Genomic DNA, 72,089 nt, shown 5'->3' on the forward strand with positions numbered 1-72,089 from the left:
ATTGGCCTATAATTTTCCATCTTTTGTATTGATCCTTTCTTGAACAAGGGGGTTACAACAGCAATCTTCCAATTATCTGGGACTTTCCATGACTCCAGTGACTCTTGAAAAGATCTCAACCAATGCCTCCACTATTTCCTCAGTCACCTCTCTCAGAACTCTAGGATGTATCCCATCAGGGCCAGGAGATTTATCAATTTTAAGACCTTTTAGCTTTTCTAGCACTTCCTCTTTTGTAATGGCAACCATACTCAACTCAGCCCCCTCACACGCTTTAATTGTTGGGATATTACTCATGTATTCCACTGTGAAAACTGACGCAAAGTACTTGTTAAGTTCTCCTGCTATTCCCTTATCTCCCATCACTAGGTTTCCAACATTAGTTTGAAGTGGCCCAATGTCTACTTTTGCCTGTCGTTTGTTTCTTATGTATTGAAAGAAACTTTGACTATCATTTCTAATATTACTGGCGAGCCTACATTCATATTTGACCATCTCCTTCCTTATTACTCTTTTTGTTATCCTCTGTTTGTTTTTGTAGCCTTGCCAATCTTCTGATTTTCCACTGCTTTTGGCCACTTTATACGATCTCTCTTTTTCTTTAATAGATTTCCTGACTTGCTTTGTCAACCATGGCTGCCCAGACCCTCCCCGGATAATCTTTCTTTTCTTGGGGATGAACCTCTGTACAGTGTCCTCAATTATACCCACAAACTCCTGACATTTTTGCTCTACTGTCTTCCCCGCTATGGTCTGCTTCCAGTCAATTTTTGTCAGTTCCTCTCTCATGCCCTCATAATTACCTTTATTTAACTGTAACACCATTACATCCAATATTGCCTTCTCCCTTTCAAACTGCAGACTGAACTCTGCCATATTATGATCGGTGCTTCCTAAGAGGTCCCTTACATTAAGATCTTTTATAAAGTCTGGTTCATTACAAAGCACTAGGTCCAGAATAGCCTGCTCCCTGTGTGCTCCATGACAAGCTGTTCCAAAAAGCCATCCTGTAAGCATTCCATGAATTCCCTTTCTTTGGATCCACTGGCAAAATTATTTACCCAGTCCACCTGCATATTGAAGCCTCCCATGATCACTGTGACCTTGCCTTTCTGACATGCCTTCTCTATTTCCCGGTAGATGTTGCATCCCTGGTCCTAACCACTGTTAGGAGGTCTGTACACAACTCCAATTATGGTTTTTTTTGCCTTTGTGGTTCCTCAATTCCACCCACACAGTCTCCACATCATCTGACGTTATGTCATTCAGTGCCATAGATTTAATTTTGTTCTTAACAAGGCAACCCCACCCCCTCTGCCGACCTCCTTGTCTTTTTGATAAGTTGAAAATCCTTCGAGGTTTAACTGCCAGTCCTGACCCCCCATAACCACGTCTCTGTGATGCCTATCGCATCATAATCATTCACTAAAATCTGTGCCATTAGTTCATCTGCTTTGTTATGAATGCTACGAGCATTCAGGTAAAGTGCCTGAATGCTAATTTTATCAGTAGAGATATTGGAAGTCATAAGATGTCCTAAGTTATTCTTCCTTTTTGCTGCATTCCCAGTCTGCCTCGAGTTTAGATCCGCCTGCGCATATGCTATTCTGTTGCTTATCTTTCCGTTTAACTCCATACTCCCTGTCGCTTTCACTTTACCTTCCCCCCAACTCAGAAGTTTAAAGTCCTACTGACCACCCCATTTATCCTCTTCGCTAGAACATTGGTATCTGATCAGTTCAGGTGGAAACTGGCCCGACGGTACAGATCCCCCCTGTTCCAAAACTGATGCCAATGCCCCATGAAGTGGAATCCCTCTTTCCCACAACAATCCCTTAGCCACGTGTTTACTTGCCTGATGTTCTTATCCCTTTGCCAATTGACACGTGGGCCGGGCAGTATTCCAGAGATTATGACCATTGAGGATCTGCACTTCAATTTCCTGCCGAGTTCTTCGTAATTTCCAAACAGGTCCTCCACCCTCGTCTTGCCTATGTTGTGAGTACCAACGTGGACTACAACAACTGGATCCTCCCCCTCCCGCTCCAATATCCTTTCAAGCCAGTCGGAGATGTCCAGCACCCTGGCACTGGGCAGGCAACACACCATGCGAGACTCCCGATCCGGCTTGCAAAGGATACTATCTGTCCACTTAATTATAGAATCCCCTATTACCACTACTTGCCTATTTGCTCCTCACTCATGAATGGCCTTCTGCACCATGGTGCCGTGGTCAGCTGGCTCATCCTGTCCAGAGCCCTTTTCCTCATCCGTACAGGGAGCAAGAATCTCATATCTGTTGGACAAGGTCAAGGGCTGAGGCTCTTCCACTCCTGAACTCAGCTTCCCCCTACCTGCCTCACTTACAGTCACACTCTGATGTGCCTGATCACTAGCTGAATGTGAATTACTTATTATCCCAAGTATGACTGCCTCCTGCAACAAAGCGTCCAGGTAACTCTCCCCTTACTGGATGTGCCGCAGTGTTTGAAGCTCAGATTCCAGATCCAGAGTCCATCCAGTAACCAACACTTGCTGCAGATGTGGTCACTGCCATTCACAATGGGATCAGCCAGCTCCCACAACATACAGCTACAGCACATCACCTGCCCAGCCATCTCTGCTTCATTAATTACTTTGTTACTTTGTACAGGTTTGAGTTAGAATAATTTCTGGTACCTCTCTGCTATAGTCTTTTCATAAAAAAGAATTAAAATACACACAAAAACAAAGTAAATTTTTAACCAGTCACTGGTAAAGAAATAGAAAATCGTTACCTTAATAAAACAGACTAGTTAAGGAGATTAGAGGAGAGTGGGTAGGAGATACTACAGTTGTAGAATCTCAGGTTTATCCGCCTTCCTGATTTACATACTCGCTGCTTTCCTTCCCGGCAGTCCCTCTGGTCGTCGTCACTTCCCCTGCTGCTCCTGCTCTTTCTGTGAAGAGAGAGAGAAAAAAACTCCGCTGCCCGCTACCGGAAAGTAATTTTGAAACAAACTGTCTAACCTTAGCTGTAGTCTTCTGGGTTCGTTTATACTCAGCCGCTGCTCTGACTAAAAATCTCCTCTCATCTGACACTAACACGAAGATTTTTCCCCTTCGTCAGAACAACCGCCCACTGACTGGAATATCCCAGAATGCACCATCCTCCCTGTTCAGGGTGCCATTAGTGCAAAAGTCATTACGCTCTTAGATTGTCAATCTCAAACTGTCCTGAACATGGCAGAGGGGGTAAAACTGAGGCTGCACTTTGTGGACAAGCCCCCGAGGTTCTGGTGAATGACGTGGTCTAGGAGAGGGACACTATCTTCCTTCATGGCTGGCAGGGTAGGCCATGACACCATACCCTGCCAGCTTGGTCCAAGGCTGACCCCTGGGTCAGTGAGATGCCAGCATTCTGGTTGAATGCCCGGCAGTGTAGGAAAGAGGTCAGTGACCAGGGTAAGTACCACCATCTGCACTTTGTCACCTTGCCCTCACTCTGTCTCTGTTACTGCATCCACCTCCCACCAAGGCTCATGTTCTCCCACTCTCACTGAATGCAGCACCTTCTCTCAGTCTTTCCAACCTCATCTCTTCCCCTCTGCCCAACTTGGTCTGGTGTCTCTGCTGCCTATTCACTCACTCTGGACACCTCGCCAACTGTCCCCCAGCTATACCAGCATTAACAGCTGTACCAAGCTTTTCTATCTCCCTTAATGTTTCTTCATAATTTTTACATTCCAGAAGGAATCATCCCACAACAGGAGAGAAAGAGCCAAGCGGGATAGGGGCTTCCCAATATTCAGCTCCTCATCCCCTCACAGCAGATGGATCCTGACCCTCACAAACACGAGATACTGACTGACTGTGTCCAAGCTCCCGGACTGGGATCTGAGACTCCCCCTGACTCACTGTGCTGGGCACCGTGACTGACTGTGGACAATGATATCAAGCTTCCTGGTCTTATGTCTCTTCTAAACACCAAGACAATACCCCAGGCGAGTGAGCCTGGTAGTTCGGGCTGAGGGGAAACATTGCTGAGGGCAGGGTAAGGCCAGGCAATAATTCTGTCACCATTCCAGTCAGCTCAAAATGAGTGTGTACAAAAATGGACTGAGCAGCCCAGAGGGACAAGCCATGAGCTGGGTGGGTGTCCCTGAGCACAGCGTCCTTGCAGCAGCATTGAGTGCATATATACACACATTGAGCAGCCCAGAGGGACAGGCTGTGAAGTAGTTGTGTGTTCCTGAGCACAGTGCCCTTGCAGTAGCATTGCAATGAGAGTTGGCAGTGCACCCTGAGCTGCAGCATTGAAGTACAGAAGCGTACTGTCAGTGGGTCGCAGATGTGCTGGGATGGCATGGTGAGGCTGGCATGTGAACGATGCCAGCATTGGTGGGTGTGGAATACATGCAGCTTCTGTCTGAGCAGTGTCCCCCGAGATAGAAGTCCGCAGGAGCGAGGGGCGAGATGGAATCACCAGTTAACAGCTTTGACGTTCATGTCAAGTTCTCCAAATTAAGTTTCCCCGCAGTGGGAGGGAGGATATGATGGTGAAAATTGATGAGGAGCGATCTGTATGAATGAGGCTGTAGATCATCAGTCATCATGCATTAAGCACATTGAGACTCCTGCACTCAAATCTTGACTTAAAGAACAGTCCAGCACAGGAACAGGCCCTTCTGCCCAGCAAGTCCACACTGACACATGATGCCGTTCGAAAGTTAAAACGAAAGTTTTTGCTTCTACATTCTACACAGTCTATGTCATTCTTTCCGCTGCTTTCTCTTCTCTGTGCCAAGATACCTCTTAATCCTTGCTAGATTGGCTCCTTCTCCTCGATAAGCGCATTCCAGGCACTTGTACATTGTCTGGAAAAGCAAAAAAAAACTTACCTATCATATCTCCTGAACTTTTTCCCTTTTGCCTAAAACCTATGTTCCCTAATAATTGATATTTTTACGCTGGGAAAAAGCCTCGAGCTGTGCTTCTATCTATGCCTCTGACAGTTTTGTTAATATTTATCAGTTAGCCCCATAGCCAATGATGCAGACAAACCATGCTTGTTCAATTTCTCCTTCTGGCTGATACCCTCCAAACCAGATAACATGCTGGTAAAACTTTTCCATACCCTCTCCAACACTTCCACATCGTGTGGCAACCAGTACTGTACTCAATATTCCAAGTGTGCCCGAGCTAAGTGTCTCTACAGCTGCAATATGACCTGCTAATTCTCATACTGCATGCTCCGACGCATGCCTGCACGTTAGCCATCAGTTTTCTTGATCATCCTATCCAGCCGTGTTACCACTTTCAGGGAACTGTAGAGCTGTACACCTAGATCCATTTGGATGTTGATGCAATCAGTAGTTTTCTTTCCATCTACTCTTTACTTCTCTCCTGCATTAGACCTTCTAAAACGCATCAAGTCACAATTGTCCACATAAAGTTACATCTGTGTTTTCTCTGTCCAAGTCTGCAGCTGATCTATATCCTGCTGTATTCTCTGCCAATCATCCTCACTAGCTGCAACTCCGCCAATCTATTTACAGATCTCCTGTCACAAAAACACTTCCACCACTACTCTGTCTTCTATGGCCAAGCAGTTCTCTATCCATCTTACTGACTGACCGCTGATCCCAATTTACTTCACCTTCCGTACGAGTCTGCAATAAGGAACCATATCAAAGGCTTTGCTGAGGTCCAATCGACCAACATTAAGCCCCACGCCTTCATCAATCAATTTTGTCATTTCCAAAAAAAATCAATTAAGTTTGTGAAACATGACCTTCCCCACACAACTGTGTTGCCTGTTGCTTGTAACTCCACACTAGAGTACTTTTGGAGTTGCATGCATTCAGATAATTGATTATTCCATCATATTCATGACTTGTACCTTGGAGAGTAGATTAGACTCCCTACAGTGCGGAAACAGGCCCTTCAGTCCAACCACTCCATACCAACCCTCAGAAGAATAACCCACCCAGACCCATTACCCTGCCCTATATTTAACCCTGACTAATGCACCTAACACTATGTGCAAGTTAGCATGGCCAATTCACCTGACCTGCAAATCTTTGGACTGTGGGAGGAAACTCACGCAGACACGGGGGGGAATGTGCAAACGCCACACGGATAGTCATCCAAGGCCGGAATGGAACCTAGGACTTTGGTGTTGTGAGATAGCAGTGCTAACCACTGAGCTCCAGATAGTTACTGTACAGTGGTAGGTATGTCGGATCGTGACGGTTACTGTACAGTGGGAGATATGTCGGATCGTGATGGTTACTGTACAATGGGAAGTTAGCGGGGGCATGACTGTTACTGTACAGTGGGAGGTGTGTCGGTTCGTGACAGTAACTGTACATTAGGAGGATAGCCGCGCGGTGACGGTTACTGGATAGTGGGAGGTATGTCGGGCCACGATGGTCAATGTACTGTGGGAGGTATGTCGGGCCGTGATGGTTACTGTACAGTGGGAGGTATGTGCGACCGCGATTGTTACTGTACTGTGGGAGGTTTGTCAGGCCGTGTCCGTTAATGTACAGTGGGAGGTATGTCGGACCATGACAGTTACTGTACAGTGGGAGGTATGTCTGGCTGTAACATTTACTGTACAATGAGAGGTATGTCGGGCCGAGAACGTTACTGGACATTGGGAGGTATGTCGGACCATGACGGTTACAGTACAGTGGGAGGTATGTCGGACCATGAGAGTTACTGTACAGTGGGAGTTAGATCGGGCCGTGACGGTTACTTTACAGTGGGAGGTATGCCGAGCCGTGATGGTTCCTGTACAGTGGGAGGCATGTCAGGCCGTGATGGTCACTGTACAATGGGCGGTATGCCGGGCCGTGATGGTTATTGTAGAGTGGGAGATATGTCAGACCATGGCAGTTACTGTACAGTGGGAGGTATGTCGAGCAGTGATGGGTATTGTACAGTCGGATTTATGTCAGGCCATGTTAGTTACTCGACAGTGGGAGTCTAGCCGGTCTGTGACAGAAACTGTACAGTGAGAGATATATCGGGCCGTGATGGTTACTGTACAGTGGGACGAATGTTGGACCATGAAGGTTACTGTACAGTGGGAGGTATGTTGGGCCGTGATGGTTAGTGTTCAATGGGAGGTATGCCGTGCAGCGATGATTATTGTGCAGTGTGAGGTATGTCGGGCCATGATGGTTACTGTACAGTGGGATGTTGGCCGGGCTGTAATGTTTACTGTACAGTGGGATGTATGCTGGGCCGTGATGGTTACTGTACAGTGGGAGGTATGCCAGGCCGTGATGATAAATGTACAGTGAGATGTATGTCAGGCCGTGATGGTCACTGTACAGTGGGAGGCATGTCTGGCTGTGATGGTTATTGTACAGTGGGAGGTATGCCGGGCCAAGACGGTTACTGTACAGTGGGAGGTTAGCCAGGCCGTGATGGTTATTGTACAGTGGGAGGTATGTCGGGCCAAGACGGTGACTGTACAGTGGGAGGTTAGCCGGGCCGTGACGGTTACTGTACAGTATGAGGTATGTCAGGCCATGGCGGTTACTGTATGGTGGGAAGTTTGCGGGACGTGACTATTACTGTACATTGGGTTGTATGTCGGGCCGTGACGGTTACTGTACAGTGGGAGGGCCGTGATGGTTATTGTACAGTGGGAGGTGTGGCGAGCCGTAGTGGTTACTGTACAATCGAAGGTTAGCCGCACCATGATGGTTACTGTACAGTGGGACGTTAGCCGGGCTGTGATGGTTACTCTACAGTGGGAAGTATGTCGGGCAGTGACGGTTACTGTACAGTGGGAGGTATGCTGGGCCGTGACAGTTACTGTACAGTGGGAGGTAAGTCGGACCATGAGAGTTACCGTACAGTGGGAGGAATATCAGAGTGTGATGGTTATTGTGCAGTGGGAGATGTGGTGAACCATGGTGGTTACTGTACAGTGGTAGGTTAGCCGCGCCGTGATGGTTACTGTACAGCGGGGGGGGGGGGGGGGGGAGTGTACCGGGCCGTGATGATTACTGTACAGTGGGAGGTATGCCGGGCTGTGATGGTTACTGTACAGTGTGAGGTATGTCGGAGTGTGATGGTTACTATACAGTGGGAGGTATTTCAGGCCATGATGGTTACTGTACAGTGAGGGGTATGCTGGGCCATGATGGGCACTGCACAGTGGGAGGTATATTGGTTCGTGACGGTTAATGTCCAGTGGGAGGTATAGCTGGTCGTTAGGTTATTGTCAGGACGTGTTCGTTACTGTACAATGGGTGGTATGCCGTCGGTGATGGTTAATCTACAGAGGTAGGTAGGTTGGACCGTGAAGGTTACTGTACAGTGGGAGGTATGCCTGGCCGTGGTGTTTACTGTACAGTGGAAGGTAGGCCGGGCCTTAATGGTAACTGTACATTGTGACGTAAGCCTGACTGTGATGGTTAGTGTACAGTGGGACGTTAGCCGGGCTGTGAAGGTTACTGTATTTTGGTTGGTATGTCGGACCGTAAAGTTTACTGTACAGTGGGAGATAAGTCAGGCCGTGATAGTTACTGTACAGTACGAGGTATTTCAGGCCGTGAATGTTTCTGTACAGTGGGAGGTATATCGGGCCGTGATGTTTACTGTACAGTGGGAGGCTAGTCAGGCCATGTTGGTTACTGTACAGAGGGAGGCATATCTGTCCGTGATGGTTACTGTACAATGGGAGGTATGGTGAGCCGTGATGTTTACTGCACAGTGCGAGGTATGCCGGGCCATGATAGTTACTGTACAGTAGGAGGCATATCTGGCCGTGATGGTTACTGCACAGTGGGAGGTATGTCGGGCCATGGTGGTTACTGCTTAGTTGGACGTATATCGGGCCATGTCAGTTCCTGTACAGTGGGAGTTATGACGGACCATGACGGTTACTGTACAGTGGGAGGAATATCTGGCCGTGATGGTTACTGTACAGTGGGAAGTATGTCGGGCCATGATGGTTACTGTACAGTGGGACGTATATCTGGCCGTTATGGTTACTGTACAGTGGGAGTTATGCCTGACCGTGATGGTTACTGTATGGTGGGAGGTATGTCGGGCTGTGACAGTTACTGTACTTTGGGAGGTATGTCGGGCCGTGACGGTTAGTGTCCAGTGGAAGGTATATCGGGCCGTGATTGTTGCAGTACAGTGGGAGGAATATCATGCCTTGCTGGTTACAGTACAATGGGAGGTATGTCGGGCTGTAACTGTTTCTGTACAGTGGAGGTAAGCGGGGCCCTGATGTTTTCTGAAAAGTGGGAGTGCATCATGCCGTGATGGTTACTGTAAAGTGGGAGATATGTTGGGCTGTGATGTTTACTGTACAGTGGGAGTCGTATCTGTGCTTGAAGGTGACTCTACAGTGGGACGTACCTCAGGCCGTGATGTTTACTGCAGAGTGAGAGGTATGTCGGACTGCGATGGTTACTGTACGATGGGAGATTTGTCGGGCCATGATGATTGCTGTTCAGTGGGAGGTAATGCGGGCTGTGACGGTAACTGTCCAGTGGGAGGTATGCCAGAGCGTGAAGTTTACTCTATAGTGTGAGGTAAGCCAGGACGTTATGGTTTCTGTACATTAGGACGTAAGCCTGACCGTGATGGTTACTGTACTTTGGTAGGTATGTTGGGCCTTGAAGGTTAGTGTACAGTGGGAGGTATGTCGCGCCATGGCGGCTGCTGTACAGTGGGAGGAATGTAAGGAAGTGATGGTCACTGTACAGTGGAAGGTATGATGGACCGCGATGGTTACTGTACAGTGGGTGGATTGCCGGGCCGTGATCGCTCCTGTACAGTGGGAGGCATATCTGGCCGTGATGGTTACTATACTGTTGCAGGTATGTCGAGCCTTGACGTTAGTGTACAGCAGGGAGTATATCGGGCCGTGACGGTTACTGTACAGAGAGAGGTATTTTGGGACTTGATGATTACTGTACAGTGGGAGGAATGCCGGGGCGTGACAACTACTATACATTGGGAGGTATATCAGGCCATGTCACTGTACAGTGAGAGCTATGTCGGACTGTGATGATTACTGTACAGTGGGAGGTATGTCGGGCTGCGATGGTTACTGTACGGTGGGAGGTATGTTGGGCCATGATGGTTACTGTACAGTGGGAGGTATGCCGGGCCATGATGGTTGCTGTACAGTAGGAGGTATGTCGGGTTGTGGCGGTTACTTTACAGCGGGAGTTATATCCGGCCGTGACATTTACTGTACATTGGAAGGTTTGGTGGGCAGGTACGGTTACTGCACATTGGGACGTATGCCTGACTGTGATGGTTACTCTAAAGTGGGAGGTATGTCGATCCGTGATGGATCCTGTACAGTAGTAGGTATGTCGGGGCGTGATGGTTACTGTTCAATGGGAGGCAATGCGGGCCAAGACGGTTACTGTATAGTGGGAGATATGTCAGGCCATGATGGTTACAGTCCAGTAGGAGGTCATTTGGGCCACGATGGTTACTGTTCAATGGGAGGTAATGCAGGCCGTGATCGTTACTGTACAGTGGGAGGCATATCTGGCCGTGATGGTTACTGTACATCAGGGGGTATATCGGGCCGTGACGGTTATTGTACAGAGAGAGGTATGTTGGGACTTGATGTTGACTGTACGTGGGAGCTATGCCGGGGCGTGACGGTTATTGTACATTGGGAGGTATATCAGGCCGTGTCACTTTACAGTGAGAGGTACGTCGGGCTGCGATGATTACTATACGGTGGGAGGTATGTTGGGCCATGATGGTTACTGTACAGTGGGAGGTATGTCGGGCCATGATGGTTACTGTACAGTGGGAGGTACGTCAGGTTGTGACGGTTATTGTACAGCAGGAGGTATATCCGGCTGTGACATTTACTGTACATTGAAAGGTATGCTGGGCAGGTACGGTTACTGCACATTGGGATGTATGCCTGACCGTGATGGTTCCTCTAAAGTGGGAGGTATTTCGGGCCGTGATGGATACTGTACAGTGGGAGATATGTGGGGCCGTGATGGTTACTGTTCAATGGGAGGTAATGCGGGCTGAGAAGGTTACTGTATAGTGAGAGGTATGTCACGCCATGATGGTTACTGTACAGTGGGATGTATGTCGTGCCGTGACGATTACTGTAAAGTGGGGTGGTGTTTTGGGCCGTGATGGCTACTGTACAGTTGGAGTTATGTCAGGCCGTGATGGTTATTGTACATTGGGAGGTATGTCGGATCGTGACGTTTACTATCCAGTGGGAGGTATTTCGGGCCATGATGGTTACTGTACAGTGGGGGGTATATCTGGCCGTGATGGTTACTGTAAAGTGGGAGGAATGTCGTGTCTTGATGGTTACTGTACAATGGGAAGTTAGCCGAGCAATAATAGTTCCTGTAAAATGGGAGGTATGCCAGTCCGTGATGGTTACTGTGCATTGGGAGGTATGTCGGGCGTGATGGTTACTATACAGTGGGAGGTACGTCGGACCGTGATGGTTATTCTACAGTGGGATGTATGTCGGACAATGACGGTTACTGTACAGTGGGAGGCATGTCGGTCTTCGGCGGTTACTGTACTGTGAGTGGTATGCTGGGCCATGATGTTTATTGTACATTGAGGGGCATGTCGGGCCGTGATAGTTACTGGACAGTTGGAGGCAAGTCGGGTCGTGATGGTTACTGTCCAATGGGAGGTACATCGGTGCATGTTGGTTACTGTACCGTGGTAGGTATGAAGGGGTAGACTTTGTGTTTGGAAGATGTCATAAATATATGACAGTTCATGGAACGTAGAGGATTTACAGTGATAGGATGGATGACAGAACATGAGGGGTGTCACAGAGACTGACATTTGTAGGCACAGAGAAAATAATCTGTGGTTTGCCTGTTTGGCTAGACTTTGAAGAGAAAAAAATGATCTTAAACTGCAAATGCATAGGTGCATTATTGAGTTTGGGATCTGCCTGTTCTAACAGTGGGACTCCATACTGAAATGAGTGTGAACAGCTGGTCCCACAAAGGCAGGGCAAAATCTGTAATCTTTCAAATCATATTTGGGAGATCAGTTCCAGGATAGGTGAGAGCAGCTGACAATATTCAGGCAAGGCAGGAAGCATGGGATTTTGCTGATCTGATTGTGGGACTCATTTCCAGAATGTATGAGAGTAACTATAACTACCTCGTGCGCTAATCTGGTTCACTTCTGCATGTACTTACCTGTTCTATATCCATGTCTGCATGTGATTCTGTTGTAACTGGCATTGTTACAACAGAAGTGACTGCTTAAAGACAGTAATTTCCAGGTAGGAATATTTGACCAGGGTCAATTCAAAAGAGCCTCAGATAAGCGTAAGTTCTCACTTCCTGCAATGTCACAATTGAAAAGTATTTTATGAGAACAATACGTGTTTCATCTGGTGTGAATTCAGTCTGCATCATTGACCCGAATCTCTACGGTAGGGCAGATCAATTCACCTGTCACAGTGTGGGCTCTATCTGTAGGCCTTGTGTACCTTAACCACTTCTCACAACACAACCTAGTCCTCCCACCATCTCCCACATCTGTTGGATTCTTTTTTTCTGATACTGACAGACACAGGTATCACTTTCATCCGGTTTCGTGGAGAGTTTCTCTTTGTAAGTTTACAGTAGATAAAATATTGATCTGGCTGGTCCAGCTCACTTTTCAGTTCAACCAAAACCTAAATCTATCTTTGTCATTGTTATCTCCTTCAGTGCATAGAACAATCCATATCTCTATACTATCCCGCTGTCTTTGCACGCCTTCCTATCACTGTAAACTTTTCCCAAATTTACATTCATCATGATTTCTGGCACTTGCTGTCATCCCAAAATTCCTTCGTGCCTTTTCAAAAAGGCCAATGAAGCAGTAGAAAAAATGGAATGTAAACAGACAGATATGACTGCAGTGTGACCAAGACTGAGAACCGAATAATCAAAGTCTTTCAGCATTTATACAAGAAGGTGAAAAAGACCATCACAGTGAAGTAGCATTGTGTATAAAGGCAAGGATTAATATTTTTGTGATGCTATTCAATTTACACACTCCTCCTCTCTGTCCTCTCCCTGATCTCTTTACATTGCTTCTCTGTATATTGTCTCAATATTGGAAATTTCTTCAAGGCAGAGGAGATTATTCACGAAATGGTCTGCACTTACAAAAATTAAGGTGCCAGCCAGCTTATACTTAAAAAAAAATCATTGTTATGATTCCACAAAAATGTAGAACTTCAGGTTCAGATCTAGGCACCTTTTTTAACATTTTCCAGAGTTTCTGCTTCTACTCCACTTCCATGCATCACTTCCAGATCCCTTCCTGACTCTGAGTGAAATAACATCTTTCCTCACTATATTTCATGCGATTACGTTAAGCATTTTCTGCTGGTAACTGAGCTCTCCAATAAGAACAAGACAGTCTCTCCCTCTCTATCCAGGCCTTTGACAGCATGTGCAGGTTAATCAAATCTCCTCTCAGTATTCTCCACTTGAACCTTTCCTCATAACTGCATTTTGACTTTCCCGTGATAACAAACCTCTTCTGTACCACCTAGAAGAGTGAAACATGCTCAAAATCTTAATTCTCCTGGCACTCTGATGCTACCAGACCTGCTGTGCTTTTCCCACACCACATTCTTTGACTCTAATTTCCAGCATCTGCAATCCTCACGTTCTTCTGTTCACTCTCCATTCTAATTCCAGCCTTCCATGTGATAGTGTGATTAGAATTTCATGCAGCACACTGTGACTGAACGAATTACTAATACAGTTCTATTTTAAGTTTCCTGCTCCTACATTCTGCACTTGAACTGAGAGAGGAAATAGTGCCATTTGCTGCCTTACCTAGAGTATTTACGAGGCCGGTTACCTTCAGGGATATGTCCACACTGAGAGTATGCTTATTTATTGTGTCTTCTTTCTATTGTTTGTTATCCCTAAATAACTTGACTTGCACTTCTCCAGGTTGCTTGCTACATTCAACTGGACTTCATAGTTTCCATTTTTAGCAGACTGCTATGTGATCCTCATCAAATCCAAATAAGTTACAACAATTGTACGATTCTCTGCATGAAAACCAAACAGCTAGATTAATTACAAACAGCCTTCCCTGCAGAAAGTCAGGCAGACAGTCCTGCGATTTTCTAAGGGGCCATTCTTCCTGCCTCGCAGAATTCCGATCTGTTAGTATCCAGTCAGCCCCTTGATTCATACTAAACAAAGCTACGATTACAGCAGGTCTCTGACACTTTGCCTCTACCTAGTGAGGAACCGAAAATAATGACAATGAGAAAATATTGCAGGTGATTTTTCTCCCCAGCTTATTTTAATAGTATGGAAACAGTGTGTTCGTCACCCTCAAGGATGTGAATCTCTTTTATAGGTCTTCTCTAAGTCTATAACTTGCAATATTTTGCAGTACAAAATCTGCACATGACAAGGTCCTGAATCGTTAGTTTTGGCCAATCTCAGTTCTGTCAGCTTCATGGATGGTTTGTGTCCACGCGTCTCAGTGAATTTTCTCAAAATAATATCCTCAATCTGCCTCATGAACTATCTTCCCTGCCTCTATGTCCATTCTTTCATCTGATCCGAGACCAATGATTATTTTGCGGCTTTTTATAGGCATAAAAACTGCACTGCCTGGATATCTCACAATGCACCAAATCCCCTTGTTACAGATGTCATTACACTCTGGGATTGTCACATCAATACTGCCCTGGACATGGTGGGCTTGTGGGTAAGTTTTGGGGGAAGGTGGTGAAATTAGGATCCCACGTTGTGGTCAAACCCTGGGGATCTAGTGGACGGCATGGTGCAGGAGAGGGACATTATCTTTCTCCAGGACTGGCAGGGAAGGCCACAACAAAAGACCCTGCAAGCTTGGTCCAAGGGTGACACCTGGGTTAGTGAGGTGCCAGCCTTCTGAGTGAATGCCCAGCAGTGTAAGAAGGAGGTTAGTGACTTGCCCCACTCCATCAGGGAAAGTACCACCATCTGCACTGTGCGACCTCACCCACACTCTCTCTCTGTAACTGCACTCACTTCCCACCAATTCTCATGTTCTCCCATCTCGCACCAAGGCTCATGTTCTCCCGCCTCCCACCAAGGCTCAAGTTCCGCCACCCTCACTAAATGAAGCACATTCTCTCAGTCTCTCAAACCTCACCTCTGCCCCTCTGCCCGAATCGGGATGGTGTCTGTGCTGCCTATTCACTCACTCCGGACACCTCGCCAACTTTCCACAAGCTGTACCAGCATTAACAGCTGCACCAAACTTTTCCATCTCCCTTAATCCCTCTTGCTAATTTTCACAGCCCAGAAGGAATCATCTCACAATAGAAGAGAAAGAGTCAGGAGGCACTGGAGTTTCCCCAACATTCAGATCCTCACCCCCTCACAGGGGAAGGATCCTGACCCTAACAACCATTAGAGACTGACTGACCGTGTACAAGCTCCAGGTCAGAGATCTGAGACTCCCCCGACTCACTGAGCTGGGGACGGTGGCTGACTGTGGACAATGATATCCAGCTTCCTGGTTTTGTGTCTGTGCTAAATACCAGAAAATACAGCAGGCGGGTGAGCCTGGTAGCTCTAGCTGAGGGGTAACTTAGCAGAGGGCAAAGTAAGTCAAGGCAATAATTCGGTGAGTATTCAAGTCAGCTCAAAGTGAGTGTGTATAAGCACGGAGTGAGCAGCCCAGAGGGACAGCCCATGATCTGGGTGTGTTCCCTTGAGTACAGTGTCCTTGCCGCAGCATTGCACAAAAAGTTGTCAGTGCACCCTGAGCTGCAGCATTGAAGTACAGAAGCATACTGTCAGTTGGTCGGAGATGTGCTGGGATGGTATGGTGAGTTTGGCACTTGATAGATGCCAACATTGGTGGGTGTGGAGTACCTGCAGCTTCTGTCAGTGTAGTGTACCCCAAGACTGTGGTGTCCAAGAATGAATGTCGTAGGAGCGAGGTGCGAGATGGAATCATCAGGTACCAGCTCTATCGTTCATGTCAATTCTCCATATTGAGTTTCCCCGTAGTGGGAGGAAGCATATTAAGCTGCAAGTTGATGAGTAGAGATCAGCAATAATGTGGCTGTTGATCATCAATAATCATTCAGTGAACATTTCGCCACTGCTGCGTTCAAATCTTGACTTAAAGAACATTCCAGCATAGGAACAGTCCCTTCAGCTCAGCAAGCCCAAACTGACACATGATACTCTTCGAAAATTGAAACGAAAGGTTTTGCTTCTACACAGTCTATGTCATGCTATTCGTTGCTGTCTCTTCGCTGTGACAAGATGCCTCTAAAACCTTGCTATATTAGCTTCTTCCCTTCAATCAGTGTATTCCAGACACTTTCACTTTCTGTCCGGAAGAGCAAAAATAAACTTGCTTATCATATCTCCTGAACTTTCTCCCTTTTACCTAAAACCTGTGGTCCTGAGTAATTGATATTTCTACTCTGGGAAAAAGCCTCTAACTGTCCTTCTACCTATGCTTCTGATTATTTTGTAAATATCTATGAGGTAGCCCCACAGCCAATGATGTCCAGCTGCACACACACCACGTTTGTTCAATTTCTCCTTCTGGCTAATACCCTCAAAATTGGGCAACATGCTGGGAAATCTTTCCATATTCTCTCCAACACTTTCACAACGTTCTGCTGGTGTGGCAACCAATATTGTACACAATATTCCAAACCCCGAACTACGTTTCTCTACAGCTGCAATGTGACCTGCTAATTTTCATATTGTATACTCTGATGCATGTCTGCCAGTCTGCTATCAGTTTTTTTGATCACCCTATCCACCATGTTACCACTTTTAAGAGAATGTGGAGCTGTACACCCTTGGATGTTGATGCAATTAGTAGTTTTTCCATCTACTGTGTACTTTTCTCCTGCATTAGACCTTAGAAAATGCATCACGTCACAGTTGTCCAGATAAAGTTACATCTGTGTTTTTTTCTCTCCAAGTCTGCAGCTGACATAAATCCTGCAGTATTCTGTGGCAATTATCCTCACAATCTGAAACTCCACCAATCTATTTACATATATTCTGTCACAAAAACACTGTTCCACTACTACTCTGTATTCTATGACCAAGCAGTTCTCTATCCAATTTCCTATCTGACCGCTGATCCCATTTCACTTCACCATCTGTATGAGCCTGCCATAAGGGACCATTTCAAAGATCTTGCTGAGGTGCAATCGGTTAACATCCAACCCTGTGCACTTATCAATGAATTTTGTCACTTTCCCAAACTATTCAATCAAGTTTGTGAGACAGGAACTTCCCCACACAACGGTGTTGCCTGTCACTACTAAGTTCATATTAGATACTGATGGAGCTCCACTCATTCAGACAAGTGATTATTCCAACATATTTCTGATTAGAACATTGGAAAGTAAATTAGATTCCCTACAGTTTGAATGCAGGCTCTTCGGCCCAAACAGTCCACACCAAACGTTCGAAGAGTGACCCACCCAGACCCATTTCCCTCTGACTAAATCAACTAACACTATGGGCAAGTTAACATGGCCAATCCACATGACCGGCACATCTTTGTACAGTGGGAGGAAGCCCACGCAGAAACTGGGAGAATGTGCAAGCTTGACACAGACAGTCACTCCAGGACCTTGGTGTTATGAAGTAGCAGTGCAAAACACTGAACCACCGTGCTGCTCTTGATGGTTATCGTAGGGTGGGAGGTATGCTGGGCCGTGATGTTCTCTGGACAGTGGGAGGTATGTCGGGCCGTGACGCCTGCTGTACAGTGGGAGGTATGTCGGGCCATAACGGTGAGTGTACAGTAGGAGGTATGTCAGACCGTGATGGTGACTATTCACCGGTAGGTATGTCGAACCATGATGTTAATGTAGAATGGGAAGTAAAAAGGGCCATGACGGTTGCAGTACAATGGGGTGTATGTCTGGCTGTGATGGTTACTGTACAATGGTACGTATGCCGGGCCGTGATGGTTACTGTACATTGGGAGGTATGTCGGGCCGTGAAGGGTTCTGTACAGTGGGAGTAATGTCATGCCGTGATGGTTACAGCACAGTCGGAGGTATGCCAGGCCGCGACAATTACTGTACAGTTAGAGTTGTATCTGGCCGTGATAGTTACTGTTCAGTGGGAGGTATATCAGGTTATGACATTTACTGTACAGTTCTAGGTATGTTGGGCCATGGTGGTTACTGTACCGTGGGAGATATGCTGTGCCATGACGGTTACTGTATAGTGGGTGGTATACTGTGTCGTGTAAGTTACTATACAGTGGGAGGTATATCAGACCATGACAGTTACTGTTCAGTGGGAGGTTATCCTCGCCGTTAAGGTGACTGCACAGTGGGAGATATGTGGGGTCGTGGTGGTTACTGTACAGTTGTAAGTATGTCAGGTCATGATGGTTACTGTACAGTGGAAGGTATGTCGGCCCGTGATGGTTACCGTACAGTGGGAGGTATGTCGGTCTGTGACGCTTGCTGTACAGTGGGAGGTATGTCGGGCCATGACTGTTACTGTACAGTGGGAATGATGTTGGGCCGTTATGGTTACTGTGCAGTGGAAGGTACGCCGGACCGTGATGGTTACTGTACAGTGGGAGGTATGCTGGGCCATGATGGTTATTGCACAGAAGGAGGCATTTCGGGCTGTGACGGTAACTGCACACAAGGAGGTATGTCAGGCCAACACGGTTACTGTACAATGGAAGGTACGCCAGACCATGATGGCTACTGTACAGTGGGAGGTATGCCGGTCCATGATGGTCACTGTACCTCAGGAGGAATGCTGGGCCGTGTTGGCTACTGTACAGTGGGAGGTATTTCGGGCTGTGATGGTTACGGTACAGTGGGAGGTTACCACGCCGTGACGGTTACTGTACAGTGGGAGGTATGTCAGACCATGATGATTACTGTACAATGTGAAGTATATCGGGCCGTGACAGTTACTGTACATTGGGAGGTATCTCAGGCCGTGATGGTTACTGTACATTGGAAGGTATGTCGCGCTGTGATAGTTACTGTACAGTGGTAGGTATGTCGGACCGTGACGGTGTCTGTACAGTGGGAGGTATGTCGGGTCGTGATGGTTACTGTACAGTGGGGGCATGTAGGACCGTGACGATACTATGCATTGGGCTGTATTTCAGACTGTGATGGTTAAGGTACAGTGGGAGGGATGTTGGGCCGTGACGGGTACTGTACAGTGTGAGCTATGTCGGGCCTTAATGGTGAATGTACAGTGGGAGGTTAGCCGTGTGGTGACGGTTACTGTACAGTGTGAGGTATGTCGGTTCGTGATGTTTACTGTACAGTGGTACGTATGCCGGGCAGTGCTGGTTACTGTGCAATGGGAGGTATGCCAGGCTGTGACAGTTACTGTACACTGGGAGGTATGTCGGGCCGTGAAGGTTACTGTTACACTGGGAGGCATGCAGAGCCATGACGGTACATGCACAGAAGGAGGTATGTGGGGCCAACACGTTTACTGCACAGTGGGAAGTATGCTGGTCTATGGTGGTCACTGTACTTTGGGAGGTATGTCGGGCGGTGTTAGTTACTGTACAGTGGAAAGTATTTCGGGCCGTGATGATTACTGTACAGTGGGAGGTTACCTGCGCCAGGACAGTTACTGTTCAGTGAGAGATATGTCGTACCGTGATGATTATTATACAATGGGAACTATGTCGGGCCATCACAGTTACTGTACAGTGGGAGATATGTCAAGCAGTACGGGTTACTGTACAGTGGGAGCTATGTTGTGTCGTGATGGTTACTGTAAAGTGGGAGATATGTGGAGCCGTGATGGTTACTATACAGTGGGAGGGATGTCAGACCGTGATGGTTACTGTACAGTGGAATGTATGTCAGATCGTGACGATGTCTGTACAGTGGGAGGTATGTCGGGTCATAACGTTTAATGTACAGTGGAAGGCATGTCGAGTCATGGTGATTACTGTATAGTGCGAGGCATGTCGAACCATGATGGATACTGTACAATGGGATGTATTTCAGACCGTGATGGTTAAGGTACAGTGGGAGGGATGTTGGGCCAACATGCTTACTGCACAGTGGGAGGTATGCCGGGGCATGATGTTCACTGTACATTGGGAGGTATGTCGGGCCGTGTTGGTTACTGTACAGTTGAAAGTATTTCGGGCTGTGATGGTTACGGTACAGTGGGAGGTTACCACGCCATGACGGTCACTGTACAGTGTGTGGTATATCAGACTGTGATGATTACTGTACAATGTGAAGTATATCGGGCCGTGACAGTTACTGTACATTGGGAGGTATGTCAAGCCATGCAGGTTACTGAACAGTGGGAGCTATGTCGGGCCGTAACGGTGAATGTGCAGTGGGAGGTTAGCCACGCGGTGATGGTAACTGTACAGTGGGAGGTATGTCGGGCACTGCTGGTCACTGTCCAGTGGGAGTTTGCCGGGCTGTGATACTTACTGTACAGTGGGAGGTATGTCGGATCTTGAGAGTTACTGTACAGTGGGAGGTATGCCGTGCAGTGACAGTTACTGTCCACTGGGAGGAATGTCGGGCTGTGACGGTTACTGCACAGAAGGATGCACGTCGGGCCATGACAGTGACTGCACAGTGGGAGGTATGCCGGCCCATGATGGTCACTGTACATTGGGAGGTATGATGGGCCGTGTTGCTTACTGTACAGTGGGAGGTATTTCGGGCCATGATGATTACGGTGCAGTGGGAGGTTACCGCGCCTTGACAGTAACTGTACAGTGGGAGGTATGTCAAGCCATGTGGGTTACTGAACAGTGGGAGCTATGTCGGGCCGTAACAGTGAATGTGCAGTGGGAGGTTAGCCATGAGGTGATGGTTACTGCACAGTGGTAGGTATGTCGGGCCATGATGTTTATTGTACAGTGGTACGGATGCAAGGCAGTGCTGGTTACTGTCCAGTGGGAGTTTGCCAGGATGTGACATTTAATGTACAGTGGGAGGTATGTCGGGTCTTGAGGGTCACTGTGTAGTGGGACGTATGCCGTGCAGTGACAGTTACTGTGCACTGGGAGGTATGTCGGGCCGTGACGGTTACTGGTTCACTGGAAGGTATGCTGGACCATGACGTTAATGCACAGAAGGAGGTATATCAGGCTGTGACGGTAACTGCACAGAAGGAAGTATGTTGGGCCAACACGGTTACCGGGTCATGATGCGGGGCCATGATGGTCACTGCACATGAAGAGGTATGTCGGGCGGTGTTGGTTACTGTACCGTGGGAGTTATTTTGGGCCGTGATGGTTACTATACAGGGGGAGGTTTTGCGCTGGGATGATTACTGTACAGTGGGAGGCGTGTCGGACCGTGATGATTACTGTACAATGGGAAGGATGTCAGGCCATGACAGTTAATGTACAGTGGGAGATATGTCAAACCGTGTGGGTAACTGTACAGTGGGAGGTATGTCAGTCCGTGACGGTCACTCTACAGTGGGATGGATGTCAGACTATTCCGGGTACTGTACAGTGTGAGGCATGTCGGACAGTGGCGGTTATTGTACTGTAGGAGATATGTCAGGCCATGACGGTTACTGTACTGTGGGTGGAATGCTGGGCCATGATGTTTATTGTACAGTGGGACACAAGTCGGGCTGTGATGGGTATTGAACAGTGGGAGGTTTGTCGCGCCATGATGGTTATTGAACATTGGGAGGCATGTCGGGGTGTGATGTTTACTGTACAGTGGAAGGTACGCCGGGCCATTACGGTAACTGTACATTGGGAGGAATGCCAGACAGTGATGGTTCGTGTACATTGGGACGTTAACCAGGACGTGACGGTTACTGTATTTTGGTTGGTATGTCGGCCGTGAAGGATACTGCACAGTGGGAGGTTAGCTAGACCGTGGTGATTACTGTACAGTGGGAAGTATACCTGGTGGTGATGGTTACTGTACTTTGGGAGGAATGTCGGGCCGTGATGGTTACTGTACAGTGGGAGATATGCCGGGCCATGATGGTCACTGTTCATTGAGAGCTATGTCGGGCGGTGTTGGTTACTGTACCGCGGGTGGTATTTCGGGACGTGATCATTACTATACAGTGGGAGGTTTTGCGCTGGGATGGTTAGTGTACAGTGGGAGATATGTCGGACCGTGATGATTACTGTACAATGGAAAGTATGTCGGACCATCATGGTTACTTAACAGTGTGAGGTATGTCAAGCCGTGTGGGTTACTGTACAGTGGGAGGCCTGTCGGGCCGTGATGGCTATTGTACAGTGGGAGGTATGTCAGGCCATGATGGTTACTGTACAGTGGGAGGTATGTCAGGCTGTGACGGTTACTGAACAGTGGTAGGTATGTCGGGCCGTGATGGTTACTGAACAGTAGGAGGCATGTAGGAGTGTGATGTTTACTGTACAGTGGAAGATATGCCGGGTGATTATGGTTATTGTACATTGGGAGGAAATGCCTGACAGTGATGGTTCGTGTATAGTGGGCAATTAACAGGGCTTGTTTAGCTAGACTTTGAAGAGAAAAAAATACTCTTAAACTGAAGATGCATAGGTGTATTATTGAGTTTGGGATCTATCTGTTCTAACTGTGGGACTCCATACTGAAATAGGTGTGAGGAGCTGGTCCCACAAAGGCTGGGCAAAATCTGCAATTTTTCAAATCATATTTGGGAGGTCAGTTCCAGGAAAGGTGATAGCAGCTGACAATATTCAGGCAAGGCAGGAAGCATGCGAATTTGCTGATCTGATTGTGGGACTCATTTCCAGAATGGATGCGAGTAACGATAACTCGTGCGCTGATCTGGTTCACTTCTGAATGTACTTACCTATTATGTATCCACGTCTGCATGTAATTCCGAGCTGGCATTGTTACAACAGAAGTGACTGCTTAAAGACAGCAACTTTCAGGTAGGAATATTTGACCAGGGTCAACTGAAGAGAGAGCCTCAGATAAGATTGCGTTCTCACTTCCTGAAATGTCACAATTGAAAAGCGTTTTATGAGAACAATACTTGCTTTATCTGGTGTGAATTCAGTCTGCATCATTGACCCGAATATCTATGGTAGAACAGATCAGTTCACCTGTCACAGTGTGGACTCTATCTGTAGGCCTTGTGAACCTTAACCACTTCCCACAACACAACCTAGCCCTCCCACCACCTCCCACATCTGTTGGATTCTTTTTTTTCTGATATTAACAGACACAGGTATCATTTTCATCCGGTTTCGTGGAGAGTTTCTCTTTGTACGTTTACAGTAGATAAAATATTGATCTGGCTGGTCCAGCTCACTTTTCAGTTCAAATAAAACCTAAATCTATCTTTGTCATTGTTATCTGCTTCAGCGCCCAGAACAATCCATATCCCTATACTATCCTGCTGTCTTTTGCACGCCTTCCTATCACTGTAAACTTTTCCCAAATTTACGTTCATCATGATTTCTGGCACTTGCTGTCATCCCAAAATTCCTTCCTGCTTTTTTCAAAAAGGTCAATGAAGCGGTAGAAAAAATGGAATGAAAACAGACAGATATGACTGCAGTGTGACCAAGACTGAGAACCGAATAATCAAAGGCTTTCAGCATTTATACAAGAAGGGGGAAAAGACCATCACAGTGAAGTAGCATTATGTATAAAGGCAATGATCAATATTTTTGTGATGCTAATCAATTTACACACTCCTCCTCTATGTCCTCTCCCTGATCCATTCACATTGATTTTCTCTATATTGTCTCAATATTAGAAATTTCTTCAAGGCAGAGGAGATTTCTCGCGAAATGGTCTGCACTTACAAAAAATAAGGTGCCAGCCAGCTTATAATTTCAAAAGCAAATCATTGTTATGATTCCACAAAAAAAGTAGGACGTCAGGTTCAGATTTAGGCACATTTTTAACACTTTCCAGAGTTTCTGCTTCTACTCCACTTCCATACATCACTTCCAGATCCCTTCCTTACTCTGGATGAAATAACAACTTTCCTCACGAGATTTCATCCAATTACGTTAAGCATTTGCGTTCAAGTGATATAGTGATTAGAATTTCATGCAGCACACTGTGACTGAACGAATTAGTAATGCAGTTCTATTGTAAGTTTCATGCTCCTACATTCTGCACTTGAACTGAGAGAGGAAATAGTGCCATTTGCTGCCTTACCTAGAGTATTGAAGAGGCCAGTTACCTTCACGGATATGTCCACACTGAGCGTATGCTCATTTATTGTGTATTCTTTCTATTGTTTGTTATCCCTAAATAACTTGACTTGCACTTCTCCAGGTTGCTTGCTACATTCAACTGGACTTCATAGCTTCCATTTTTAAGCAAACTGCTATGTGATCATCAAATCCAAATACATTATATCAACTGTACGATTCTTTACATGAACACCAAACAGCCAGATTAATTACAAACAGCCTTCCCTGCAGAAATTCTGGCTGACAGTCCTGCGATTTTCTAAAGGGCCATTCTTCCTGCCTCGCAGAACTCCGATCTGTTAGTATCCAGTCAGCACCTTGCTTCATACTAAACAAAGCTACAATTACAGCAGGTCTCTGACACTTTGCCTCTACCTAGTGTGGAACCGAAAATGATGGACAATGAGAAAACATGGCAGGTGATTTTTCTCCCCAGCTTATTTTAATAGTATGGAAGAGTGTGTTCGTCACCCTGAAGGATGTGAATCTCTTTTATAGGTCGTCTCTAAGTTTATAACTTACAATATTGTGCAGTACAAAATCTGCACATGACAAGGTCCTGAATCTTTTGTTTTCACCAATCTCAGTTCTATCGGTTTCGTGAATGGTTTGTCTCCACACGTCTCAGTGAATGTTCTCATAAGAATATCCTCAATCTGCCTCATTAACTACCTTCCCTGTCTCTATGTCCCTTCTTTCATTCGATCTGAGCCCAATGATTATTTTGCGGTTTGTTATAATCACAAAAACTGCCGACTGCTTGTATATCCTAGAATGCATCAAATTCCCTGTTGCAGATTTCATTTTAAAAAATTCATTACACTCTTGGATTGTCACTTCAAAACTGCCCTAGGCATGTTTGGGGTGTGGGTGAGTTTTGGGGGAAGGATCCCACGTTTTGGTCAAGACCCCGGGGATCTAGTGGATGGCATGTTGCAGAAGAGGGACATTATCTTTCTCCAGCACTGGCAGGGAAGTCCACAACAACAGACCCTGCAAGTTTGGTCCGAGGGTGACACCTGGGTTAGTGAGGTGCCAGCCTTCTCAGTGAAATCCCAGCAGTGTAAGAAGGAGGTTAGTGACCTTCCCCAGTCCATCAGGGAATGTACCACTATCTGCCCTTTGTGACCTCACACTCACTCTCTCTCTCTCTGTTACTGCACCTACCTCCCACCAATTCTCATGTTCTCCCACCTCCCACCAAGGCTCATGTTCTCCCACCGTCACTAAATGAAGCACCATCTCTCAGTCTCTCAAACCTCACCTCTGCCCCTCTGCCCAACTCGGCTTGATGTCTGTGCTGCCTATTCACTCACTCCGGACACCTCGCCAACTTTCCACAAGCTTTACCAGCATTAACAGTTGCACCAACCTTTTCCATCTCCCTTAATCCCTCTTGCTAATTTTCACTGCCCAGAACGAACCATCCCACAATTGAAGAGAAAGAGCCAAGAGACGCAGGAGTTTCCCCAACTTCAGCTTCTCACCCCCTAACAGGGGAAGGATCCTGACCCTAACAACAATTAGAGACTGACTGACCGTGTACAAGCTCCAGTAAGGGATTTGAGACTTGCCCGACTCACTGTGCTGGGGACCGTGGCTGACTGTGGACAATGATATCAAGATTCCTGGTTTTGTGTCTGTGCTAAATACCAAGACAATACAGCAGGCGGGTGAGCCTGGTAGCTCTGGCTGAGGGGTAACACTGCTGAGGGCAGGTTAAGACAAGGCAATAATTCTGTTAGTATTCAATTCAGCTCAAAGTGAGTGTGCACAAACACGGAGTGAGCAGCCCAGAGGGACAGTTCATGAGCTGGCTGTGTGTTCCTGATCACAGTGTCCTTGCAGCAGCATTGAGTGTCTATAAACACGGAGTGAGCAGCCCAGAGGGACAGTCCATTAACTGGGTGTGTCCCTTGAGTACAGTGTCCTAGCAGCAGCATTGCAAGAAGAGTTGTCAGTGCACCCTGAGCTGCAGCATTGAAGTACAGAAGTGTACTGTCAGTGGGTCGGAGATGAGCTGGGATGGCATGGTGAGGTTGGCATGTGACAGATGCCAGCATTGGTGGGTATGTAGTACATGCAGCTTCTATCAATGTAGTGTCACGCAAGACGTTGGTGTCCAAGATTGAAGGCCATAGGAGCAAGGGGCAAGATGGAATCACCAGGTACCAGCTCTAACGTTCATGTCAATTCTCCATATTGAGTTTCCCCGCAGTGGGAGGGAGGATATGAAGCTGCAAGTTGATGAGTAGAGATCAGCAATAATGTGGCTGTTGATCATCACTCAGTGAACATCTCGCCACTGCTGTGTTCAAATCTTGACAACAGTCCAGCATAGGACCAGGCCCTTCAGCCCAGCAGGCCCACACTGACACATGATACCGTTCGAAAGTTGAAACGAAAGTTTTTGCTTCTACACAGTCTATGTCATTCTATTCGTTGCTGTCTTTTCTCTGTGACAAGATGCCTCTAAAACCTTGCTATATTAGCTTATTCCCCTCTGTCGGTTTATTCCAATCACTGTCACATTCTGTCTTGAAGAGCAAAAATAAACTTGCTTATCATATCTCCTGAACTTTCTCCCTTTTACCTAAAACCTACTGTCCTGAGTAATTGATATTTCTCCTCCGGGAAAAAAAAACCTCCAACGGTCCTTCTACCTATTCTTCTGATTATTTTGTAAATATCTATCAGGTAGCCCCATAGCCAATGTTGCCCAGCTGCACACAAACCACGTTTGTTCAATTTCTCCTTCTGGCTCATACTCTCAAAACTGGGCAACATACTGGGAAATCTTTCCTTATCCTCTCCAACACTTTCACATCGTTCTGCTGGTGTGGCATCCAGTACTGTACACAATATTCCAAACGTACCCGAACTACGTTTCTCTACAGCTGCAATGTGACCTGCTAATTTTCATATTGTATACTCTGATGCATAGTTTGCCATCAATTTTCTTGATCACCCTATTCACCCATGTTACCACTTTTAAGAGAATGTGGAGCTGCACACTCTTTGGATGTTGATGCAATTACTGGTTTTTCCATCTACTGTATAATTCTCTCCTACATTAGACCTTCTAAAATGCATCACGCCACAGTTGTCCAAATAAAGTTACATCTGTGTTTTTTTTCTCTCCAAGTCTCCAGCTGACATAAATCCTGCAGTATTCTGTGGCAGATATTCTCACAATCTGCAACTCCACCAATCAATTTACAGATCTTCACGTATGTTGGGCCACGACGGTTACTGTACAGTGAGTTGTATGTGGGGCCGTGATGGTTACTGAACAGTGTAAGGTATGTTGATCCGTGATAGTTACTGTACAGTGGGAGGCATGTCGAGCCGTGATGGTGAGTGCACAGTGGGAGGTATGTCGGGCCGTGATGGTTAATGTACAGTGGGAAGTACGTCAGGCCATGATGGTTACTGTGAAGTGCGAGGTATTTCGTCCCTCATGGTTACTGTACAGTGGGAGGTATGTTGGGCCGTGATGGTTACTGTACAGCGGAGGTATGTTGGGCTGTGATGGTTTCTGTACAGTGGGCGGTATGTCGGTCATGATGGTAAACATACAGTGGGATATATGTCGGGCCGTGATGGTTACTGTACAGTAGGAGGTATGTCGTGCCATGATGGTTATTGTACAGTGGGAGGTGTGTTGGCCCTCATGGTAACTGTACAGTTGGAGGTATTTTGGGCCGTGTGATTTAAGTACAGTGGGAGGTATGTCGGGCTGTGAAGGTTACTGTACCGTGGGAGGTATTTTGAGCCGTGATGTTTACTGTGCATTGGGACATATGTCGGGCTGTGGTGGTTACTCTACAGTGGGAGGCATGAAGGGCTGTGATGATTACTGTACATTGGGAGGCATGTCGGGCTGTGACAGTTACTGTACAGTGGGGTATGTCATCCCTCATGGTTACTGTACAGTGGGAGGTATGTTGGGCCGTGATGGTTACTGTACAGTGGGAGGTATGTCGGGCCGTGATGGTTACTGTACATTGGGGGGGTGGTGGTATGTCGGAGCTCATGGTTGCTGTAGAGTGAGAGGTTTATAGGGCAATGATGGTTACTGTACAGTGGGAGGTATTTTCGGCTGTGACGGTTTCTGTACATTGGGACGTATGTCACACCATTACGGTTACTGTAAGTGTGAGGTATTTTGGGTAGTGGTAGTTATTGTACAGCGGGAGATGTTCGGCCATGGTGGTTACTGTACAGTGGGAGGTATGTCGGGCTGTGATGGTTACTGTACAGTGGGAGGTTTGTTGGATGGTGATAGTTACTATATCGTGGGATGTATGTCAGACCGTGATCGTGACTGTTCAGCGGGAGGTATGTTAGGCCGTGGTGATTACTGTACAGTGGGAGGTATGCCGGGCCTTGACGGTTACTGAACAGTAGGAGGCATGTCGGGCCGTGATAGTTACTGTACAGTGGGATGTATGTTGGTCCGTGATAGTTACTGTACAGTGGGAGGCATGTCGGGCCATGATGGTTACTGTACAGTGGGAGGTATTTCTTCCCTCATGGTTACTGTACAGTGGGAGGTATGTCGGGCTGTGAAGGTTACTGTACAGTGGGAGGTATGTTGGTCATGAGGGTAAACGTTCAGTGGGAGGTATGTCGGGCCGCGATGGTTACTGTACAGCATGAGTCTTGTCTTGCCGTGATGGTTACTGTACAGCAGGAGGTATGTCATGCCGTGATGGTTACTGTGCATTGGGAGGTATGTCGGGCTGTGATGGTTACTGTACAGTGGGAGATTTGTTCGATGGTAATGGTGATTGTACCTTGGGAGGTATGTTGAGCCATGATGGTTACGGTACAGTGAGAGGTAAGTCGGGTTGCGATGGTTACTGAACAGTGGGAGTTATATGGGACCGTGATGGTTTCTGTACAGTGAGAGGTATGCCAAGCCGTGACGTTTACTGTACAGTGGGAGGTATGCCGGGCCGTGATGGTAAGTGTACAGTGGGAGGTATCTCTTCCCTCATAGTTACTGTGCAGTGGGCGGTATGTTGGTCATGAGGGTAAACGTTCAGTGGGAGGTATGTTGGGCCATGTTGGTTACTGTACAGTGGGAGGTGTGTCGGGTTGTGATGGTTACTGTACAGTGGGAGGCATGTCGTCCCGTGATGGCTACTGTACAGTGAGAGGTATGTCGTCCCTCATGGTTACTGTACAGTGGGAGGTATGTTGAGCCATGACGGTTACTGTACAGTGAGAGATAAGTCGGGTCGTGATGGTTACTGAACAGTGGGAGTTATATGGGGCCGTGATGGTTTCTGTACAGTGAGAGGTATGTCGGGACGTGACGTTTACTGTATGGTGGGAGGTATTTCTTCCCTCATGGTTACTGTACAGTGGGAGATATGTTGGGCCATGTTGGTTACTGTACAGTGTGAGGTGTGTCGGGTTGTGATGGTTACTGTACAGTGGGTGGTATGTCGGGCTGTCATGGTTACTGTACAGTGGGAGGTATGTCGGGCTGTCATGGTTACTGTACAGTGGGAGGTATGTCGGGCTGCGATGGTCACTATACAGTATGAGGTATGTCGTGCCGTGATGGTTACTGTACAGTGGGAAGTTTTTTAGGCCGTGATGGTTACTGTGCATTTGCAGGTATGTCAGGCTGTGATAGTTACTGTACAGTGGGAGGTTTGTTGGATGGTGATGGTTACTGTACCGTGGGAGGTATGTTGAGCCATGATGGTTACTGTACAGCGAGAGGTAAATCGGGTCGTGATGTATACTGTACAGTGGGAGGTATGTGGGGCCGTGATGGTTTCTGTGCAGTGAGAGGTATGGCGGGCCGTGACGGTTACTGTACAGTGGGAGGTATGTCGGGCCGTGATGGTTAGTGTACAGTGGGAGGTACTTCTTCCCTCATGGTTACTGTACAGTGGGAGGTATGTTGAGACATGTTGGTTACTGTACAGTGGGAGGTTTGTCGGGTTGTGATGGTTACTGTATAGTGGGAGGTATGTCGGGCTGTGTTGGTTCCTGTACGATGGGATGTATGTTGGGTCGGGATGGTTACTGTACATTGGGAATTATGTCGGGTTGTGATGGTTCCTATACAGTGGGAGGTATGTGGGGCTGTGACGGTTACTGTACAGTGGGGGTATGTCCTACCTCATGGTTACTATACAGTGGAAGATATGTTTGCCTGTGATGGTTACTGTACAGTGGGCGGTGTGTCGGTCATGAGGGTAAACGTAGAGTGGGAGGTATGTCGGGCCGTGATGGTTACTGTACAGTACGAGGTATGTCGTGCCGTGATGGTTACTGTACAGTGGGATTTATATGGGGGCGTGATGGTTTCTGTACAGTGAGAGGTATGTCGGGCCATGACGGTTACTGTACAGTGGGAGGTATGTTGGACCGTGATGGTTACAGAGCAATGGGAGGTATGTGGGTATGTGAAGGTTACTGTACAGTGTGAGTTATGTCGGGCCGTGATGGTGACTGCACAGTGGGAGGTATTTCGGGCTGTGATGGTTACTGTACAGAGGGAGGTATTTCGGGCTGTGATGGTTACTGTGCAGCTGGAGGAGTGTTGGGCCGCGATGGTTACTGTACAGTGGGAGTTATGTCAGACCATGATGGTTACTGTACAGTGGGGGGTATGTTAATTGTTAAGGGTTACTGTACAGTGGGAGGTATGTCTAGCTGTGAGGCTGCAGACTGTATGTGCTGATCAGAGTATGATTCTGCTCCTGCCGATGGCCTTCTACATCTCAAGGATGCATCATCATTTGTTTCTCAATCGGTTTATAGTCTGTACTATTCACTGACCAGGAGGCTACATATCATGGTGTGGGGAGTCTGGACAATGTGAAGATAGCTCTTGCTTCCCATAAGGACTGTGCAGTGACCATTCTTGCAGGTATATGAAATGGAGTGTTTTGTCTGCAGCAGGCAAATTGGTGATGATGTGGTCAATGATATGTTTCCCTTTTATTGATTTTCCCCATAACTTTCCACAGAGCAGTCTCGCAGCCACAGGGTCCAGGATAAATGCCAAGCACTGTATTCACTATATACCAAGGAGCTTCCCCCACAGCCTCGCTTTGTCCTTTCAGTGGGACAGAACCTACCAGAGACGGTGGTGATGTTGCCTGGTACATAGTCCTGTTCACAGAATCCTGCTTTGCATACCAAAACTTGATGAGTTCGTGGGAAAAATACAACAGTCACTTTTCCTTTTTGTAGAGTTAATATCACGTTGTTTCTTACGTATTTTAAAATAAACCAAACATCATTATTTTTCTTTTGAAAACAATTGAAGTGACCAATAATTGAATTACCAGAGCGCACACCTAACTATTACACAATTCAGTGACTGGAGTAAACAGCTAATTGATGTTCACCTCAGTGAACACACCATCTTGCAGGCAGCAAAGCTATTGAAAAAGACTGAGAAAAAGCCTGAAATCAGACACAGTGTTACGGGGCCTCACCATGACCTCCAAAACACTGGTCATCTCCAAAATCTGTCCAGAGAGCTTCGAAACTGGAGATGGGGAGTTACTGATATAATCCCTCACAATGGACTGGTTAGAGATATACCTGAACAACGGGGAGATGTGAGTGGGGAAAACTGGTCAATGTACTAGCACATGGCGCTGGTCCAGATCCAGTTTAATATTTGTAACAATGATCCGTAAACAGCCATATCTTGCAAGTATATCCCTTCTGGTGTGCCACTAAATTCTGTAGTTCTGTACCTTGGACGTGATCTTGAATGAAGGTGTTATAAAGGTGATGGGCTACTGCAGTACATGGCATCTTACATTGAATCGCTCATAAACCATATCCGGTGTATGTTAGCTCCACAATGTCAGTATCCAAACAGAATAGTACGGCTCCATTGATGGCCAGTATAATCCTACGACCATGTGTGTGACTTAAGCTGGAAATCTCTGTGTAAATATTTGCAGCATTGTTCTAACCATTAACAGCAAAGTCTCTTCACTGAAGGTACGATAACCTTTCATAATACCAACTTGTAGATTGTCCACCCAAATATTCTGTGCACTTTTATAACAATATGATGAAAACAGTGCACAACTCACAGTGAGGAGCATCGAAATGTTGAAGCTCATTACCACACCCAAGACCACATTATTAGTAAGTGTAAGGACTTTGGAAATATGCAATTATTTTCCCTTGTATTAATATTGTGAACTAATAGCCGACTCTCCTGCTTATCAGATGTTGCCTGAATGGCTATGCTTGTCCAGAACCACACTTTTTGACTCTGATCTCCAGCTCTGCTGTCCTCACTTTCCCCCTGCACGCATAATAATTGTCGTGGCAACAATATCACTGTGTGCTTAAACATGTTACAGTCAGACATGAGTATATTTTCAATTGCTTCTGCCTATCTTAGAGCTCAGTAAAGTGGGATGTGAATGGCAGTGTCTATGTGATGCTCGGTATGTAGGTCGTGTGTCTGAAAGACTGACAGATTATTTCAAACAGCATATTCCTTCAGCTGTTCACAACATGCAAGGTATTCCCTGGACACAACCAGCCTGAGCTCCAAAGCCCAAAACTCAGGGGCCAGCATTGTGCAGGTCGGGACAATATTTTTCATTTTAATTTCTTCATGGAATAGGATTGTGACAGTATTTATTGCCTGTCTCGTGTTGCCCTTGAGAAGGTGGTGTTGAGCTGTCACGTTGACACGTTGCAGTCCATGTGCATTAGGGAGGGTCATTGAAACAGGGACTCTGAAGGAACATCAATACACTTCACAATCAGGATGGTGGGCGGCTTGGTTTGAAACGTGACCATGGTGGGCCTCCCGTGTTTCTGTTTCCCTTGTCCCTCTTGATGTTCGTGGTTTCAGACGCACGTTGTAAGGAGCCTTGGCAAATTTCTGCTGATGGCAGGCATTGCTGCTACTGAGTGTCAGTGGGTGAGGGGTGAAGCTGCATTCACAGGCAGATGAAGTTATTTAACCACACACACTTTCAACATGACTCTTAAAGATGGGAGACAGGCTTTCGGAAATTTTGAGGTATGTTATTTCTGCAGGATTCCACCCCGGGACATATTATTATAGTCAATGAATTTATATGCATCAAAGTGTAACGCTGGAAAAGCACAACAGGTCAGGCAGCACCTGAGGCGCAGGAGAGTCGACATTTTTGCATAAGCCCTTCACAGGAATGGGTAATGAAATGATATGGTCAGTCCGATCTGATTAACGGTAATCCCCGGGATATTTCATGGTGGGATTTCAGTGATGGTTGTGGCATTGAACGTTAGAGGATATTGTTCAATTTCCTATTGTTCGCGATAATCGTTGTCTGGCACATGTGTAATGGAAATGGTATTGTCACTGTTAAGCACATACCTGCATATTTCCAGGTCCTGGTACATTTGAACAAGGCCTGCTTCACTATCTGAGTGAATCACAAATGGTGTTGAACATTGTCCAGTCGTTGGCAAACATCCCCACTTGTGATTTTAATGTACAGGGAGGGCCATTTATGATTGGTCCTAGGGCAGAGAGCACACCGAGAGCTCACTGATGCTGTCCATCTCTCTGAACTCGGAAGCTTGCTTCGACTTTCAACTGCTCCAGAGGTTTCTGACAACATAACTGAACGGATTAGTATTACAATATTTATCCGAAGGAGCTGAACGAGGACTTGGTTAGCTCAATCAGTTGGACGGTTAGTAATTAATGCCACCAGTGTTGGTTCAATTCTTGCACTGACTATCCTACTCAACCTCTCCCTTACTTGGGGCATGATGACTGTCCAGTTAAATACCGCCAGTCGTCTCAGTCTAACAATACAACATCCCTATCATTCTGTATGATTATGGTGGCTTACTCTTCCATTTCTTATCTGCAGGCTTACCTAGAAACCCTTTCCTGGAGAACTGCTGCAAAGCTGTCATAGAGCTGAGATGGCTGCTCCCCATCAACCCAGCCACCTTCCTTTGTACCAGGTATAACTTCAGCCAGTGCAGACCATTCCTATTTGCTCTGATTTTGCGATCAATACTGGATGAGACATTTGATCAATGCAGTTGTGGTTTTATTAAGTGCAGTAACTGTCGCCACTTGTTTTCTTGTTGTACATCGTTAAACCAAGTTGGTGCTGAGGAAGGGCTGCTTAATCCCACTGTGAATGACATTAGATTTAGATAAGATTAGATTACTTACAATGTGGAAACAGACCCTTCGGCCCAACAAGTCGACACCAACCCGATGAAGTGCAACGCACCCTTACCCCTCCATTTACCCCCCCTACCTAACACTACGGGCAATTTAGATGGCCAATTCACCTGACCTGATCATCTTTGGACTTTGGGAGGAAACCGGAGCACCCGGAGGAAATCCAGACAGACACGGGGAGAACGTGCAAACTCCACGCAGTCAGACGCCTGAGGCGCTAATTGAACTCGGGTCTCTGGCGCTGTGAGGCAGCAGTGCTAGCCACTGCGTCACCATGCCACCCACTTTGTGCACTGTTTCCCTCATAACCCCCCCGAGCCAGTGTGCTGTTGCTGTTGCCGAATAACCAGGGCATGGACCGAATGGAGAAAGGTGGGGTGGGGGAGCAAGGAGCGGTGATATTTAAAAGCAGGCCAGGGGAGCTGGGCGGTGGGCTGCACTCCTTCCCTTCAGCCTCGCGTTTGCCATTTTCCCCTCTCCGCTGCCCCTGGTTATGCCGAGAGTATCACCACGTCGTAGCCGTGCGCCGGTCGTCTACAAAATACGACATCTTCCATCACTTTATTAATGATAGGGATTAGAATAATGGGGCAGTCATTGATTGTCTGATGTTTTGTCTGTATGTGTACAGGACACACCCAGATAGTTTCCCACATTGTCAGGTAGGTCCCAGTGCAATATCCCTGCAGGAACAATTTGAATGGAATGTTATCAGGGTCTTTGCATTATTCCATCCCTCCAGCCGTTTGGATTTACCACACACAGTGAATCAAATTCGCTGAAGACTCCCATCTGGAGAAGACTAAAATAGATCAACCCATCGACACTTTGGTCTGAGCATTGTTGTGAATGTTTCATCCTTAGCTTTTCTATGGTTGTGCTGGGCCCTTCCATCACTGAGGAAGGTGATATTTGTGGAACCTACTCCTCCAGTGAGTTGTTTAATTGACCACGCAATTCCCGCTGATTGCGTGTGACAGCATTGCAGAAATTAGGTCTGATTTGTAATATAGATATGTCTGTCATTGGCTGTTTATGCTATTTGGTGGATATGTGGTCCTGTTTGGTAATGTCACATTATTGTGAGGTGTACCTGGTGCTGCTCTTGACTGGCCATCCTGTGTTCTTCATTTAACAATGGTTTATCCCCTGGCATGATGGTCAGGGTAAAGTGGTCCATTTGCAAGGCAGTGACTGCGAAAATTGTGGTGGAGTACAATTCAGCTGCTGTTGGTAATGACACGAATCACCTCACACAGGCCAGTGCTGAGTTCTAGATCTCTTTGAAATTTGTTCTGTTGAGCATGGTGATAGAATATCTACACATGTGCTCATGCATACGCACACTCTCTCACCCTCACACTCTCACACTCTCTCACACTCTCACACACACACTGACACTCTCACACTCACAAACACACTTACTCACACTCTCACTTTCACACACTCACACACTCACAAAATTCATACACTCATGCAATTCACACAATTCACACACAACTCACACAATTCTCACAATTCACAATGTAAAAGTGGGACTTTGTCAATAGAAATACTGTGTGTGGTAGTCACCTTTCCCAATACTGTCATCGATTAATGCGCCTGCAGCCAGTAGTTGGTGAAGATAAGGTCAAGCATGTTTCTCCCTCTCAGTCGTTTCCTTCCCACTCAGTGCAGACCCAATCCTGCAGCTATGTCCTTTTGGACCCGACCATCTCCATGAGGAATACTGCTCTGAGCCCCTCTGGGTGGTGGCTTTTAAATGGCCTACCAGTATACCTTCTCCAGCTTTGTCACTCTCTCAGGGCTTCCATCAGAGGGACACTAATCCATCAGCTAAAGGAATAACGTCAGCAGGAGGTTTCAGTGTCAGTGTTTGATCTGATAAAATGAGGTTTCATTATGACACATTGTTGCCTGAGGAGTCTGTTGGTACCTCTCCCATATTTAACCCTTGCCCCCAGATGATAGAAAGGAGGAATTTCCACTGTCTGCAGTGCTTTTAATTTATTTTCACTATCAATCCAAGGGCCTCTTCTGTGCTGTATGACACCCACTCGATGACACTTGTGACTGAACAGTCTAACGTCTCACTCCTTCAGTTGCTCCAAGTGCCTTGTCTATTCCACAGATTTTTTTCAATATTTTCTCCATTAGGACATTGCATAAATGCGTTTTTAAACTATCTACGTGTATTCCTGTATCTTTCCCTGTCATCTCCTACAGCTGCAACATCTATTTATATCTCAGTAACCCTTGGTATCACTACAATCTTTATCTCATACTCCAGTCCTATCTATCGCTGTCAATTCCACCAAACCCTACACTCCTCGCTATCTCTCTAATCTTCATCTGCTTCATCTTTCGCCATATTCTGTAAATAAATTTAAAAATATCTCGTTAATCTATTCTAGCATGCACAGGACACGCTATCTCTATAACATCTCCAGTCTTGCTTTCATATCTCTGTAACATCTCCAGCCTTGCATTCGCATCTCTGTAACATCTCCAGCCATGTTTTCCTATCTCTGTAACATCTCCATCCTTACTTCCCTCTCTCTGTAACATCTCCAACCTTACTTTCCTATCTCTGTAATATCACCAGCCTTGCTTTCCTATCTCTGCTTTCCTTCACACCTCAGTGATTTGGTTTTTACGCACATCAGTGAATTGGTTATATATGTGCTCCTGTATTTCCATCTTCCTGGGGCTCTATAAAATATCCCGAGCAGTGCGTCTATCATCGTTTGGGCACTAACATCGACCCATAAAGCCTGATTTGAAGACACGTCCAAGATATCGTCCCTCTTCACTGCAGTAACTGTTCCTTAATTAATAATGCAATACCACCTCCTCTTCAACACCCCCTCCTGTCCTGCCTTTGGTTCCAGTACAACAGAATATTCAGTTGTTAGCCATGACCTCACTCAAACATGAGTCTCTGATGGCAAAAATGTTCCTCCTCCACATGTCAACTCATGCCGTTGTCACATCAGTCTGTCTGATAATACTCCCAGCATTATTGTAAGCTGGAATATAACACCTGGAATACTCTGTGCCTCGGAGTTCCTCAATCATTCACTATTTTTTATCATGCTGCCTAAACCATGAACCAAATTTGTAACTCTGGGACGGAATTAATATTTGTTGAGTTGCAATTTCTTTTTAAAAAATGTATTTATCAAGTGCAACTTTCCAGAGCTGAGCAGTCAGCTCCACATACAATAGGTCCTGATGGTTAATTTCCTGTTCAGTGTGCAGAGGGGACAGCCCTCAGTAGTGGAGGAAGTGAGGACTGTTGTTGATAGAGATCATAGTCGAAAGGTGTGGCACTGGAAAAGCACAACTGGTCAGGCAGCATCCGAGGAGCAGGAGAGTCGATGTTTTGGTTATAAGCTGTTTATCAGGTAGGCATTGGTGCATTTTTTTCAAATTCTGTGATTCGCAGGACGTTGGAAACTGTACTTCCTCAGGAAGGCAGCACCGTATATTGCATTGAAATGGAAAGGAGTCAATCAGTTGGTTGGACAGGGTGTAGACAAGTTGAGGGGAAGTACAGACTTATTGAAGTACAAACACAAGGATAGATAAATCCCCTGGGCCAGATGGTGTACACATGAGGTCACTCCAGGCAGTGATGAAAGTGGTTGGTGCGCCTTTGGTGATGATCGTTGTGTCTTCACTGCCCACTAGAGTGGTGCCAGCTGATTAGAGTGTGGCAAATGTTATTCCCTTGTTCAGGGAAGGGAATATGGATAACCCTGGGAGTGACTGAACTGTCTGTCTTATATCAGTGGTGGGCAAAGTATTGGAGACGCTTCTGAGGACAGGATTTACAATTACTTAGCAAACGATAATTTGATTAGAGATAGTCAGCATGGCTTTTCGAGAAGCTGGTCATGACTCACAAACCTAATTGAATTATTCGAAGATGTGAAAAAAACATGTTAATGAAGCTAGACTGGTAAATGTGGTGGACACGAATTTTAGCAAGGCGTTTGATAAGGCTCCCCAATTTAGGCTCATTCAGAAGGTGTGGAGGAATGGGACGCAGGGAAATTTGGCTCTCCAGATACGGGCGTGGCTGGCCCATAGAAGACAGAGGATGGTAGCAGATGGAAAGTATTCAGCCTGGAGCTCAGTGACCTGTGGTGTTCCACAGGGATCGGCTCTGGGACGTGTGCTGTTTGTGATTTTTATAAATGACTTTGATGAGGAAGTGGAATGGTGGGTTGGTAAATTTACCGAAGACATGCAGGTTGATGGAGTTGTAGGTTGCAACAGAACATTGAGAGGATGCTGCGCTGGACTAATAAGTGGCAGATAAAGTTCAAAATTAAAACGTGTGAAGTGATTTGTTTCATTTGAATACAAAATACAGGGTTTAAAGCAGAATTCTTGCAAATGGGTAGGAACAGAGGGATCTTGGTGTCCATGTCCATGGATCTCACAAAATTGTCACCCAAGTTGATAGAGTTGTTAAGAAGTCGTATGGTGTGTTGACTTTCATGAGCAGGGGATTGAGTGTAAGAGTGGAGAGGTTAATGCTTAGCTCTAAGAAGTTGTAGTTCAGACAGACGTGGAATAACGTGTTCATTTCTGGTTGTCTCATTATAGGAAACATGTGGAAGCCTCAAAGAGTGTTCCGAGGAGATTTACCAGGATGCTGCCTGGTCTGGAGGGCATCTCTTCGCAAAAACTTTGAAAATCTTAGGAAGAAAGGTTGAGGGAGCTAGGGCTTTTCTCCCTGGAGCGCAGAAGAATGACAGCTGACTTCATAGAGGTGTACACGTTTTGAGAGACAAAGATTGGATAGCCAGAGTCTTTTCATTTCGCAGAAATGGTTCTCCACAAGGAGCGTAATTTTATGGTGATTGGCGGAAGGTTTAGGGGGCCGGTCAGAGATAGCTGCTTTATACAGAGTATGATGGTGTTGCATTGCACCGCCAGTGATAGAAATAGAGTCAGATGCATTAGGGATAATTAAGAAGACTCTTGGATAGGCACATGGAAGCTAGTACATTGAAGGTGATGTAGGTTAGTCTGATCTTAGAGTAGGATAAAAGGTCGGCAAAGCATTGAGGGCTGAAGGGCTCTTTTGTGGTGTACTGTTCTCTCAGCCGGTGGATTCTCATCAGTTGGTGAATGTGTGAGGGAGTGAGGCGTGTGACGTCAGGAAGCTGGAAGGGGCGTAAGGCCAATACTTCCAGTTATGGTGTGCATGGTTACAGTCAGCTGAGTTCCTGCACAATATGTGTGGTTATCTATACCAGAAAATATCCACCAAGTTTAGTTATTAAACTGATTTTTGGTTTGTCGTTAGCTCCTGGTTTCTTCAGATACATTCTGTTTGGTGACCAATGTATTAATATCTGACCATCCACAGACAGGTACAATTTTATTTTGATACTGGTGAATGTGAAGTACATTTAGTGGATATAATTTCAGAGGATTCACTGTGAGACAAAAGATGCTGCAGAAAGCTGTCAATTCTGAACATTTTCATACAGCGTCTGGAACAGGGAGCAGATGGAGGAAGTATGGGGAACATTCCAGATGTCAGTACCGTAAGCAATACCATGTGATTCTGACACTCCATGTCCATACAATGCTCTCTGGCTCATGCTCTGACTGAAGATGAATTTGTAAGACCTGGTTCCTGATTAAACATTGGTATCTAATTTGGTAGTTGTAACTATACTGAGAACAGTGATAGGTGAAAACAAGGACTGCAGATGCTGGAAACCAGAGTTTAGATTAGAATGGTGCTGGAAGAGCACAGCAGGTCAGGCAGCATCCGAGGTGCAGGAAAGTCGACGTTTCGGGCAAAAGCCCTTCATCAGGAATGATGACTGATAGCCTGTTGGCTAGTTTCCTCCTGCCCAAGGTGGAAACCAAATGATTTCCTTTGAAGGAATTTTTGAATGATTGTACTGAGGAGAAAGTGAGGACTTCAGCTGTTGGAGATCAGAGCTGAAAAATGTCTTGTTGGAAAAGCGCAGCCAGTCAGGGAGCATCCAAGGAGCAGGAGAATCGACGTTTCATGCGTCTCCGCCTCCACGCCGAAATCTTGTTTGTCCTGACCCAGGTTGGAAATTTTGTGGGCAGATTCTGGAGCAGGCCAGTATCTCACTCAGTGTCACAGGCAGCTGTGAGGTACAATAGCACGTTGCCTGAATTCAGGCCTTCTGGAATCCATTTTTAATGTCAGTCATGATTGCACCGTGGTAGGTTTACTGACCTGAACAATGATCAGGAGTTAGCCATGTTTGTGAATTGGGCAATGATGACATATGAACTACAATTATTCAACTAAACAATAATTGCATCATCTCTGAAAAGAAGTTAAGTTGGTTCTATATTGATGGAACTAAAATGTAAAAACCTTCACAACATTTTATGATACGAAAGTAAAGAGTACGTGTTTTGTTCTATACCAAAAAGAAAATGTTGTCTGATTATTCTGGTGATCACAATTACACACTAATTGCCAGTGTTCAAATGCATACATTGTCGCTATATCATTTGCAAAGTGGTTGACCTCTGCTGATTGCATATTCAGAGTGAGCAAACGATTGAACAATCAGATGGAATTATTCTGACACATTTATATATAATCAATCGATTTAATTCTCACTGAAGTGTGTGAGCTTCAGCTATTTGCCAACAATTCTATTAGTTTTAGAAATAGTGATGGAAAATGATAGACCAGATCTAAAAGTTGAAGTTTTAAATTGGAGTAAGGCTAATTTTGATGATATTAGGCAAGAACTTTCAAAAGCTGACTGGAGGCAGATGTTCGCAGATAAAAGGGCAACTGGAAAGTGGGAAGCATTCAGAAATTAGGTAACTAGAGTGCAGCGACAGTATATTCGTGTTACGGTGAAAGGAGAGGCTGTTAGATATAGGGAATGCTGGATGACGAAAGAAATTGAGGGTCTGGTTATGAAAAAGAGGGGAACATATATCACGTACAGACAAGGTAGATCGAGTGAACCCTTAGAAGAGTAGAAAAGACAATCTGAGTATACTTAAGAGGGAAATCAGGAGGGCCAAAAGGGGACATGAGATAACATTGGCAAACAGAATTAAGGAAAATCCAAAAGGATTTTACAAAAAACATTAAGGACAAAAGAGTACATAGGGAAAGAGTAGCGCCCCTCAAAGATCAGCTTGGAGGCCTTTGTGTGGAAAGCAGAAGTTGGGGACGATGCTAAATGAGTGTTTTGCATCAATGTTTATTGTTGGAAAGGACATGGAAGATGTAGAATGTAGGGAAATAACTGGTGACATCTTCAAAAAATGTTCATATTACAGAGGAGGATGTGCTGGATATCGTGAAAAGTATAAAAGTGGATGAATCCACGGAACCTGATCAGGTTTACAGAAAACTCTGTGGGTAGCCAGGGGACGGATTGCTGGGCCTGTTACTGAGATATTTGTTTAATCGATAGTCATAGGTGAGATGCCAGAAGACTGGAGGTTGGCGACTGTGGTGCCAATGTTTAATAAAGTTGTTAAGGAAAAGCTAGGGAACTATAGACCAGTGAGCCTGACAGCGTTGGTGGGAAAGTTGTTGGAGGGAATCCTGACGGACAGGATGTGCATGTATTTCGAAAGGCAACGACTGAGTAGGGATAGTCAGCTTGGCTTTGTGATGGAAAATCATGCCTCACAACCTTCTTTGAATTTTTTGAAGAAGTAACAATGATGACTGATGAGGGCAAAGTGGTAGACGTGTTTTATTTGAACTTCAGTAAGTCGTTCGACAAGCTTCCCCATGGAAGACTGGTTCGTCAGGTTAGATGTCATGGAATAGAGGGAGAACTAGGCATTTGGACCCAGAACTGGCTCAATTGTAGAAGACAGAGAGTGGTGGTGGTGTAGGGTTGTTTTAAAGTCTGGAGGCCTGTCATCAGTGGAGTGCACAAGGATCGGTGTTGGGTCGACTATTTTTCGTCATTTATACAAATGATTTGAATGTGAACATAAGAGGTATAGTTAGTAAGTTTGCAGAAAAGGCCAAAATTGGAGGTGTACAGAACAGCAAAGAAGATTACCTCGGATTGCAACAGGATCAGATTGGCCAATGGGCTTAGGAGTGGCAGATGGAGTTTTATTTACATAAATGTGAGGTGCTGCATTTTGGGAAAGCAAATCGTAGCAGGAGTTATACTCCTAATGGTGATGTCCTCGGGAGTGTTGCTGACCAAAGAGACCTTGGAGTACAGGCTCATTGTTCCTTGAAAGTAGAGTCATAGCTAGATAAGATAGTGAAGAAGACATATCGTTTGCTTTCCTTTATTGGTAAGAGTATTGAGTACAGGAGTTGGAATGTCATGTTGTGGATGTACATGAAGTTGGTGAGGGCTCTTTTGGAATATTGCGTGCAATTTTGGTCTCCTTCCTATCGGAAGGAAGTTGTGAAACTTGAAAGGATTCGGTAAATATTTAAAACGATGTTGCCAGGGTTGGAGCACTTGAAATGTGGGGAGAGCCTGAGTAGGCTAGGGCAGTTTTCCCTGGAGTGTCGGAGGCTGAGGGGTGACCATATCAAAGTTTATAAAATCATGAGAGGCATGGATAGGGTAGATAGAAAAGGTGTTCTCCCTGGTGTGGGGTAGTCCAGAACTAGAGGGCAGAGGTTTAGTTTGAAACGGGAAAGGTATAAAAGAGACCAAAGGGGCAACTTTTCCACGCAGAGGGTGGTACGTGTATGAATGAGCTGCCAGAGCAAATGGTGGAGCCTGGTACAATTGCAACATTGAAAAGGCATCTGGATGGGTATATAAACAGGAAGGGGTTGGAGGGATATGGCCTGGGTGCTGGAAGGTGGGACTAGATTGGGTTAGGATATCTGGTCTTCATGGACGAGTTGGAACAAAGGGTCTGTTTTGATGCTGTACATCTCTATGACTCTCTGACTCTAATTTAGAAATGACAATAATTTAACATGCACTGTCAAATAAATAAATGGTTAGTGTTATTAAATTGTAACATACAATAAGTTGAAAACTTGCAGGTTTTAGAATGAAAAATAAAGAATGAAGAACAAAGAAAATTCCAGCACAGGAGCAGGCCCTTTAACCCCTCCAAGCCTGCACCGATCCAGATCCTCTGTCTAAATCTGTCGCATATTTTCTGAGGGTCTGTATCCCCTTGCTACCTGTCCATTCATGCATCTGTCTAGATGTAACTTAATTGATGCTATTGCAAAATACTCCAAATATGGTCTGATCAGAGCATTGTAAAACCTCATAAATGCTTCCCTGCTTTAATATTCAAGTCATCTCTAAATAAATGCCATCACTGTGTTTGTCTTTCTGACCGGATAGGTCACCTGAAACAATGAACACATGATGGACATTAATAAACTTACCACGGAGTTCTAAAGATGAACAATGATTAAAGCATGCTGGGGAATGGATCCCTGCCTTGAGTAAACTATCTGCTAATCCATAGTTGCAGAATACAGACAAGCTGCATCTCCCCACAGACGGTTTGCAAAAAAAAACCTGACAGCTACAGACCCTGCAATACCCACCTGAAATTGGTCTTGAATGGTACAATGGAATGTCGCCCTTGAGCCATCAATATGCCATCTGATTGATCTGGGTCAATGAACTTGATCATTCCATTTGAAGATCTTCCATACCGCCCCAAGGGCTTGAAGACTTAGAAGGATAAGAATCACCTCAAATTCCCACAGAATGCGGCAAGTGGAGAATAACCACTGAGAAAGAAGACAACTCCAAGACCATCTGACGAATAAGACGGCATCACCACGTGAAGCCCGGTCAAGTTCTAGTGTGGTGGTACACAATCAGCCAAAGTTAAGTTAAAACATAAGACAGTTTGCAGTAGTTTTCATTACTTTAGAGTAAACTTTAAAGTACTAACATTGAGTGCACTCAATAAATAAATATTATTGTTTGTAAGTGTTGAGTCAGTTCTTTTGCTGAATGGAAGAATTTAAGCAAACTGTGCAGCAGATACAACACCTTCCTAACTATTGACTCAACCTGCAAGTTTACCTTGAGACAATCCTGTGCTAGAACTCGAAACTCTCTTTGCTCTTCAGACTTCTGAATTTTCTCTCCATTTACAAAATACTCCATGCTTCTCTCCCTCCTCACAAAATGCATCACTTCAGGTTTTCCCAAGATGTACTCCATATCCCACTTCTTTGCCCACTCTCCTACCTGTCTAAAATCCTTCTGCAGCCTCCCTGCCATCTAACTGCTGCCTGTCCCTCTTCCTCCCTTTGTATCATCTAAAAACCGAATCACAGTACTCTCAGTTCCTTAATGTAAATCGTTAATGCACAAAGTAAAAAGTTGTGGTCCCTACACTGAGCCAAGCGGAACACCAGTTGTCATCGGCTGCTATCCCAAGAAGGACCTTTACTTCCCACTCTCTACTTGCTGACAGACAGCCAAGCTTCTGCACAGACTAATAAATTACCTCGAACAAAATGGGGCCATACTTTATCAGCAGCCTCCTGTGCGGCACCTTGCCAAAGTCCTTCTTGAAGTCCAGGTGGATAACATCTACTGGATTTCCTTTGTCTCACTTGTGTGTTGCATCCTCAAATAACTTTTACAGATTTATGAGGCATGGCGTCCTCTGGATGACATCATACTGTTTTTGCCCCATTTTACAATTCACTTTCAAGTATTCAGAATCTCATCCTTCACAATGGATTCTAGTATCTTACACACGACTGAGGGTAGGCTAATTGGTCTGTCACTTTCTGTCTGTTGCCTTATTCCCTTTTGAAAGAGGCTTCACGTTTGCAATTTTCTAGTCTTTTGCGCCTCTCCCTGATTCTAGAAATTCATGAAAGATCACCACAAATGTCTCCATTATTTCTTCAGCTATCTCGCTTGGAACTCTGGAATATTGTCCAGCTGGTCCAGTTTATTTACTCATTTGGTTTTTCGAGCAACTTCTTCTAATAAGCTCTGTCCCCTCGCAATCTTGAATTTTTGGGGATACTATTCGAGTCGTTCACTGAGAAATGTGACGTGAAATAGTTGTTCAGTTTCTCAGCCATTATTTCTTCCCCATTACTATATCTCCAGAGTCGTATTCCGCTACCAATGTCCAGTTCTGCCTCTCTTTTGCCCTTTACGCATCTAAATAAACTCTTACCGTCGTTTATATTACTGGCTAGCTTACCTTCATATTTAATCTTCTTCCTCCTATTTCTTACGTTGTTGCCCTGTATTGGTATTTGTAAGCTTCCAAATCCTCTGGTTTTCCACTGGTATTTGCCATGTTATTTGATTTCTCTCTTGCTTTTACGCTATCATACTACGCCCTGATTTTCCCTGTCAGCCATTGTTGCCCCATCCGCCCTATAACATGCTTCTTTTAGCTTGGGATGAGTCTCTGCTGTGTCTCCTGAATTACTCCCAGAAACTCCCCACATTACTGCCCCACTGTCTTTCCTGCTAGCCTACTCTCCCAGTCAATTTAACCCAGTTCCTCGCTCATGCCTTTGCAGTTGCTTTGATTCAGCAGTAATATTGTGAACTCTGATTCTACCTTCATCCTCTCAAATTAAAGAGTAGGTTCAATGATATTATGATCACTGTCTCAAAAAGGTTTCTTTACCTTAAGCTCTCTTATCAAGTCTGCCTCATTGCACAACTCTAAATCCGGTATTGCTCGTTCCCTCTTTGCCTGCACCATAAGCTGCTCCAAAAAGCCATCTCGCAGACATTCCACAAATTCCTTTCCTTGCAAATCACTGCCAACCTGATTTTCCCAGTACACCTGCATATTGAAATCCTCCCAATCACTGTAACTTTGCCTTTCCTATACATCTTTTATACTTCCTGATGTGACATCCGCCCTATTTCCTAACTACAGTTTGTGGACCAGTACATAACTCCAACTATGTTTTTTCACCTTTGCCGTTCCTCAATTCTAACCACACAGATTCTACACCATCTGTCCCTGCTTTGAGTTTTGGGAACTGAGTGACGGGACGGCTAAACACTTCAGCATTGTCACAAGTTCGTGGCTTAGTCATTAATTAAACATATTACATTGTCAATTCCATTGGAATGTGGCCACAAACTATTTCTTTGGCCAAATATTCTGTGTGCGCTATGGAAGAATGCAGACTTTTGAAAATGTTAGTAAAGCAACATACGAAGAGTATTTGCGTCTATCAAGAGATTAAGTTGAGTCAAGTGAACAGAAAAATATTGTTATATGTAACATCGTAGGAAGTATTGCCTGCGCCCTCAAAGATGTTGGCAGGTTGAATTGAACTGCAGTGTATTATTTCAGTAGAGAGATTGGCTTGAGGCACAGAGGAACTGGGCATCTGGATTTCAAAATTAGTGTGCATAATATTTTGTGGGAGGTAAGATAAATGCAAAAGCAAATTATTGCAGATGCTGAAATCTGAAACCACAAGAGAAAATGCTGAAAAATCTCGACTGGTCTGGTAGCATTTCTAAGGAGAGAAAAGAGCTGACGTTTCAAGTCTAACTGACCCTTCGTCAAAGCTCTTAAGAGAAATGCCGACATTTTCTGAAACAGAATGCATTCAAAATTATGGAAGATTTTCTCCAGTTTGGAAGAGTAGTGGCGAGACGACATATAGAGAGCAATGGCCATAATGACATGAAAATCAGTCCAGAGAAGTTTCACTCAACTGACTCCTGTGTGGAACGTTTATTTCAGGTGGAGATCTTGAACTGACTGACTCTGAATCTGCTGGGGTTTAGGCGAACAATATGTGATCTTGGTAACACCAGGATATTCTAAGTAGTCTATTCAAGTTGAATTCTAAAACCATATTTCAGTTTGTGTGACAGCTTACCGGGAATGGATGGACTATGAAACTGAAGGTTATCTCTGTTAAGAAGATGTTGGATAAAAGTGCCGTTTATTTGTGAACTCTCTTCACAATAGCAATGGAGGATAAAACATGGAATATTCCAAAGGCAGAAGCGGGCAGATTTTGACTAAGAATGACACACTAACATTGTAAGGGCAAAGGAGGAATGTATGATTAATATTACAATCAGATCATTCAAGATCTTATCGCATGACGAAGCTGTATTGGTGCCCTTACTCCTAATGCTAGTTTCTGCATTTCTGTTGCCTTTAGATACCGATACAATTATGATACGATTCCCATGAACATGGAGACATTTTCTTTCAGATTATTGGGCACAGTTTTACATATCTGATTTTAAACAGCACTCAAAAGCACTCAGGTAAGTTTCATGGTTTTGGAGAAAGGTCAAGAACATAGGGCAAAGGGAAAGACAGCCTTGACTGTGTTTTAGAAATTGGATTGGGTCAATGGATTGGTTTAATTCTGCTCATTCCTTTCAGTTCTTGTTGTGAAGTAAGTTTCATTAGCAAGGCGAACATTATGTTGCCTATGTGTAATTTCTGTTCAGAATATTGTGATACACCCCAGGGATTCTTGTGGTACAAGAATACTAACACGTATGTTACAAAAGAGAAATAGGATTCTGAAATATTTGATAGTGACAGCAGAATGATATAGCTTCAAGTCGGTGTGCTGTATGATCTTGGAGGTTGCATTCCTCACCACTTGATGCTCACAAGCTGTGGAAATAATGAGACTGCATTCTTTGTTTTTAACAATTAAAGTGATAGTCATATAGCATATAAACAGGCCCCTCAGCCCAATACATCTACGCCAGCCAGAAAACACCAATGTATATTATTCCCCGTTCCATGAATACATATAGTCTACTATTCCCTGCTCATTTTTGCTTAAATGTTTCATCGTTTTGTATCATCTGTGACATGAGCTTTTTTTGTTCTTTTAATGTATGGACAAAATGATTTCATGGACATAGATAACACAGCTAGAAAGACAGTGGCAAACTCATCCGATCAATAAAAAGGACTCTACATTTTCAATAATTATAGAAAATCCATTGTCTTTCCAATTCATTTGGAATTTTTATGGAGCTAGACCAGCATTAATTGCCCTCGAGACGTTCCAGTCCAGTTGATGTTGGTCCATCCAAGTGGCTGGTGGGAGAGAGTGCCAGCAGTTCATCTCAAGTGCTGGGTTAGCTGGGATTAAATATTACTGGTGGTGAATGGAGTGTTACACAAGCCGTCATGCTGTGATGAACAGCTCGCAGGAAACAAGAGAACTGACTCATTGTCAAAGCGAACATATAGGATGGAGTTTATTGTTTTTTTTAGAAATAGCAACCTTACAGCGACAAGTCCGTATAGTAATGAAGGGAAGTCTGTGTCTATGTTATTGTCCTTAGAAAAATTGTGTCAAACAGCTGGAATTATGTTATTGCTTTTGATGGACGATGCTTGCATTGATCATGTGAATTAAACTGGATGTTTTCAGAAATAGTTGGGCTGTCCTAGGTTGAGTAAGTGCTGATATTCTATGGGATGATGTTGATTTGTAATCTTGCCACTTACTGAGCACAGTTCGCCAGAACAAACCAACGGTTACCGTTGGTTGGTGCTTCAGAATTTATCAGAGCTTTCATGGCTGCCCCCACATGGATCATGTATAAAGACAAGACCAATCCAGTCTGCTCCATCCAGTGCTGATGCTAGTGCTTTGTAAAGTTTGTGAGGTTACCTTCCTGAACCACCTTCCCAGGCAATGCATTCTAGACAAAACCATCCTCTGGGTTCAAAACAGATTTCCCAAATCCTCTCTCAATATCTTCTCTTTCGCTTCAAACATGTGTTCCCTGCTGTTGACCCTTTGATTAAGGGGAACAGCTGTTGTCTTTTCACGCTGCCCACACCTCTCATGCTCTTATACACCTCTGTCAGGTCCACGCATCATCCTTCTCTGGTCCAAAAGCAAGACGAGCCTATCTTCATGGGTTGAGATCTCTCTTGTCTTGTTACTTCTCCCAAAGTGCAGCATCTCACATCTTTCAGTGTTTTTCTTTAATCGGTCATTGTTCTGGCCATCTGAACAATCGGTGTGTACCCCCCTATTATCTATCACGCTTCTCCTCACCGTGACCCATCCAGCTAATCATTGTGTCATCCACAACATTGTTTATCATCGTCCAACACACCACACATTAATATCATTAACGTTTATGAATATCAGAAACAAACCTTGATTTTCTACCCCTTCTACAGATCTGTTGCAGAGGAATAATTGGGAATTCCAGAGTTTTGTTTTTCATATTTTGCTGAATTTACAGTGTGATGCAATTGAGGTCGTTTATGAGGAAGCCACATATAATATTTCGGACATGGAGCTGAATTCTGCTTGTACACCCACCCCTCTGCATGCATTATTCATAAGAATAGCATACCGTGGGTGGCACGGTGGCACAGTGGTTAGGACTGCTGTCTCACAGCGCCTGAGACCTGGGTTCAATTCCCGACTCAGGCGACTGACTGTGTGGAGTTTGCACGTTCTTCCCGTGTCGGCGTGGGTTTCCTCCGGGTACTCCGGTTTCCTCCCACAGTCCAAAGATGTGCGTGTCAGGTGAATTGGCCATGCTAATTTGCCCGTAGTGTTAGGTAAGGGGTAAATGTATGGATGGGTTGTGCTTCGGCGGGTCGGTGTGGACTTGTTGGACCGAAGGGCCTGTTTCCACACTGTAAACTAATCATTAATTTTGGAATCGCTTTTGGCACTGTGCACTGCGACATTCCCATTTGATGAGGACCTGCAGCTTATTCTGCAAAACATTCGCTGCAATAGTCAGCTGAAGAATTTTTTTTTTTCATCTGCACAATGGACGCAGGCTCATTCATTAAGTTTGTTTGAAAGATTTAGAGAGATGAGGATAAAGATTAAATTAAATTCTACATTATAAACACTCTATAGAAGATCAATTCACATTCTCATTTCTACGTTGAATTGGAAGCAAACTAAAAGAACAAGCACCCACAGTTCTGATATTGTTTTAAAAAGTGTCATAATGTTGCAATAATGCATTGGGGTGAAAAGAACATATCTGCACTTGATGGAAATACAGAAATGACGAGTGAATGTGTAATATGAACAAGAATCAATTATTAATAAATAACTACGAGTAACCTTTACTTCATTTTCAAAGAAAGCAGATGCCAATTTTCCTGAATAGTGATATTTGTTTGTCCATCAATCTCACTTTTCCAACGACATGCTTTACCCTGCCACTGATGCGTCTTCTGGCGCATCTCATCCTCCTTTCCTACTCTTTCCTTGTCCTCCTACTTCCCTTGGATTGCCCATTCTGATGCTACATACCCTTCCACTGACCATGGCCCTTCATCCTTCTAGCATTGTGTGTCACACCACTTCCCCTGACCCTCCCTTTCCCTTTTTGTTTTCACGTGAGATGCTAGAAGCTGCTGATTTCTGTAAGACCACTGTCATCAGTGAATGGCGAGTTTGGAATCATCAATCTCCAATAGCAACAGACGTTAGGATGTTTGCCACTGTCTGATGCACCATGTTCAGGATAGTTTTGTTCACTATTGGTACAGACTGGAGCTTCTCATGTCAACAAGACAAAGAACTTCTGACAGAATTGGAAGACCATGTATCAATTTTCATTTGAATATTGCGAGGACATTGTTCGAACAAACAGTGTTCTTGTCTTTTGCTCTTTATTCCTTCAACTGATCTTCCCATGTAATTTGAGCTGAGATCAGAGTGACTTCCTTTTCAATCGAAGCAGGACTTGACTAAGGGTGGAATCAAATACCCTGAGCAAAACTCTGATTAATGGTAATTAGAGAAAATTCTGCACTGGTAAAGGGAACAATGAAAAAAGCGGTCTGTGCAAGGTATCTTCCAAGTTGCATGTCATTCTGACTAGTTACTAATTTATTCTTAATTCATTTTCGGTTGATAAAAATCTTGGAATATGCCTACAACAGCTCAATGTGGGATTTGCATAACTTGGATTAAAGATGTTCAAGTAGGCAGCTCTCTGGCGACATTTCCACAGCTACCGGGGACAACAAATACACTCTACCCTTGCTAGTGCCTTCCAGAACCCTAGATGAATATGTCATAGAGTCATAGAGAAGTCCAGCATGGAACCAGACCCTGCATTCCAACCCATCCATGCTGACCAGATATCCCAACCCAATCTCGTCCCACCTGTCGGCATCCGGCCCATATCCCTTCAAAACCCTTCCTATTAATATACCCATCCAAATTCCTCTTAAATGTTGCAATTGTACCAGATTCCACCACATTCTCTGGCAGCTCATTCCATACGCCTACCACGCTCTGCGTGATAAAATTGCCCCTTAGGTCTCTTTTATACATTTCTCTCTCACCCTAAACCTATGCCCTCTAGTTCTGGACTCTCCGACACCAGGAAAATGACTTTGCCTATTTACCCCATCCATGCCCCTCATAATTTTGTAAATCTCCGTAAGGTCACCCCTCATCCTCCGACACACGAGGGAGAACAGCCCCAGTCTGTTCAGTCTCTCCCTGTAACTCAAATCCTCCAACCCTGGCAATATCCTTGTAAATCTTTTCTGAACCCTTTCAAGTTTCACACCATCATTCCGATAGGAAGGAGACCAGAATTGAACCCAATATTCCAACAGTGGCCTAAACAATGCCCTGTACAACCGCAACATGACCTCACAACTCCTGTACTCAATAATCTGACCAATAAAGGAAAGCATAACTTTCCTTCTTCAACATCCTATCCGCCTGTGACTCCACTTTCAAGGAGCTATGAACCTGCACTCCAAGGTCTCTTTGTTCAGCAACACTCCCTAGAACCTTAACATTAAATGTATAAGTCCTGCCACGATTTGCTTTCTCAAAATGCAGTACCTCGCATTTATCTGCATTAAACTCCATCTGCCACTTCTAAGCCCAATGGCCCATCTGGTCAAGATCCTGTTGTATTCTGAGGTATCCCTCTTCGCTGTCCACTACACCTCCAATTTGAGTGTCATTTGCAAACTTACGAACTGTACCTCTTATGCGCGCATCCAATCACTTATGTAAATGGCAAAAAGTAGAGGGCCCAGCACTGATCCTTGTGGCGCTCCATTGGTCACAGGCCTCCAGTCTAAAAAAAAACCTCCACCGCCACACTCTGTCTTCTACTTTTGAGCCAGTTCTGTATTTAAATGGCTAGTTGTCCCTGTATTCCAAGAGTGCTAACCTTGCTAGTCAGTCTCCCATGCGGAACCTTGCCGAATGCCTCACTGTTTACTCCATCCAATCCCCTCATAATTTTGTAAATCTCTGTAAAGTCACCCCTCATCTTCCGACACACGTGGGAAAACAGCCCCAGTCTGTTCAGTCTCTCACTGTAACTCACATCCTCCAAAAAATAAACAAAGTATTTTATGTTTGCATCTTTTCATCTAACGTCTTGGAAAGGTATGAACTGGCAGTCTGTGTATGATGCCAGTGACATGAAGAGTATGACAAGACATTGATAACAATTTGAATCGTTAATTCAGTTTGTTACTTACAAATGATTGATTGTGTGATATCAGTGTCACTGAGTTCAACATTTTCATAATGCGTAATGGTAGTCATTCTCATATTTTTAAACTTTTCATTCAGAAACCATAACCAAGTACTCAAGAGCCAACAGAAATGGCATCTTCACTGTTCCCTTTCCGATCAGGCAAATATCCACAGTGGAAAAGACTAAGTAAGTTGAAAGTGCTGGAAAACCTTACCAGGTTCTGAGCAGAGAGAAACAAATTTAACATATTGAGCTGGATAGACTAATAGCAGGCTTAATATTCTAACTCTGTTTCTATTTCCAGATACTGGCTCATCTGCAGTGTTTTGCCACTGTTTTCTGTTTATGTTGCAGATTTAATTTTTCCCCAGCATAGTGATTCGTTGGGGGGAGCAGAGTGGGGGGTGGGAGTGGTATAGTGTCTCAGTGGTTAGCACGACTGTCTCACAGTACCGGGAAAGCGCAGCTTATGCCCGAAACGTCGAATTTCCTGTTCCTTGGATGCTGCCTGACCTGTTGCGCTTTTCCAGCAACACATTTTCAGCTCTGATCTCCAGCATCTGCAGACCTCACTTTCTCCTCACAGTACCAGGGCCCGGTTTCCTTCCACACTCAAGACTGTTTGTATTGAGTTTTCACATTCTCCCCCTGTCTGCAAGTGTTTCCTCCAGGTGCACCACATTCCTCCCACAATCTAAAGACTTTCAGTGGATTGACCATGTTAAATTTCCCATCTAACGCACTTTTGAATAAATGCAAAAACACAGGTACCACAGAGCATTGGGGAAGAGAATTCCTACTCAAATGGTCCTCAGAGAATTTCTCGTTATCCCTGTTCCTACCGAGGATGGAAAATCATTGTTTCTTTTTCTGGTCCCACCCCTCCATCTGTCACGACAAATTATCAGCGTTACAAGTGTGTGATATAGAAAATGATATCAGTTTCAGACTGGGTCAGATACAGTGTTAGGAACATGTCAGGCAGGTTACTTAAATTTTGAAAAATAATTAATCTAAACTAAAAACAAAGTTAGTCAAAAAAAACGATGGAAAGATAAATGACATGCAGTTTGGACATTGACAATATGTGTATCATTATTTATTTCCCTATAAATCTGAGTCACACATACACGCACGTCTGAAAGCAAACTGAAAATAAACTTTGCAGAATATCAGTTTAGAAGAGCTTTGTCCAAATAATAGCTAATTTCATGGCAAAGGGAAAATTGAGATGGTCTCAATTTTTTTTTTGTCTTACAGATGCTGCTGGCAATGGAGTTTCTTCCTGGAACAGTCGGACTTGGCTGAATTCCCTTCTCTGCTGGCAGTGCGGAGATTCCAATGAATCCTCAAAAGGAACCCTCCTTGTTGGATTTTCTGCTCTCTGTTAAAGAGGCTTACAGTGTGTTAGGTTTCATCTGTGGAGGGATTGAGCCTCGGAGCCACGATGTCATGTTGCAACTATACGAAATGCTGGTGCGACCACACTTGGAATATTGTGTACAGATCTGATCCCCATACTACAGGGAGGATGTGGAATCATTGCAAAAGGTTCAGAGGAGATTTATCAGGATGTTGCGAAGTCTGGAGGGAAGGTATTATGTGGAAAGGCTGAGAGGGGGTTTTATAGAGACATACAATATGATCAGAGGATTAGATAGAGGGGACAGTGAAACTCTTTTGCCTAGAATGATGTCAGCTTGAATGAGGGCGCATAATTACAAATTTTGGGGTGATAGATTTAAGACAGATGTCAGAGGCAGGTTCTTTACACAGAGAGTGGTAAGGGCATGGAATGCCCTACCTGCAAATGTAGTCAACTCAGCCACATTAGGAAGGTTTAAACAATCCTTAGATAAGCACAAAGATGATTTTGGAAAGGTGTAGGCGGACGAGCTGAAAATAGTTCACAGGTCGGAGCAACATCGAAGGACGAAAGGCCTGTTCTGCGCTGTATTGGTCTATGATCTATATGTTGCTGACAAGATGAAAAAGTAAAGCGATGGAGCAATGGCTGTGACTTCTCAGACAAGTAACATTTTCTTTCGTTCTGAACTGAAACCTACAATAACGTTACTCTAACACGAACATGAATGGTGTGGTTAAACATTCCCCTGAATGCATACCCCTTCCCTTTTATCTGCTCCATTTAGGAGTGACTTGTAATTTACCATTTGAAAATATTTTTACATGTGGTTTCATAATTATTGTGCAATAAATTCATGTCTTTAAAGTACTGTGTTAAACTGAATGTAATGTTTTATCAAATTAAATCCTTAGTTTTATTCTCTCATCCTTCTGCGACGCCCAGTACACCCTACTCAGGGTTCTTTATTATTCAATGTGAACATCTCCTATACACAAGCCTGAAGGGCCCTGACCTTGTAGAGGTCATGAGGGGCATGCATATGGTTACTTTCCTGCGTCAGAGGAGTCCAAACCAGAGGGCATAGATTTAAGGTGAGAGGGGTAAGATTAAAACGATACCTCAAGGGTTAACTTTTATACACAGAGGGTAGTGTGTGTATGGAACGAACTGGCAGCAAAGGTGATGGAGGCTGGTACAATTACAACATTTAAGAGGCAATGGATGGGTATATGAAGAAGAACCGTTTAGAGAATTATCGGTCGAATGCTGGCAAAGATTAGTACATCAGATTGAAATATCTCCTCAGTGCAGATAAGCTGGACTGAAGCGTCTGTTTACGTGCTGTATGACACTCGGATTCCCTCTGGGCTTCATTCTACCAAACAGTAAAGTGAAACATTAGTAAAAAGCTTCTAAAAGCATTGCACATTTTTCTTTCAGTTTAGGGGTTCATTACTAGACACAATACATAAAATATAGTCTCAGAATTGTCATGTACGAATGCAGTAATACATCTTAATGATTATACCCAATAGCCTTTGCATAAAACAGCAAGATTCGATACGCTTTTCTAATTATTGGCTGAATCTGCTGACAAGGTTCATATGGCTCATGTACTGGAATGCACTAATCCTTCTATAACAGGGTGTTCTGTGATTTTCTCTCCAGTTAAGTAGTTACAGTTATTTTCTGTTCAACACAACACTGACTTCTCTTACCCCGCATCATGCTGTTTTCTGCGAAAGGTTTGCTTCCTAACCTCGCGTGTCTATGTCCATTGCTGAGTCTCCATGTCCAGTTAATTGACTATCTTAGTGAATGAGCTATCGGAGCTCTAAGACAATAAGTCCTCTCATCCAAGACATTAGTATAAAATGTAAATAGTTGATAATCTCACACTGATCCCCGAGGAACTCCACACAGTTACAACTTTACAACCTGAACATCCCCAACCTTTATTCCCCTGTTGTTGGGTCGCAGGCTAGAAAGGTTGGATGGCCTCATCCTACATGTGTAATGTACTTAGCGAGTTGAATGACTTCAATCTATTAATGTGTAAATCCTTAGAGGGCAGAATGATCTCCTCCTGTCTCATAATAATGATGCTGACTGGCTGAATGTGATCTTTCTTTACCTCTGTAACATTACGGAGTGCTTGAGAGAACAACACATGGGTTAGGAGCGGCAGCTGGCCATTCAGCTCCTTGAGCCTGCTGCACCATTCAGAGTATGAATTTTTGATGTGATTGTAACTATACATCCCTTTCCTGTCTGTTCCTCATAAACATGGATTCTCTGGATCATCAAAGTTTTATGGAAATCAACCTTGAGTGTTTTCAATAACCCAGTCTTCACTGCTCCCCAGGGATGAGAACACCACAGATTACACAACCCTAAAGAGAAATGGACATCCCTGTCTCAGTCTGAAATGGACAGGTCCTTATTCTCCAAATGTGTTCCCCTCAAACCAATCACCACTCTTTTGATATATAAGGAGTCAACAACTAGAAACAGATATCGACCACTCAGCCAGTCAAACCTGTCCACATTCTCATTAACTCTCCTAAACCAAATACTTATTAAATTCAGTCTCCACTGACCTCGTGGAATAGACAATTCCAAGAAAGATCTCATGAGCAATGAACACTGGAGCAGAATGAGGCCATTCAGCCCATCTTTTCGACCATGACAATCGACGACGGCTAAAATAGTTCTGAACCCCATTCTCCTGCCTTCTCCAACTAACAAATGATAACTTATTAACAAAAAAATGCATATATCTCTGTATTAAAGATCGTGTGTGCCTGTATACGGGGTAATGTTTGTGTGTATATGTCAATATCTATGTGCATACCTCCGTGGGCATGTGTTATGTGTGTTAGTGTCAGGATCTCAGTTTGTGTGTACCTCTGTCTGCATCTCTGTGCAAAGTTGTATTTGATGTTAATAGGTTGAACTTGGAATCAAAGTTTTCCTCCTGTCCTCTCTCTCCGTCTGTCCCTGTTGTTCATAGAGTTCATAGAATCGCTACAGTGTGGAAACAGGCCCTTCGACCCAATAATCCACTTCGAAGAGTAACCCAGCCAGATCCATTCAAATGCTATGCTACGCCTATCCACAGATAATGCCCCTAACCTACACATCCCGCGGCACTATGGGCAATTTAGCATGTCCAATTCACCTAACAGCCACAACGTTGGACTGTGGTTGGAAACCAGAGCACCCAGTGGAAAACAACGCAGATACAGCGAGAATGTGAAACTCCACACAGGCAGTTGCCTGAGGGTGGATACAAGGCCGGGTGCCTGGTGCTATGAGGCAGCAGTGCTCGCCTCTTAGTTTTGTGATTAGATTCATACTCACTCGGCTGGACTAGCCACACACCACTGCATCGGTGTCACTGTTTTTAACTCTGAGAAGATAATACATCATTTGCTGTGAGTCTGTCAAATTGCATGTCCGTTTGATTTTTCAAATAATATCTTTGGAAGCACAGACCAGTTTTGTCTGATACTAAGTGATGTTGTTCTGCGTCATTACCACCACTACTGGGCCTTTTTCAGGACTTCTCAATAGTTTCTTACGTAACTTTTAAGCATTGCAATCACAGAATGAGAAGTAAATTCATCTAATCTCCTGATACAATTGTTCACTCAGAGGTGAGCATTTCCACTCTGAAAGGCCCAAGTATATTTGCAACCCTCCATTGACCAGCATTGTGTGTGTGTGTGTGTGTGTGTGTGTGTTGTGTGTGTGTTGATGGTGCTGTCAATTTGGATGGTGCTGTGAGATGCTGCCCTCCCTCCCTCCCAGTCTGAATCCTCTAAGGTTATCAGCCTCTGCCATTGTCACTGCAGTAGGTTAGGGACACCAACTGAGGGAGAGATCGTGTCGTTTTAAACACGACAGAGACTGACAGACCTGCACCAACGTATAGATACTCACAGAGTCAAATGCAGACACACAGGTATGGAGTGTTGGGGGGGCGGGCAGATGGATATCGGACACTCCACCACACGGCTTTGCTCTTTCCATCCTTTTCCAAGCTACTCCTCCTGGAATATGAGACGGCGAAGGATGGAGTGAGGCTGGGATTAGGTGACCGTGCTGAATGTGCCGCTGTAGGTGGTGGGGGTGTGTGTGGGTTGACCATTTGCATTTTATTTTGTTCCAAAAACATACCATTTGTATTCAGTCCGTCAATGTGAAATTTTATAAACTCCTACGTTGTTAATAAAACCAGGTTGCCTCCAGGTGAAGATACAGACAGCTTCCAAACAAGTTCTTACGCTTAGAATACATTGTCTGACCGCAAGTGTTACTTCATTTACCTGAAAGCATCTCCAGGCAGTGACTTGAAATAAATTCTGCGATTTGCATAATAATCAATCAAACTTGCATCGCCATTTCAACTGATTAAGTACTTAAGAGCCATCTTAGGTGTGTACAATTCATGTGCACAAGTTGTACAACCCTTTGATCTTTTCCTTACAACTTCTGTGTTTAAGGTTTTCCTATCTCTCTTACATCTAATGAAGGAGCAGCACAATGAAACCTTGTGTTTACAAATAAACCCATTGGGCTCTAACCTGGTGTCGTTTGATTTTTGTCCTTGTCCAACCAAGTCGAAAACCAGCGACTCCATATCATGGTTTTTACTGGTTAGCTAATCCTTTCCACAAACAAATAAATTGTTCCTAATCCCGTGTGTTCTTGCCTTGCATAAAAATCTTTTGCTAGGCAAGTTATGCACTGATGTCTGGAAGTCCAGATATAATACATATATAGGATCCACTTTGCTTGTTTCTTTTATTTTAAAAAAGAAAGTTAGTCAAATCACTCAAACATGGTTTATCCTTCATAAAACTATGTTGACTATGCTGGATTGCGCCTTGACTTTGGAAATCTCCTGTTATTAATTCCTTCTTAACGGGTTTTAACGATTTGCCTTCAATCCTAATAGTTTTCTCACTACTTTCCATTCGCAAGTGAAGCTGGTTATTCGAAGTTCTTCCCTTTCTCTAACCTCCATATTCCCTTTCACAATTCCAGTGTAATAGACACAAGGCTGTAAAAGATCTGCTCCAATTGATGTGTAAGAGGCATGCGTAGCTGATTTGACTCATTCTGTTCGTGCTTCACACACTCGCTCGGCTCAATGTCCTCCTGGCATTCCTACATTATAATCTCAATGGACTTGCATGTTCTGCTTCTGTCTCTCACTAAGCGCTCACGATCTCAATGTCCACCACCTGCTGTTCAACGACAGGTCTAGGGTCTTATGGAATCTCCCTGTTCAAATCTCACTTTTCATGGGCTGAAATATGCAGGCAAGTTATGTTGCTCACACTGGGTAGCTCATTGGTTAGCACTGCTGTCTCACTGCACCAGAGATCTCAGTTCAATTTCCGTCTCCAGTTTCCTCCCACAGACCCAAGATGTGCAGGTGAGGTGGATTGGCCACGCTAAATTACCCATAATGTCCGAGGATGTGGTGTCTAGGTGCATGGAAAGTGCCAGGATCAGTGTGGAGTCGATGGACCAAATGGCCTGCTTCCACACTGCAGGGTTTCTATGATTAAGATCTTTGTTGCAGAGATGAGTTGTGGGAAAAGTATTTGAGTTCATTCCAACTTCCTTTCCTCAGCGAGGATAATAAATCTATGTGCACTACTCCAGATGTGATCTCACTAAGTCCCTGTACAGTAGCAGGAACACTTTACCAGACTGCTGTAAGGTTCCCAGTCAAGTTTGAGCAGTCTCAGCTCTCTTGGGAATTACACAGCATAGCTGAAGGTTCATTGTTCGTCTTTACTCCACCAACATAACTCGAGATCTGTTGATAATGTCACAATGACACTTGATAAGAACAGGTAAGGTGTGGCGAGATGATATCAATGTTGAGATATCTCTCGCCAAAAATCTCGCCTGAGTCTACCATTAACCTCGCCAGACACTGTGTCAGTCAGAATATGGTAAGGAGGAGCTTAGAAACAGCAAGCAGAAGCAAACATTGATGAGAGTTATATATCAAAGTCAAAATGGTGATACACATGTTTTATGGTCCAAAACAGGAAAGTAGAAATACAAGTTTGAGGGTACTGACGTAATAATGGACAGCTTCAAGTTAAATCTAAAGAGTTGTTAATCCAAGTGAATGCTAATCCTGGGAAAATGGATGACATGGGCGTCTATGAGATCGGTTGCTTTAATGATATGTTGAGCACCCACTAGAGATCAGGCTGTTCTGAAATTGGTAATGTGTGATCAGAAGAGCAAATTGAAGATTTTTTTTGTAAAGAGAATTTTGGGAATAGTGATCTTAATATTTTGCATTTAAATGACATCTGACAAGAAAGTAGTTGTTTTCTTATATTACTCGTACGTTCCTGAGTCATGCAAGCCATTACGATACGAGGATAAACTTGACTTCAGTGAATTTGAAAAGTTCATTGAAGTGATCAATGAAAGACTGGCAATGCCTGTTGTTTACACAAACACTGTAAGGTATGCAAGGACATTCTCAAGATTAATCCCCCAGATGGCAAGATTGTCTGATGACGGAACTCCACCTATGTTCCTTAGAGTTTCAGAGAATGAGAGGTGATCGAAATGAAACTTTAAAAAAAATCACACAGCGAAGAGTGACGAACATGGGTATTGAGAAGTGAGAGCAATATTAGCGAGAAACCCAAGGTAATCCATAAGAATATCAAGCTGAACAGAATAACTAGAGAATAATTAGAGCCCATGAGACATCAAGGGGGCAATCTGTGTGTGAAGCTGATGAAGATTGATGATAGTGACATGAAAGCTTCACATCCGTTTTACTTGTGAGAAGAAGGAGGCAGATGCATATTTCAAGAAGATCAGTCTGGGAAGCCCTTGAGCAGACTAATACAAGATGTGAGCAGAAAATAATGGTTTTGGCTGGAGTAAAATTGGACAAGTCACGAGGTCTGGAAGAGATGTAGCACAAGCTGCAGTAGGAGACAAGGGAGGGAATGCCCTTACTGGAATGTTTAAGTAGGATCTGTTCAGAGGTGAGTTGTCAGAGTAATGGAGCGTACCCTTTACAGGAAGGGTTGGTGCAGGTAGACCAGGAAACTATATATCAGTGAGTATCAGATCAGTTTCAGGGAAACTATTGGGGAAAGCAGGGAAGGAGACAATTGATTTTCATTGAGAGAGGCAATGTTTGATCAGGGATCATCAGCATGAAGTTGTCAAAGGGAAGTCAAGCCGAATGAATTTTATTGAATCTTTTCGAGGAGGTCGTTTGTATATTTTCATTATCAGCAACAACTTTGACAAAGATCTCATGATAAAGAAAGTACAATCTCATGGTATCGAGGGTAACTTGGTAAGTGACATTCAAATGGTCTTAGAGGCAGGAGAAAGAGAGTGGTGGGAGAAGGATGTTTGTGTGTCTGGAGATAAGTTACCCTGGTATACCCCAGGGATCAGTACTGTGTCCCTTATTCTTTGTGGTATTCATAAATGATGTAGATATGAATGTGGAGGGGTTAGGGAATGTGTGATTAGTAAGTCTGTTGTTGACACAAAAATTGGCCATGTGTTTGACAGTGAGGGGGAATGCCTTTTGTTACATGAAGGTACAAATAGAATAGTTAGACTTACATATCAAAGGCAGATGGAATGTAACCCTGATAAATATGACGAGATGCACTTTGAATGAAAGAAACAGACAGGGGAGTGTTCAATGAATGGCAGCACATTAAGTAGCTCAGAAGGTGCTTCTCCACACATCCCTGAATGTGACTGAACATGGTAATAGGTTAGTTCAGAAGGCATCGGGAAGAGTAAATAGCCTTTACTCATCGGGACAAAGATTATAAGAGCTATGCAGGCCTTTCGTACGGCCAGAATGCTGTGTGGAGTTATGGGAGCCAAATTACAGGAAGGATGTACTTGTACTGGAGGGGATGCAGAGGAGATGCACCAGGATGTTCCCTGGGATGGAGCATATCAGCTATGGAGGGAGGCTGGGTAAGCTCTGGTTGTTTACTTTGAAGCAGAGAAGGCTGAGTGGGACGTGATTCAGAAGCATAAGATTATGAGGGGCATGGACAGGGTGGATAGGCTGCAGCTGTACCTTTTATTCAAAGGAGGAAAACAGGGGAATGCACTTTTAAAGTGAAGGGTTTGAGAATTAGAGTGGATTTGCGGATTGTTTTTCACCCAGAGGGTTTTGGGGTCTGCAATGTAGTTCCTGAGAGGGGAGTTGTTATGGTAACCACAAAACAGCTAAATAGGACTTGGAGGAGCTCTTGAAGTGTCATAACATTCCCGGCTACAGGTCTCATGTAGGAGAGTCGGACTAGTGTAGACTGTCCTATACTGCTGATGGAACAAAGACTATGCTCCTCTGATTGTATGGTGTGGACATGAATTGATGGGTTTCTGAAGAGAATATTAAAAATAATTAGTAGAGTGAATTGTCAATAGAAAATGGTTAGAGAAAACAAGTGCAGCTTCGTTGCAGTCTGAACCCAGAGGAAGAAGAATAGATAACAGAGCAATAGCAGAACTGTGAAGCAATTACTTCAGTCCTGTCTTCACTGAAGAAAACAAATCAAATCTTCCCAGCAAAACTGGTAAGCCTGGACAGAATGAAATTAATAAATAAATACTTTGGGAGAAATGAATGGGACTGAAATTATGGTTGAATTTAAAATAGAGATGGAAGGTGAGAAGGTAAAGTGCAATAACAGGGTTCTGTGCTTAAACAAAGTAGACACAAATAGGATGAGGGAAGAGTTGGCTAAAGTTAACTGGAAGCAAATACTTTACGAATTGAACTATATAAGGACAGTGGTAGGCTTTCAAAGCAATTTTTTCAAGTGCTCCGCAACAGCATGTAACTGTGAAATGGAAGGACTGTAGGAAAAAGGGTGAGCTGCTATGGATGTCTCAGTAAATAAGGGAGGCTTTCAAATAAAAATAAATGGCATAAATAATGGCAAAGAAAAGTGGGAATCGAGAGGATTGGGAAAACTTTAACTATCAAAAGAGCAACAAAAAAACTATCAAGAAACATAAGATAGATAGATTATGAGAGCAAACTAATTCAGAATAGAAAGACAGATTGCAAAAGATTCTATAAATGTACAAAATGAAAAGCATGGCTCAGGTCAGCATTGGTCCTTGAGAGGATGAGAGGTGGGTTTCAGTAATGAGATATGAGGAAATGACCGAGGAATGGAACAGATATTTAGTCTGTCTTCACAGTGAAGGTCACTAATAACATGCCAGTAATTGTCAAAGGGAGGAAGGTAGGCGAGGACCTGGAAACAACCAATCACACAATAGATTCGGTGTTGGGCAAGCTAATGGATCTAAAGGTAGGTAAGTCTCCAGGGTTCTAACAGAAGTGGTGGGAGAAATAACAAATGCAATTGTGGAAACTTTTCTAAATTCACTGGACTGCGTTGCAGTTCCAGCAGATTGGAAAACAGGAAATCAGACACCACTGTTTAAAAAGTGAAGTAGGAAAAACGTGGCGAATTATAGACTGGTAAGCCTAACATGTGTTATGGGGAAAATACTTCAATCCGTAATCAAGGAATAAATATCATGCATCTAGATAGAAATTGTCCCGTTGGACCGATACAGCATTAGTTCAGGAAAGACAGGTTAAGCTTAACTTACTTATTAGAAATCTTTGAAGACATTATGATCACGGAGACCCAGTAGATGTGGTGCACCGAGATTAACAAAAGGCATTCGTCACAGTGCCGCCAAAAAAGTTGCTGCATAAGGTAAAGATGCATGGCATTACGATTAATGTATTAGCATGGACAGAGGATTGGTTAACTAACAGGAAGCAATGGGTGGGAATAAATGAGTGATTTTCTGATTACTCATCAATGACTGATGGTGCGCCTCTAGGATCGGTGCTGGCACCGCAATTATTCACAGCTTACATCGATATTTTGGAGTTGGGGACCACGTGTAGTGTCTCAACAATAGCAGATTATACTAAAATGAGATGCAGAGCAAAGTGTGCAGAGGCCTGATAAACATTACAACGGGACATATATATTATAAGTGAGTGGGCAAAGGTCCGGCAGATGGAGTACAATTATAATAAATGTGAAGTCATCCATTTTGGTAGGAATACCAGTAAAAAAAAGACTATTATTTGCAAGGTAAAAATGCAGCATGTGTCTGTGCAGTGGGACCTGGATGTCCTTGTGCATGAATCATAGAAGTTGGCCTGCAGGTGCAACAAATAATTAACAAGGCAAATGAAATTGTGTCCTTCATTGCGAAGAGGATTGAGTTTAAATACAGGGAGGTTATGCTGCAGCTATACAGGGTTCTGGGGAGGTCACACCTGCAATACTGCGTGCAGTTTTGGTCTCCCTACTTAAGAAAGGATGTCCTGCTAAAATGGATGCAGAGGAGATTCGCTTGGTATGTTCTGGAGTTGAGTGGATTGGCTTATGAGGAGAGACTGAGTGGACTGGAATTATATATTGTTTGGAATTTGAAATAATGAGAGAGGATTCGAGAGAAACATATATGGTTACGATTGGAATAGATAAGAAAGAAATAGAAAGGATGTTTCCAGTAGCAGGTGAAACTTGGACACGAGGGCAAAATCTCAAAATTAGGTGGAGCAGATTTATGACTGAATTGAGAAGGAACTTCTTGACCAAAAAGGTTGTGAATCTATGGAATTTTCTGCCCACTGAAATAGTTGAGGCTTTATCATTGAATGTTTTTGATGCTCAGATGGATAATTTCTTGAGCATGACAGAAACAATGGGTTATGGAGGGCTGACGGGTAAGTGGAGCTGAGACCATGAAATGATCAGCCCTGCTCTTATAGGTGCTCATAGATTTTATGTAATGGGTCAATATGAAATGGGAATCATATTTGAGAAAATGTCTGCTTGATACATACGGAGAAGCAATGGATGCAGTGCATTTGGACTTTCAGAAAGATCTTTGTACCGACTTTGGCCTCGTATGCAAAATTAAATGTTGCAGGATTGGGGCTAAAATATCAACATGGTGTTAGAATATGAGAGCTGACAGGAAACAGTGAACATGAATAAAGCAATATGTTTTGAATTGGAAGGAACATGGTGTGCCGCAGGGATCGGTGCTTGGGCCTCAGCTGTTCCCAATGCATGTCAAACATTTAGTTGAGTGAATCAAATGCAATATTCCCAAATCTGCTGCAAACATTCAACGAGGTCGGATTGTGCGTGAATGAGGAGGATGTAGAAAAGCTACAAGTTGATTGAGACATGTGTTGTGAATGGGCAAATACGTGACAGATAGAGACCAATTGGGTGGATGTGACGGTGTATATTTTGATGGGAACAATAGAATAGCAATCTATCATTTGAAAAGGGATTTGTTGAAACATGTTAATCTTTAAAGGGATTTATGTTCTGTCTTTGTTTCTTCTGTGCAGCCCTCCGAGATCGATTCAGGGCAGTGAGTTCTGAACCCTTAAGTCAATACTGGAAATGGCATTGGCACACTGACCAGTGAACACAGACCCAACAAGAGGAGAGCTGTAACATTGAAAATGACCAGGATCTCCTTGTACACCGGTCACTGACAGCAATATTGCAGGAAAGAAAGCTGTTAGGAAGATAAGTAGTGTGTTGAACTTCGTTTCAGGAAGATTTAAGTCCAGGAGTAAGGGTGTCTTACTGCAGATGTACAGGGCCTTGGTGAGACCCCATCTCAACAATGTGCAGCATTGTGTGCAGTTTTGGTCTCCGTACCTCATAAAGAAAAAACCTAACAGTGAGGGAGAGCAGTGAAGGATGACCAACTGATCTCTAGGATCACCTACTTGTTGTGGGGCAAATCTTGCATTGACTGGATTGGGCCTGAAATCCATGGGCTTTAGGAAAACGAATTGAGATATCAATGAAATATATAAAACCCAGACAGGGTGAGACAGATTGGAAGGAGGGATGGTAATTCCCCGGGCTTGGACGTCTGAAACAAAGAGCCATTTTTAGGTGCAGGCAGGTTACTCTGTATTGTGATGATAATAAATATCTACACTCACAGACTGATGAAGCTGGGGAGTTTTCTTGCACATAAGGCTGTGAAAGGTAGGACATTGAATATATATATATATATATATATATATAAAAGGATTTCTGGACACTAAAGGAAATTAGAAAACAGCTGGAGTACAGCTGTCAGAGGATCTCAGTTGTTAGGAAGGAGATTTCTGCAGTGTCAACCAGGCCGCGTTTCCCATTCCCTTTTCAGATACCGAGTTTTCTGAATGTTTTATTTCCAAACCTCGGACAGTTTGATACATTTGAGTGTCTTGCTTGTCTGTTTTAGAGATCATTGAAGTGTTTTTCACATGTCGTGTGTCTGGAGTCACTTTTAGGCCAATCCAGGAAAGCATGGGAGATTCACTTCGTGAAAGTACATTGGGGAAGGAAATAGATGTTTACAATCGACATTGACATCAAGGTCACTGTTACTGACACCAGATTTTAAATCTTGATATTTTATGAATTGTTTTACCTTCCCCCAGCTGTCACACCATCACTCTGGTCTGGATTAGTAATCCAGTGACATTTCCACAACTCCACCATCTCTACATGGGGCCCTATCAGATACCACACTGAGAAGGTTATTTCTGTGCTGCTCGACAGCTCTGTCAGAAAAAAAAACACTAATTTGACTTTTGTGAAAAACGCTGTTGGTCTGATAATTTATCAGATTGTAACTATTTCTCTCTTTGAGAACTAGACACAGCTGAGTAATTTTCCGCATTTCCAAGGAAATGTCAGAGTTGTCAGCTTGGTGGAAATGGTCGACTGAGGGATTATCCCAGTCAAAAAGTTACAGATTGTGTTTGAATATAATGCTGCTTCAGCTGCTGCTACTGTTGTCGTGTACAGCATCACAGCAATGTCAGGAATTCTGTATTTAAGAAAGTTCAGCGAGTTATATCATTGAAAGTATTTACAGAGGAGTTTTGACTTGGAAATTAATTGAGTGCAATGAAGAACTAGTGATGAAAGAGGAGTTCTCGAGTCATCGACTCTTAGAATCATACAACATGGAAATAGACCCTTAGACCCAACTCATCCATGTTCACCAGGTTTCCTAAACTTCCAAACCGTTCCTATTCATGTGCACATCAGATTGTCTTTCAATTGCAGTCACCGATACCTCTTCCTCTGACAGCTTGCTACACATACACACCAATTTCTGTGAGAAACAGCTGCCCTTAGATCTCTTTTAAATCTCTTCCCTCTCACCTTAAATTTATCCTATCTGATTTTGGACACCCCCACCCTGGGCAAAAGACTTTGTCTATTTATCCTATACATGCCACTCTTGATTTTATAAACTTCTGAAAGTTCACCCCTCAGCCTCCTGCGCAAAAGGAACAAAATCCCTGCCTCTCCCTATATCTCAAAACCTCCCATCTCCGTCACATCATTTTAAATACATTGTTCCATTTCCAGGTTATAACTTCCTTCCTACAGCAGGGCGACAATAATTGTACTCCGTACTCCAAATATGACCTTGTACAGCCACATGATGTCCCAATTTCTGTACTCAATGCTCTGACTGTTGTAGGTAAGTGTGCCTAACGCCTTCTTTACAGCACTGTCTACCTACGACTCCACTTTCAAGGAATTATGTACCTGCACCCTGGGTCGCTCTGTTCGAATACACTCCCCAATGCTCTACCGTTAGCTGTATAAATGCTGCCCTAGTTTGTCTAACAAAATGCAGCACCTCACATTTACCAGCATGAAGCTCTACCTGCCAATCTTCAGCCCACATTCCTAGTTGATCACGATCTCATTGTTCTCTAAGATAACCTTCTTTACTGTCCACGATAAACAACACTTTTGTGGGTTGTCTACGAACTTACTATCCATGGATCCTATATTCCCATATAAATCATTTACAAAAACAATGACCAGCAGCAGACCGTTCCTTGTGGCACAGCACTGGTCATGGGCCTCCAATTTGGACAACACATCTCTCCCAGCATCATCTACCTCCTACTGTCAAGCCAATTTTGTGACTATATGGCTCGCTCTCACTGATCCCCTGTGATGTAACCTTATGAACCAGGCTACCATGAAGAACCTTGTTGTGCCTCACTAAGGACCACGTAGACAACGTATGCTGCTTTAACTTCATCTGTCTTTCTGATCACCTCTTCAAAAACTGCAATCTAGTTTGTGAGACATGGGTTCCTAGACATAAAGCCGTGCTGAATATCTGTAATCAGTCCTTGCCTTTCCAAATGCATGTAAATCCTGCCTCTCAGAATCTCCTACAAACACTCGCCCATCCTTGACATCAAACTCACTGGTCTGTAGGTCCTTGGCTTTTCCTTGCAGCCGTATTACAAAAAATGTAAAAAATATTAACTACCTCCCTGTGTCCTCCAGCAGCTCAGCCATGGCCGTCAATGATACACATAAGGAAGTCATAAGAGCTGCAGATTTCGTAAACCAGAAATCTAAGACAGGAATGTGCTGGAAAATATCAGCAGGTCTGGCAACATCTTTTCAGAGAAATCAGAGTTAATGTGTTACAACACGATGTAACCCCACACCCCCCAATCCTGCACGCAAATTTACATTTGCAAGACAGAAAAGATTTAGTCTGTGCTGTAATCTTTAAAAATTCGGAAGGCCAAGAACCATCCTAAAGGTCAGTATTTAAAATAAAAGTAATAACTTTTTTTAAGTCTAACAGGGAATAATTACCTAACACCTATCTGCAAATCCTTTCTCTGACCTATCTTTTACTTTCTCTTCTACAATACTGGTCCGATAAAAACCCCAATTAAGATTTACCAAAGCAGACGAATTTCAGAACCTACCAGCTGTCGAATCTTCCGTTTGTATTTTCCATGGTCTTCTTCTCCGTAGTGCTTCTGTTTCACAGGTCATTGGTAAATATAGATGAACTTAAGAGAGCTATTCTCCGGGCAGTCTGCAGATGTTGGTGGCGTGGCAGTTCTCCCCGAACTGGTCAATTTCGTTTACAATTTCATACCACAAAACATCGGGTCATTTGAATTTTTTATAATATTGCCAAATGCCAAATTTAAACTCGATTGTAGTCTAGCTTCTTGAGACATAATTTAAACGAATTGAACAATTTGATTTTGTTTTTTTTGGTCTCATGACAACCCAGGTACTGCCAGCTGCTGAACCAAATGTTACATTCTAAATTTTCCACAACTCTCTGTACTTGTAAATCCTTCAAATCTCTTAAAGGTACAGTACCCTTTACACGTTCATAACACCTTCTCGCTCAAAAAAGAACCATCATAATGAAAACACGGTCTCATTTGTTTTCCTATTCTTTCAACATATTACCATAACATACAGATAATTGAAATCTAAGTTCACCTTAACTTTTCCCATGTACATATATTTTACATTGGATAAATACAAATCTCGTCGAAACTTTATCAGTTAAATCTGTTAGAATGCATCTGTGATTACATTCTTACGACATTCTACATGTCCAATTTTTAAACTAAAATCTGTAACTTAAGACTCCAATGAAATCGGCTTTATTGCGTTCAAAGAATGTAAGCGGATTGGGATCCGTGTACACAACCGTCTTCAACACGCTGTTTTTGAGTACATATTAAAATGTCGTAAGGCTAGTACTAAACTAAGTAGTTCTTTCTCAATCATGGAACATGTCCTTTGGTGGCTGTTGAGTTTCTTTGAAAAGTACAATCCCATCACATCATCCTGTATCAGGATAGCTCCAACTCCTATGTCACTAGTGTCGATGGAAACTTTGAAAGGCTTTGAAACGGTTGTTGTATCTAAAAGTGGTTTGGTGGCCAATATTTCTTTCTAATGGTTGAATGCCTCCTGGCGTTGTTCTGTCCATCAAAACTTTGTGTTCTTCTTCAGCAAACTGGTTAATGGTGACACTACACTGCTGACGTTTGGAACAAATTTCTGATAGAATACGCTGACTCCTAAGAAGCAAAGCACCTTTTAATTAGAGGTTGGTCGTGGACATTCCTGGGTAACTTTTGTCTTTGTGTTCCATGGGGTCAACTTTCCATGACCTATGTTTTGTTTCAAGAACATCACGTCTGCTTTCGCCAAATCAGTTTTGTTTAATTTTATCACCAGTTTTGTTTTGCATATTCATTCAAAGAGCTCTGACAACTGTACTAAGTGATCTTTCCAGGGCTTAGTAAAGATCACTACATCGCCCAAATGGATTGCACAATATATTAATCAGGCCACAACTCTGTTTATGAGTCTTTGGAATGTGTTGGGTGTGTTCTTCATTCCAAAGGACATCACTTTGAATTGGTACAGTCCATTTGGCGTTACAATTCAGAAATTTATCTTACCGTCTCTGATTAAGGTACCTGCCGGAAACCAAGCATTAAGTCCGACGTTGTGATGTAATTGACTTGTTCAACTTTCACGATACAGTCTTCCAATGTTGGTATTGGAAAGAAGTCTGATTTTGTAACAGAGTTGACCTTCCAACAATCCAAGCAAAATAATTGAGTCCCTTCCGATTTGGGAATGAAGATAATTGGCGAGCTTCACTCTTTCTGGCTTGGTTCGATGATGCCCTCATTGAACATAGCCTACACCTCCTTCTGGACCTGTCTGGCTTTGAGAGAATTAAGCCGATAGGGGTGTAGATTTATCGGAATAGTATTACATTCCTCTACTTCAGTTACAATGGCATTAGTTCTCCCCATACGATTCTCACATCTGTCCTCATATTGCAATAACAAACGTTTCAAGTGCGTTCTATGCTCCTGAGGCAGATTGTTTACGAACCTATCCCACTGCTCCAGGACTTCTACATTTTAACATGTTTTGAGGCACATCAATATCCACAATATTTGGAATTGATTCCTCACTCTGTGGGCCAGAAACTAGCGCCTGTTTCTCCAATTCTTTCTCTCCTCTACTTTTCCGGAAGGAACACTCATTTATAAGCCATATGAAGGGGATTTTGAATGTGGGAATCGGTGACAGATGTGCTAGTTGCATTACTGCCTGTGGCCTACCTCCTACTTGGCATGTATGACACGTATGCCAAAAGTTAACCATATCTTTGTGCATTCAAGGTCAATTTTTTTTTCTGTGCCTTAGCCTGAGTGTTTTGTGCAGCTCGGTGACCTCTCACAGGTAGTTCACGTGTTACCTGTGACACGTCCTGTCTTTATGTTACCGGCAACACAATCTGGTGCACTTCAGCACGCTACTCCTCCTGCACTAATCTACCGTAGTCTCCATTTCTGTTTTAGGAATCTATATTTCTCATAATAATCCTCAGGACTATCTCTGCCTCTCTTTCAGATTACACATCCACATATGTATCATTTATCATCTTGCCTGTCTGCAGCAGATTCCTTAGCCTTTCAGGACTAAACACCTTTGTCTGGCCCTCTGTTTGTTCATGTTTTCCTTGCACCATTACGTCAAACAGGGTGTCAGCTAACTGAACCTTAACTCCTTCATCTTGTCTTTAGTTTGTGCTTCGTGCTGTGACTCATGATAATGGGATCTGATTACTGTACAGTCTGGGAAAATATCAGTATATTTCTGTTTTAACTCCTCAGTTTTTTGGTCTTCTTGGGCTTCTCCACAACTAAGGGTATCGCTCCTAACCTGGACCCTGCTAAATCATTCTCGAGAACAAACTGAATTCCTGGAACTCACAGTCTGTCAGTCACTCCCACGGTTGTTTCTGCAGACTTGAGTAGGCACTGCAACCTGATCTTGTGGAGAGGAAAGCTAAATTTCTGTTCATCTATCCTACAAATTACGACATTCCCGGGTAACAGATCTGAAATATTGCAAATTTGCTCATCTCTTACTATTAGAAACTGCTT

This window comes from Hemiscyllium ocellatum, chromosome 8 (assembly GCF_020745735.1).
Source record: "Hemiscyllium ocellatum isolate sHemOce1 chromosome 8, sHemOce1.pat.X.cur, whole genome shotgun sequence".
In the NCBI taxonomy this organism is placed as follows: domain Eukaryota; kingdom Metazoa; phylum Chordata; class Chondrichthyes; order Orectolobiformes; family Hemiscylliidae; genus Hemiscyllium; species Hemiscyllium ocellatum.